The 72,089-nt window shown below is 37.6% G+C and overlaps 1 non-coding gene across 1 annotated transcript; it reads left to right on the top strand.

Annotated features, from left to right (window-relative positions):
- The first annotated feature begins 35,131 nt into the window (after nucleotides 1-35,131).
- Nucleotides 35,132-35,206, top strand: Trnas-uga (transfer RNA serine (anticodon UGA)). Its single transcript has one exon. It is a non-coding gene; the product is annotated as a tRNA-Ser (tRNA).
- Nucleotides 35,207-72,089: the final 36,883 nt, after the last annotated feature.

The following is a 72,089-nucleotide window of genomic DNA, read 5'->3' as shown; positions in this document are numbered from 1 at the left end:
CAGTAATGTCCTTGGAAGGCATTTGCATCAGTTCTTCATTCTCCATGATTTCAGTGATAGTGACAACTTCAAGTTTCTTAATCTAACCAAAGATAAAGTTTGCAGGGGTCTCTTCTCTTTTCTCTTCAAATATGTCATGTGACAATGATGGTAATTAAATTGGTATCACACCTCTAACACCTAGTTTGCATCAATCCTCACCGTCCACAATACAAATACAAACACGAAATGTCAACTTACAGTTCACTCCATCACTCACACACAAATACTATAGACTCAGAATAAGCTTCTCTTGCACTACCAAGGTACAATATGCTGCATAAATCCATTACCTGCAGCTTATATTGTTAAATGGGTGGCTAAAATGTGTGACACTAATATCTGTAGGGTTGGCTATGGTTGTGTGCAAAACACGAGTTCATTGCCAACAAGACTTTTTTCAAATGTAACTTGTCAGGCAGAAAAGTAAGAAGCAGCCTAGAACATCACCACATTCTTCCAGTACTGCTACAGTCAGCAGAAATTTAAAGGATGTGAGCATGCTGCCAGTGCTGTGCTGACTTCAGTATCAAGTAGTAAACACTAATCTCCCATATCTCCACTTGTCTGATTATTAGATACCGTTTCCCACATATTTCCATTGGTATGTTTTAGAGCATCATATTGACAATATGTTTCATGCCATAAGAGAATTAAAGTATTACATAGCAACCTAAAAGAAGAGCATTAAATAATAATAACAATAGTGGCTTCACTTAGCGCTATGCAAACTTGGCTGTCAATTTGCATCCCCTATATGAGTGCTATTGACATGTTACAATTTTAAGTGCTACAGTACTGCAAATGTACTTAGGATTCTGATTACAGAAATAACACACCAAACCGTTTCAGTGTATTGGATCTACCAAAAGCTACTAACAGAAAGGTTAAGATGCAGCATGATGAGTGGTTTGGAGCTTAAATTTTAGTAAAGAGAAGAAACTGTATCATAACAGCATAACACAGAAACAAAATGTGACACTGGATTTAAACTCTGTTCATGTGTCAAAAAAGTGGCTCTGGGCAATATGGGACTTAACTTCTGAGGTCATCAGTCCCCTAGAACGCAGAACTACTTAAAACTAACTAATCTAAGGACATCACACACAAGGATTCGAACCTGCGATCGTAGAGGTCGTGCTGTTCCACCTAGAACTGCTCGGCCACCTCGTCCGGCTGTTCATATGTCATGATAAGCGTATATCTTAATAAGAAGGATATAAAAGCTTACTAAGTTGATAAAGTTTAATAAAGCTTTTCAAGGAACAAAATACAACAGAGATCAGCCATAATTAGGAAGGGTAAAATGATATGTTCAGGTGTTCTTAGTACGTTTTTGACCGTTTTCAAGGATGATCTGAACTTATTGAGGACTGTAAAATTGTCAGTGACTATAGATCAACACAAATCACAAACTACCGTAACATTTGCGTAAAGTTTTAGGCAATTTTGGATCAACACAACAGCACAAAATACATAGATATACGAGGGTGTGTCAAATAAAGCCCTTCAATATTTTATTAAATATTATTTATTGTGCAGAAGTGGTACAAAGCTGTATAACTTTTCAACATAATTTCCGCCACACTCAATACAAGCTCTCCAGAGCTTACAATGTGCATAAATTCCTTTAGAAGAAAATTCTTTCTGTAGTCCGTGCAACCGCTCATGCACCACATGGCATACCTCTTCATCAGAACGGAACTTCTTTCCTTCCATTGCGTCTTTGAGTCGTCCAAAAATATGGAAATCACTTGGGGCAAAGTCTGGTGAGTATGGTAGATGAGGAAGACACTCAAAATGAACGTCTGTGATTGTTGCAACTGTTGTATGGGCAGTGTGGGGCCTTGCATTGTCAAGTTGCAAAAGGACACCTGCTAATAGCAATACACGTTCCTTTGATTTGATTGCAGGCTGCAGATGATTTTTTAGGAGATCTATGTACGACACACTGGTGACAATGGCCCCTATAGGTATGTAATGTTCCAAAATGGCGCCTTTTTTATCCCAAAAGAGTGTCAGCATAACCTTCCCTGCTGCTGGTCCTGTTCGAGATTTTGGTGATGAGGAATGGTGCCATTCGTTGCTCGCTCTCTTCTTTTCCAGTTGGTGGAAGTGAACCCAGGTTTCGTCCCCAGTAACGATTCATGCAAGGAAGCCATGACCTTCTCGTTTAAAGCGCCTGAAGAAGTTCTTCACAAGCATCAACATGTCGTTCTCTCAATTCAGGAGTCAGTTTCCATGGCACCTGTCTTGCAAACACTTTGTAAAATTGCACAATGAGGTGTGCTGACCCATGACTAATCTGTAAACATGCTGCAATGTCATTCAGTGTCACTCGGTGATTTTCCTTCACTAATGCGTCAACTGCTGCAATGTTCTGTGGACTCACAACTCAACTGGACGAGGGGCATCTTCCATTGAAGTCACACCTCACACCTTTTGCGAACATCCTACTCCATTCATAGATTTTCTGCTATGACAAACATGCATTACCATACTGAACCTTCATTCGTCGATAAAGTTCAGTACGTTTCACACATTCACTACGCTAAAAACGAATAACAGAGCCCTGCTCTTCCCTGGCCCAAGTCGCAAATGGGGCGGCCATCTTTATACTTTCTTCCAGAGATTGCTTAGCTCAAGGGGAATATAAATTAGAACACCAGATCATTGCATCAAGAGGAGGAAAAAACAGAAATGAGGTGGTAATACGAGTGTATTGATGCTGATAATCCTATCACTCATCACACATACCTGAAGCTCACTACATTCTTCCCTTTGGGAGGAACCAATCCTCAATATTTAATTTACCAAAACAAATAAGCCTTACGGATGACTGGTAATACTGTAGTTAACAACAGCCAAAATAATTCAAATAATACAACGGTGCCCTAGTTATATTTTACCATGCTTAACATGATGCAACTCAGGAGTTTTGTTGCATTTTCTGTAATGTCCAGCACTTGAAAAAACTGTGCCAGTAAGTCATACCATATTTTTTTATTTAAGATCTTACTGACACAGTTGCAGATTTTTGAAGGAACACTGTTTTTACAAAAGTAATATATAAGGAATGCAACAAAATGGTTCAAATGGCTCTGAGCACTATGGGACTTATCATCTATGGTCATCAGTCCCCTAGAACTTAGAACTACTTAAACCTAACTAACGTAAGGACATCACACAACAACCAGTCACCACGAGGCAGAGGAAAAAACCTGACCCCACTGGGAATCGGACCCAGGAACCAGGGCATGGGAAGCGAGAACGCTACCGCACGACCACGAGCTGCGGACAAGGAATGCAACTAAAATCATCTGACAACCTCACGTGTTCCATGACATCATCACCTTTTAAATTACAATCAGTAAATTGCTGTAGGACAGAACACCTATTACTATTACATGATTTTACTTTTTGGGAACACAGAGGATGTGGTGGCAGCAGCAACCACTTTAGTGACCGTGCCAAATGATATGGGCAACACTTATGACAGGCAAATGCCAATATACAAGCTGAAACACGTAAGATAAAACCTTTTTTGTGTCACATCAAGGTTTCAAGAGGACTTCTAATCTGTGTTGTTTTTCACTCTTCATCCATTACATGCTTTAGTGATGTTACACCATCCTCACGAGGGATTGGCCGAGCGGTCTAAGGCACTGCAGTCATGGACTGTGCGGCTGGTCCCACGAGAGGTTCGAGTCCTCCCTTGGGCATGGGTGTGTGTGTCTATCCTTAGGATAATTTAGGTTATGTAGTGTGTAAGCTCAGGGATTGATGACCTTAGCAGTTAAGTCCCATAAGACTTAACACACATTTGTTTCACCATTATCTGCAAGTTGTCTCCATCTCACTTAACAGAAAATTTTTTGTTCATGTCCATAGACCTGCACCCTCCTGGAATCTGGGTGCTGCAAGTTTAACATTGCTAACCACAACAAAAGCTACATAATCACTGTGTATCTTGGGGTTTCACAGTTGTCACTCTGTTTATAGAATAGCACACCAATTACTTTATGTAGCTCTGATTTTGATGCTGGTATGTGGTCAAGATGGATACAGACCTTCATGGGACCTGGAATTCTGTTTCGGTCACTTCCTCATTCAGCACTTACAGAGATGCAGAAAGGAGTCGGTCTAACACCACAGTGCATGGGCGCTGTCTCGAAATCCCACCACATAAACATGGCAGCATTATACATGCCTTTCATCTACTCACATTTCCTCTAATGGCACCCCTCCATCTGGTTATCTTGTGCATGATATAGTTTACCATGTGTCTGTTGGAAAAGAAAACCCATGATGGTCTACTGATTCTTCTGTCAGTTTTACATGAAAGAGCTATTGTAGTGCAGTAATAAGTACACAGTTATGCTAGATTATGGATGCTTATGTATCGGAGCGGAGAATGTCAGATCCCTTAATCGGGCAGGTAGGTTAGAAAATTTAAAAAGGGAAATGGATAGGTTAAAGTTAGATATAGTGGGAATTAGTGAAGTTTGGTGGCAGGAGGAACAAGACTTCTGGTCAGGTGACTACAGGGTTATAAACACAAAATCAAATAGAGGTAATGCAGGAGTAAGTCTAATAATGAATAGGAAAATAGGAATGAGGGTAAGCTACCACAAACAACACAGTGAACGCATTATTGTGGCCAAGATAGATACGAAGCCCATACCTACTGCAGTAGTACAAGTTTATATGCCAACTAGCTCTGCAGATGACGAAGAAATTGAAGAAATATATGATGAAATAAAAGAAATTATTCAGATAGTGAAGGGTGACGAAAATTTAATAGTCATGGGTGACTGGAACTCGGTAGTAGGAAAAGGGAGAGAAGGAAACGTAGTAGGTGAATACGGACTGGGGCAAAGAAATGAAAGAGGAAGCCGCCTGGTAGAATTTTGCACAGAGCACAACTTAATCATAGCTAACACTTGGTTCAAGAATCATAAAACAAGCTCTATACATGGAAGAAGCCTGGAGATACTGACAGGTTTCAGGATAGATTATATAATGGTAAGACAGAGAATTAGGAACCAGGTTGTAAATTGTAAGACATTTCCAGGCGCAGATGTGGACCACAATCTATTGGTTATGACCTGTAGATTAAAACTGAAGAAACGGCAAAAAGGTGTGAATTTGAGGAGATGGGACCTGGATAAACTAAAAGAACCAGAGGTTGTACAGAGTTTCAGGGAGATTATAAGGGAGTAATTGACAGGAATGCGGGAAAGAAAAACAGTAGAAGAAGAATGGGTAGCTTTGAGGGATGAAGTAGCGAAGGCAGCAAAGCATCAAGTAGGTAAAAAGACGAGGGCTAGTAGAAATCCTTGGGTAACAGAAGAAATATTTAATTTAATTGATGAAAGGAGAAAATACAAAAATGCAGTAAATGAAGCAGGCAAAAAGGAATACAAACGTCTCAAAAATGAGATCGACAGGAAGTGCAAAATGGCTAAGCAGGGATGGCTAGAGGACAAATGTAAGGATATAGAGGCTTATCTCACTAGGGGTAAGACAGATATTGCCTACAAAAAAATTAAAGAGACCTTTGGAGAAAAAAGTGGACCACTTGTATGAATATTAAGAGCTCAAATGGAAACCCAGTTCTAAGCAAAGAAGGGAAAGCAGAAAGGTGGAAGGAGTATATAGAGGGTCTATACAGGGGCGATGTACTTGAGGACAATATTATGGAAATGGAAGAGAATGTAGATGAAGATGAAATGGGAGATACGATACTGCTTGAAGACTTTGACAGAGCACTGAAAGACCTGAGTCGAAACAAGGCCTCCGGAGTAGACAACATTCCATTGTAACTACTAACAGCCTTGGGAGAGGCAGTCCTGACAAAACTCTACAATCTGGTGAGCAAGATCTATGAGACAGGCGAAATACCCTCAGACTTCAAGAAGAATATAATAATTCCAAATGTGAAAATTACCGAACTATCAGTTTAATAAGCCACAACTGCAAAATACTAACACGAATTCTTTACAGACGAATGGAGAAACTAGTAGAAGCCGACCTCGGGGAAGACCAGTTTGGATTCCGTATAAATGTTGGAACACGTGAGGCAATACTGACCCTACGACTTATCTTAGAAGCTAGATTAAGGGAGGGCAAACCTACGTTTCTAGCATTTGTAGACTTAGAGAAAGCTTTTGACAATGTTGAATGGAATACTCTCTTTCAAATTCTGAAGGTGGCAGGGGTAAAATACAGAGAGCGAAAGGCTATTTACAATTTGTACAGAAACCAGATGGCAGTTATACGAGTCTAGGGGCATGTAAGAGAAGCAGTGGTTGGGAAGGGAGTGATACAGGGCTGTAGTCTCTCCCTGATGTTATTCAATCTGCATATTGAGCAAGCAAGGAAGGAAACAGAAGAAAAATTTGGAGTAGGTATTAAAGTCCATGGAGAAGAAATAAAAACTTTGAGGTTCGCCGATGACATTGTAATTGTGTTAGAGACAGCAAAGGACTTGGAAGAGCAGTTGAAAGAAATGGATAGTGTCTTGAAAGGAGGATATAAGATGATTATCAAGAAAAGCAAAAGGAGGATAATGTCGAATTAAGTCGGGTGATGCTCAGGGAATTAGATTAGGAAGTGAGACACTTAAAATAGTAAAGGAGTTTTGCTATTTGGGGAGCAAGATAACTGATGATGGTCGAAGTAGAGAGGATATAAAATGTAGACTGGCAATGGCAAGGAAAGCGTTTCTGAAAAAGAGAAATGTGTTAACATCAAGTATACATTTAAGTGTCAGGAAGTCATATCTGAAAGTATTTGTATGGAGTGTAGCCATGTATGGAAGTGAATCATGGACGATAAATACTTTAGACAAGAAGAGAATTGAAACTTTCGAAATGTGGTGCTACAGAAGAATGCTGAAGATTAGGTGGGTAGATCACATAACTAATGAGGAAGTATTGAATCGGATTGGGGAGAAGAGAAGTTTGTGGCACAACTTGACCAGAAGAAGGGATCGGTTGGTAGGACATGTTCTGAGGCATCAAGGGATCACCAATATAGTATTGGAGGGCAGCGTGGAGGGTAAAAAACGTAGAGGGAGACCAAGGGATGACTACACTAAGCAGATTAAGAAGGATGTAGGTTGCAGTAGGTACTGCGAGATGAAGAAGATTGCACAGGATAGAATAGCATGGAGAGCTGCATCAAACCAGTCTCAGGACTGAAAACCATAACAACAACAACAAGTTGATACTTAATCCCAAAAATATTAGTTGAGAAAAGTTTGAAATTCCAAGGTCATCAAAATATGCTCTCCAGGATTGGGACCTTTGTCTGTGGGTGAAACACCGCCACATATGTGGCATATTTGGCATACTGCACAATAATGTGACAAACTGGAGGGATAAGAATTAGCTTGGTGCAGTCCTACGTTGCTAAAAGTTGATTCTACCAATCAGTCTGACAATGATGTTTAAAGTTTCGACGTTCATCCAGTGGGATATTGGCTCTAGGCTACACTTTTATCCAACAAAAAAGAATGCAGGTTCAAAATCCATTTTCTTCAAATTCAGTTATTCCAGCATGCACTACAAATGGGAATAATAAAAATAACACAATAAGCCCATTAATGCGAACAGATATGAAGTCTTGTAAGCAAACAAAGTCTTACAAGCAATAACAGAGTTGATTAAACTTTTGTAATGCTTTATTTCCTGTTCCGCTACTTTGATGTATGTTAAAGTGATATTTTTGTTGTCATCCAACAGGATTCTCTCTATCATTCTGGCTTTTTCCTTATATCAGGTTTTTAATTATCGAATTCTACCTAACATTATGAGAGTCAAAATAAATCATTTTTGTGAATATTTTCTAGCTTTAGTTCATAATGTGTTGGACATCCTACATTTGATGATAAGAGGATGTAATTTCAGATATGGTGGTTGAATCATAAGATGGATTCCATATTAATCTTAATAATATAAGTAGATGTTTTTAGCATATACTAATGAAATGTGCTTAATGTTTAGGGGAAAAATTAATGTGCCTTCGAAATACTAAACAGATAAACAAGCAAATGTCCAGCTTTTGAGGTACAGTAAGTTTTGTGTACTTCTTGTCTAATTTAGTTCATGGCTTAATACATTTTCATACCCACTTAATTGGTTAGATTGAAACTAGCAAATTTTGAATCTTGCACCATCTTGCAAAAATTTCTGCAGATGCACATATTCATATCACTGTCTGTCTTTTGCTCTACAACTGATATTTAATAACAGTTTGTCATTTTTGTTGTGGATGGTACTTTTTTCTACATTGTCAGAACTCTATAGACTCTCCTTGCTTCATATTCTGTTGCACAGATTTATCTGTTGTAAAAAGTGAAAGAGTGCATGTTACAAATGCAGAAGAGAGTAATTAATCTTGTATTTTATCATTGGGCTCTCTGTTGGTTTGCCACAACAAGTTCAATGACATGATTTCTCGAGCCATTCCAAAACCTCTACTAGTTGGTCTTCCTGGAATTCTCCAAAATCAAGAACATTCTGCTGCAGGGCAAACTGTGGAAAACATCTTGTTGGATAGCATACTGTGTTTCTCTTGATAGGTCCTGCATGGTTTTTGCTTTTTATCCCACTCAAGACTTTTCCTTTCATTCGCATTGTATAAGAAATCTCTGAGAAAAAAAGTAACACAATAGTAATTTTGCTGCAACTGTTCCAACAGCATAGTTTTCATTGACACTATGTTCTGTAGAAAACAAAACAATAATACTCACATGCATAAGGGTTTTTCTCTAAGCTGAAAATAATCAGATCTGTCACGAAGATGAACAATTAAACTTGGAAACATTAGTGCTTGGAGATCAGCATCAATGGGAAATTCAGAAGTTCATATCATTATTTAAGTCAGGTCTGAAGAAGTCTTCCCTAAAGTACTAAGAGCTATGAAAACACAAAACAAAAATAACAGAGTAACTAATGAGATACAGAAAGCTGTAGCCTTCAAACATCTCACCATCATAAAAACAAATACAATGATGCCACAGTTTGTAACTAATACCACTCATACAAAAAGACACATAGAAAAGCATTACCAACAGAAAAATTATCTTGAAAGTAGTCAAATTTATAGGAAAAGCAGAAAAGAAAATCAATAAAGTCTGTAAATCATCAAAGAGGAGACCAGTAGACAAAAATACAAGAAACATGCCATTTAAGTATCATGATACCACAACATATGGTCCCAAGAAATAAGCACACATTGCAATTCAATACTTCAGAAACAACAAACATCTGACAAAACAGCCTGTACACACACACAACTATATGCCAAATACAGTGATGCTGTGACCTATCACTACAACAGCACTATCCTAAGTACAGTCTAAAAAATGATGAAGTGCCTGTGTGCATACTAAAGGACTGCATAGTCAGTATGACAGGCTTCTTCCCAGAGACACTAAAGGATGAATATTGAACCAAATCTAGCCACTGCTTTCTTCTCAGTAGGAAAAACAAAGAAAAAACACAACATGATTTCCTACACAGTGCAATTATATATTACAACAAACTTTTGGTGGTGATCAAAGAATGAGGAGAAAAACACATTCGTTCAGAAGTGCCCTAAAAATCTCTTAGAAAAGTGTTACTACAGTTGCTGTCAAAGATTGTCTGAGATGGCATATACAGTATGGTGACAGTTATGCTAATTATTAACTGTTAAGATTGAGAGACATTCTACAGTTATTCATTATAATATGCTGTACAAACATGTATCATAGTAAAGCATCAAATTAGGTCTGTACTTCTAGACATTTATATATTGATATATCTGTGTTGTGTACAGTTATATGTTGACAATATGGACACAATTCATATCGTCTGCAGAAAGAAAATTGTAGTGCTATGAAGATTCGGATTGCATTCAGTAGAAGCTAAGTGCAAACTAATCACTGCTCCGTGTGTCAAAGTACATCCACAATTACTATTAAAACCGTGCCTAACAGTTTTTGGAGACAGGAAATGTTCCTCATAGGCCATAGCAAGGCCAATAAAGCTAAGAACTTGCCTCAAGCACAGAATTTCTCAATTAACTGCATCCTGAAGGCTCATGGTAGTTCATTCAGATACCACATATACAACCAGTGTGTATCGTAGAAACATGGATTCAGGAACACTGAGAACGTATAATTAAAGAAAGAATAAATCACTGAGGAAATGATCAATTCATTAATGAAATGCGCTCCAATTTTTTGAATTCATGTCAGTTCACATTTTTCAGGAGAGCTCAAGATAACAGAAATCATTGGATTACATCCTACACAAAGAACAGACATAAGTTATGTTGAGTAGTCAACCTTGCACTGTCTCAAAAGGAGACTTCGTCAGGAGTCAACATAGTGCTTACAAAGAAAAAGAAAATAATGGCTCAGCTATTGTGGGTCTAATGCAATCATTTTTGTCACTGACGAATCATGTGCATGAATTCATGTAACGAAATTAACATAATCAGCCTCTCTGAAGATCAAGTGACCACTTTTATAGATATGTTAGACATTTCAGGATTTAAACTAGCTTCCTACTTCTGCAGAGTAGATATGGAGGGAGGGGCAGTTACCACATTTATTAAAAACTGCCATATATTCAAGAACATTGACATTAATAAATTCTGTTTAGAGCAGCATCTAGAAGCATGTGCAACAGAAGTAGAGTTCTATAACAGATCCTATATAATAGTAACTATTTACTGAGCACCTACAGGAAATTATAATCTATTCATAAATCATCTAGAAGCTCTTTTGGGTTATTTAACAGTAAGAAACAAAGAAATTTTGATTGGTGGTTACTGTAATACAGATTTTCTAATTCAATCTTCCAGTAAACATTTACTGCAGTTAGTAATGTTGTCTTTCAATCTAACTCACACTGTAAACTTTCCAACTAGGATCACTAAATCCTCAAGGACAGCCACTTATAACATTTTTATAGACAAATCAAATCATAGTAACAAAATCATATCATAAAACCTGTAATAAATGGACTGTCAGATCCTGACATGCATCTCCTTGTTTTAGATGTATATTCTAAGCAGATTATCAAGACTGCTAAATCTGAGTGCTTTAGAAAACTGCTCCAAGATATGAAGTATAACACATTCATGAACAATATCAGTACCATGTTTGAAAACAGTTTTCCTCTAAAAGTTACTTAAATTAAACAGAGGCCTATAATAAAACCATGGATAACACAAGGAAAAAAGATTTCCTGTAAGACAAAAAGGAAAACGTATCTGTTGACCAAGAATAGCTCCAATGCTGATGATTTAGCTAAATACAAGGAATACTGTAAAATATTAAAAAAAGTAATTCAGGCATCTAAACCAATACACTACGAGAAGAAGATAGCAATGTCAGGGAACAAAATAAAAACAGTATGGGATATGGTGAAAGAGGAGACTGGTAGAACCATAAAGGAACAGGAGCAAATAGCACTAAGGGTAGATGACACATTAGTAACCGATGGGCATAGTGTGGCAAATCTATTTAACAAGTACCTTATATCCATTACTGAGAATGGGATTGTCAGGATGAGTAAATAATGCCCTGGAATATCTGAAACTAGCCTTTACAAATAACTTTAGGAACATGAATATGTCACTCACATCACCAAAAGAAATAACTTCCATAATAAAATCTTTAAAAACAAAGCATTCTATTGGTTACGATGAAATATCAACAAAGTTAATTAAGGCATGTTCTTGTGAGTTTACTACAATTCTTAGTTACTTGTGTAACTAGTCAATTATAACTGGGACATTTCCTGACTGGCTGAAATATGCAGATGTTAAGCCTCTATTCAAGAAAGGGGATAAAGAGATGTCATCAAACTACAGACCGATTTCACTTTTGCCAGCATTCTCAAAAATTTTAGTAAAAGTAATCTACAGGCAGATTCTCAACTATCTGACCACAAATAACATATTATTAAGAACACAGTTTGGATTTCAGAAGGGTTCTGATATCGAAAAGGCTATTTACACCTACAGTGAAAATGTACTTAATCCATTAAATAACAAGTTACAAGCAGCAGGTATTTTCTGTGATTTGTCAAAGGCATTCGACTGTGTAAACCACAACATCCTTTTAAATAAATTAGAATTCTGTGGTGTCACAGGCAGTGCTGCAAAAAGGTTCAAGTCATACATCGCTAACAGGAAACAAAGGGTGTCAGTGGAACGGGCTAGTGAATTAAGTCATCAGTTATCATCAGAATGAGAAGAAATTACATGTGGTGTCCCACAAGGATCCATGTTAGGGCCATTGCTTTTTCTTGTGTACATTAATGATCTCTCATCAGTTACACTGCCAGAAGCAGAGTTCGTTTTGTTTGCAGATGACACAAGTATTGCAATAAATAGTATGTCGAGTGTAGTTCTAGAAAGATCTGCTAATGATATTTTCATGGCTATTAATAAATGGTTTAAAGCCAACTCACTGACATTAAACTTCGAAAAGACTCACTATATGCAATTCAGAACCTGTAAGAGCTTTCCACCCAGCATATGCACAAAGTACGATGAAGACCAGATAGAAATGGTTCACAGACTTAAATTCCTGGGATTACAACTTGATAATAAATTCAGTTGGGAGGAGCACACAACACAGAACTGCAGAAACGCCTTAACAAATCTGTATTCGCAATTCGAGTGTTAGCAGACATAGGAGACACAAAAGTGAAAAAGCTCGCATACTTTGCCTACTTTCATTCCATAATGTCATATGGTATAATATTTTGGGGTAACTCTTCAAGTCAAACAAAAGTTTTCAGAGTCCAAAAGCATGTAATGTGTATTATTTGCGGAGTAAACGTCTTGTAGATACCTCTTCAAAGAACTGGGTATACTAACTACTGCCTCTCAGTATGTTTATTCCTTAATGAAATTTGTCCTAAATAATATATCTCTTTTTCCAACAAACAGGTCAGTTCATACATACAATACCAGGAACAAAAATGATCTGCACAAGGACTTAAAATCACTTACTTTAGTTCAAAAAGGGGTCCACTACTCAGGAACACTCATCTTCGATAATTTGCCAGCAAACATAAAAAATTTAGTTACAAATAGAGATCAGTTTAAAAGGAGCCTGAAAGACTTACTAGTGGCCAACTCCTTCTACTCCACTGACGAATTTTTTAATAGAAACATATTATCTGTTGTATATATTTATATTATTGGTAGTGTTATTTCAGCTTAAAAAAATAAAAAAATAAAAAAAAGGTGACATGTTCCACATCCACGAGGATCTCCTCAAAGCGGATCTATGGAACGAAAACTAATCTAATCTAATCTGCATATAAGAAGTTCAGTGTACTCTTATCTTAGAGATACAACAATTTTCAGTAACAGTGCACATTTACACGGTTTTCTCACCCCAATTATGACTCAGATTTGGTCGTTAGTGTAGTGTAAGTGTAAATTGGTTTATTTAGAACAAGTAAATGTGTGACATGCAGGAATTTCATTGTGTTGGCGATTTTCTGGATATTTTGTAGAAATCTGTGTTTCGCTGTTAGGGAAACATTTCACTTTGAAAACACCTGATTGTCATACTGGAAATGCTCGCTACCTAATGATTTCTTCATTGAAGGAAATGGGAAACGTTGCTGGACAACATGTCAGGGGAATACAGGGCAATATTTGATAGTCCAATGTCTATGTCTAACTATATTAGTTGTTATAAAGGAGTAAAACACACCCTCAGACAGATTCCCACGATTCTTCATTTAGCAACTGCCCCTTTACCTCAACAAGAGATCAGAAAACTGGGTAGTTACAATTGGGTCCATCCACCAGCAAAGCTTCTGTACAGGGTGGGGCACCACAAATAAACAGAATGCCCTTCCCCATTTAGTGCAAGATGCAAGACCAAAAAACTAGTTTATTCCTCTAAAAATTGTGCACAGACTGTATTACATTTACTGGATGTGACAATTTAGATTTTATCTCAGGTCTATTTACAGTATGAGACATGCACCAAATAGATTTCAGAGAATCTTCGTGCAGCATACTAGTGTACCCATATAGTAGCAAGTTTTTAGGTCTGGTTATCAGAAAGGGAACGTCCAGGAACATTCTTGCCGCATAGTGTCTCCTATGAATTGCACTTCAGCTATTCACTCTAAAAATTGCTCCTTTCTAGAATTATATCGTTTTGGGCAGCAATGAAAATCAGAAAAGGACCACTTTTTCTTCTTTTTTTCGTTTTAATCCTATTTGACACAGGTGTAGCCAGGAGCACTGATTGGGTATAGAATTATAATTTTCATTGGCAGTATGTAAACTTCAGTTGGTGAACCATTTTAAAGTGATAATGCCCTTTAAGTGTGGTAGCTTGGGCAACAAACTGATAGCAAACATGTCCCTCTGCATCAGAAACAAAGAAAACACAACAATATTGCTTTCATGTTGGTTCTTTCCTGCTTTGTTTTCTTACCTTAGGTAGAGGTGCCAGTCTTCCACTTACTCACTTGCTCTTCATTTTAAGAGTCATTCGTATAAAATGATGTCTCAGGGTCCAAAATGATATTATGATAAAATTCAGATGTGATTACTGATCATTTTTTTAAACTGTAGCACATGCTTACACATGGGTGGTTCTCTATCCACAAGCAGAAAGAATTTTGTTGCCACACTATTCATGTATGTATCTTCTTTAATTATTGTGGAATTAAATTCAGCATATTTCAGTCAATTCATATTAAGTTTTTTAGACATCCTGAAATGGTCAGATGAAGTGACATAACAGATTTTATTCCCTTTCTTGGCCATTTCATAAGTTGAGGTACATCCCAACAAAATTTCATCTTTAACAGACATCCAACTACTTGGAGAGCAAACAAATCACTCATTAACTGGTACAGTACTTAACATTGCCCCAATTACACATGTTAAATCAGAACAGCACCTTCTCCCAATATTTATTAGCATCAGATAGAACTTGATTTAACTGTACAGCTCAACTGAGAGTTTGTTAAATACCTGAAACATCGTTCACAAAAACAGAAAGCAAGGTAGCTGCACTAGCATTTAATGACCAATTGACAGTGAAACAGAATATAAACTCCAGTAGGAGACGGATGGGGAAGACCATTGGCTGTTTGTTTTCAGAGGAATTATACCAAATTTCCCTGTAATAATTTGAGGATATGATAGATAATCAAAATCTTGACTTATGAAAACAAGCACCTTGAGATGTCAGTAGCTAATGTTCGGCCCTGGGTGGCACCTTTTTTATTGATTAAAAGGCAGTGTACAGTAAATATACCCTGAAGGACCACTCATCACTAGACTGCAGGAAATGGGTTCTTGTTAGCTGTGGTCCTTATCGCAGCAGTTGCTAGCTCTGTTCCACAATATGGATAGTATTAGAATAATAGTACTCAAAATCTATCTTGATACTATGCATGCATTTTAAGACTAGCCTCTCAAATATCTTTTGTTTTATGATAGGTAATTTCATGGAAATAAAATCACAAAAGAGGTTTGTACATAAAGTTCAATGTTTCTAATGTTATTGACCTCTGAGCCAAGGGTGTCAACTTCATTATTTTGTGTGGAGCTGTGGAGTAAGAATGCTGTCAAACTGAAATATTCTATTTTGCTTGCAGACTACTGAATGATATAGCACTTGGAATTTTATGTTACTTGTAATGGAAAACTGACTTAAGGATTTAGTAGATAATTTGAATAGTTGTGTATTGTCATTGAAGAGATTGATTAAACTGCAGTGAAATCAGTGTTTGTGTAAAACATCCTAAAAATTACTCGCATTCTATCAATGTCAAATCAATTAGAGGAATACAGTTTACAGGTACATTCAGTGGCACTGTATGTTTAGTCATTTGTAGTCTGCCCAAACTGAATTATGTAGAAAAAGCAGAATATTGAAAGAAAAATTTTGAAACACTCACAAGCTTGAATAGTCTGCAAGAGGTCATCACAGTAGTGATCATTATCTGTCATACTACCACAAGTTTTAAAATTAAGAGAAAATGAATTCTGAAATGAACATAGAAAAGTTTAAAATGTTGCAAAAATACCAGAATGAAAACCATGACTACACAATTAGATAAATTCCTGCCTACTAAATGGCACATTGAATGTCATTCTTCCTTAATTGGGAATGGAACAAGAATGGGGTAAAGTGATATGGATACTGTATCCACTACATACTGTATGATTATTTGAAGGGTACATAGATAATTTGAGATGTGGAGTTAACTAGGATAGGGAAAGAATCCATCTGTGAAGGCATTCCAACATATGCTTGTCATGATATAGGGAATCCATATAATATCAAACTCTAGATGCCAAGACCAGAATCTGATCTCACTCATTCAGCTTACAGATCTACAGAGGTTACTAGCCAGCAGAGTGACATGAATGTTGAGAAAAGATACCAGTTTTATTGAGGTGTGGGGAGGCATCATATTGAACAGTGTAAGGAGAATAAGAAAGATATTTTTCCTCTTTGGCTGTAACATTAGTTATACCTCCTCTTACTTACACAACTGTTTTTACCTTAAAATCCATTTCAGTGAAAGCATGATGCCATATACATGAAAAAGGTAGCAAATTCATATGACGGCCTACTATGTGTGATGGTTTACAAATTATAAGTCAACAAAGAAATTTTATCACTTATTGGTAGAAAAGATTACTCATATTGTCCAAAATATCAGAAAAAATTGAAATGTTGTAATAAACCTCAATAAGTGAGGAACTGGCACACTTCACGCCTGAGCAAACTCAAGGATGAAAAGGTGGTGCACTATGACAAATTGCATCAGAGTCAATCTAAGAAGAAAGCTTACACAGCAGGTCAGAAATTAGAGTGGCCAGAAGGAAAGCAAATGACAACTATATACTCAACCCAACAAAGTAGTGTGCAGTAGTGCATACAATTATTAAAACAAAAATAAGGTCTAAAAGGAAGCACAAAATTCCAATCCAACCAATCATCTTAAATGCACACATTATGAGTTGTGGATCAAATAAAAATCTCACTGCAGATGTAAATAAAGATGCAGTTTTGCTCCAAGCTCTAGATCGTAAGCCAGTTGATAATTTTTGCTGGTCTTGTGTATCTTACAGAAAAGTATGTGAAACAGTTGCCACACTTAGCAAATCAAAAGCAAAAGATTTCTGTGAACTGTCAAGTTACTGCCAGTAACTAAAATCATCAATGAAATTCGTCATGAAATGATCTCTAGAGTTTGCCAAAAATTACTACTGTAACACCTACCCACAACAGGAGTGATAAAGCATCCGCTGAAAACTATCATGCCATCTTACTCCTACCAATAATGTCAAAGATAACAGAATATTTTGTGCACATACAGATGAACCAGCATTTTGAGGAAAATAATTTACTTAGCTCTTCAAAACATGGTTTCTCTTGAGTGTAAGGAAGCAAGCTGCACAAATCTTCTGCAGTTGGGAACAGCTCTTGACAGTCTCTCCACAGTATACTTATCATCAACTGCCAGTACTACAGAGCTGGAAGGAATACTCTTTCCCTTATTGGGTCATGCCTAAGCCAGAGAGATAACTTAGTAATTATAATCAAATACGATTTACCTCATTCTTGCCATGTAAGTCAGTACTATACACAGATGATAAAACTATAATTACACAACTTGATTATATAGAGGAGTCGTGACATAACAAAAATATAGCAAAGGACTGACATGATACTTGGTTACAGATGGTTTGCTTGCAAATTAATTATAATAAAACTCAAGGAATTGTTTTCAGTTTTAGTGTATCCAATGAAGAGTACAAAATAATTTCACTGTTAGGTCCCTACATAGACGAGAAACTCAGCTGGGTGAGTAACATATAAAAAATTTTGCTCCAAACTGTCTCAAGTGATTTATCTTATGTACAAATTCAGACATAATGCAAGCAAAACCCTGTTAGCGTATGCATATCTTGTATTATTCCCCTCTCACCTTACCTGTGGAATTCTTCTATGGGGTAACTACTTTGGCTCCAAAATTGCCTTCAGGTGGCAATAAGAAGGCTGTAATTTATAGTAACAATTTTTAAGAGAAGCGTGTAAAACTCATTTCAAAGATCTTAATATTATGACAGTTCCTAGCCTCTACATGTATAGTTATCCCCTCAGTGTTAAAGAGAATTTAAATAATTTTAACCGAGATATCCATATAGAAAGGCAACACAGGGACTGGACAGTCAGTTCATTTGTCCTTCAACATGCTAGCTAATACTTGTAGCAGCCACAATTGTCTTGGTTTCAGATATTTCAAGAGACTTCCAAAAACAAGCCTTCTATAGCTTACAGTGCATTTAAAACTATATTATCAGAATGGTCTAAGAAATAATAGAATGCAAGAAATCGATTTCACGTGGCATTACATTCTGATAAATTACTCCCACACCAAGTTGTCACATTAGACACTACTAGCAGATGCAAATAATCTACATCAAATGGTTTGTTAATGGGTTCCTGCATACATAAATTTGACATTACATGTTACATAGTATTGTTGAAGTAAATGTCATGAAATTTTATGTTCTCCTTCACTTAGCTTTACGCTGAGGTGATTAAAGTCATGGTATACCTCCTAATATTGTTTCTGACCTCCTTTTTTACAGTGTAGTGCAGCAGCTAAACTTGGCATGGACTCATCAAGTCACTGCAAGTCCTCTGCAAACATACTGAGACCTTATGTCCCTATAGCCAACTATAATTGTGAATATGTTGCTAGTGCAGTATTTGGTGCTTCCTGATTATATTCTGTAAATGTTTGATTGTATTCTTGTTGAGCAGTCTGGGTGGCCCAATCATACACTCAAATCACCCACAATATATTTCAGCTGAACTGTGAGTAATTGTGACCTAGTGACATGGTGCATTGTCACCCACTATAATTCCATTGGTTTTTGGGAAGATGAAGTTCATGAATGGCTGCAAATTGTCTCCAAGTAACTGAAAATAACCATTTCCTGTCAATGATTGGTTCTGCCCACACCATTGTGGAGCCATCACCAGCTTGCAAAGTGCCTCATTGACTTGTGTCTTTGACTTCATGGGGTCTAGGCCAAACTCAGACCCTACCATCAGTTCTTAATAACTGAAACTTGGACTCATCTGACCAGGCCACAGTTTTCCAGTCATCTAGAGTACAACTGATAAGGTTACAAGCCCAGGAGAGGCACTGTAGTTTATGTCACGCAGCAAGGGCACTCACATTGGTCATCTGCTGCAATAGCCCATTAATGACAAATTTCACTGCACTGTTCTAACAGGTACATTTGTCACACATCTCACATTTATTTTTTGGTCTTTTCAGGCAGCGTTGTTTATCTGTGAAAACTGACAACTCTCTGCTAATTACACTGCTCTTAATCTTTAAGTGAAGGCTGTTGGCCATGTTTTGATCCGCAGTAATAGGTAATGCCTGAAATGTGATATTCTCAGCAAACTCTTGACATTGTGGATCTCGGAATATAGACTTCCCAAGTGATTGGAAAAATGGAGTGTCCCATGCATTGAGATCCAACCACCATTCCACATTCAAAGTATGTTAATTCCTCTCATGTAGCCATATTCATGTCAGACACCTTTTCACATAGTCAACTGGGTATAAATGACTGCTCTTCCAGTGCATTGCTCTTTTATGCCTTATGTACATTATAGTACTGCCATCTGTATATGTGCATATCGCTATCCCATTACTTCGGCCACCTCAGGTTATATGTAAATATTTACACCAGTGACATGTAAAATGTCGAAGATGAGTGAATAATACAATAGAAATATTTCTCTTTGTTACAGTTTGTCAAACTCTGTCAGTAGTTCTATTGTTGTCATAAACATATTATCACCTGTTTGCTTTATTAATACAGAGGGTGAACCAGAAATCAACTGGTAAGCTAGAAGAGATTGTCCAGGGATACTATTTTAATATTTTAGTATCAGGTTCTCATGGCCTCTGGTGATTCATTACAGAGTAGTAATGTTGTTATAATTTATTTGGTTTGTTAATGCAGTCACTGTTGTGTCTGTGAAAATACTTTCAGAATAATGGAGAAGTATCTTATATGCAGTGATCAAAGTGTACACCACACAACGCAGATAATGCTACCACCTTATTATGGAACACATAAGCTATTATCACAGCTTCAGTGTGGATTTCTTACATTGCATTCAGTGAATTCATAAACCTAGTGCATATCATCCAACTCATCATCAGTAAGCATACCTTTAATACTGCTGTGTATTATCATTATTGCATAGAACACATAAGCTACTATCACAGCTACATTGCGCAGTTCTTACATTGCATTCAGTGAGTTCATAAACCTAGTGCATATCACCCAACTCATCATCAGTAAGCATACCTTAATTACTGCTGTGTATTATCATTATTGCATAACTAAAACTGCTGGAAAAGAAAATACTAGGTGGAATTGTGCGGTACTGAAAGCAATCTTGAGGACAATGATGTAAGTAAGGTATTACTGCTGTTACTGCTCTGAACACTGTTTTCAGTGCAATAAAGATACTAAGCTAATTGGAACACGAAAGAAAGCAAAATGCAGTAACTCTGTAATGAACTGCCAGAAACCACCGATCCCCAGTACCAAAATACTCAGAAGGTATCCCTGAAAAGCCTGTGAAGGTTTGTCATCAAAGTCCTGAATAACCCTGTCTGTGCCTTTGATTCCACAACTACCGTTATTATTGAGGTTGGTATCTTCCTAAAACACATTGAAGCAGAGTACAATTTTCTGTAAGTGTTCCTCAATGTTTCAAATGAATGACTCAGAGGAATAGTACTTGAATAAACACTTAGCCTAACAGTCATACAAGCCCACCACAGAAAAATTATGACCAGGTCATTCCTTGTCAGTGTATACTTCTAGTATTTCAGATTGCGGAAGAGCAGAAACAGCTATCTCAGCGATTGTGCAGAATGTCATCAGCAGCCACAGCACAAGTACCAACGCACTGCTTGTATTGGACTAGTGGCATTATCAGTGTAGCTATTAGCCAGTACAGTGACAGGAATGTTGAAGAAAGATACCAGTTTCATTATTGTTTGGTTGCGGTGTGGGGATGGCATCATATTGAATGTCTGTGAGAAGAATGAGGAAGACAGTTTTTCTCTCTGGCTGTAACATCAATTACACTTCGTCTTACTTACACAATTGTTTTTACTGTAACATCCATTTCACGAGAGCTTGATGCCATGCACGTGAAGATGGTAGCAAATTTACACAACTGGCTACTATTTGTGATGGTTTACAAAATATAAGTCAACAAATAAATTTTATGTTTTTTGGTGGAAGATATTACTCCTTTTGTCCCAAATATAACAAAAAACAGAAGATTTAACTGGTGTAATAAACTTCAAGAAATGAGGAATTGGCACACTCCACACCTGATCAAATCATGACACTGTTTTCCACAGTAGACTTATCATCAAGTGCTGGTACTGTAGAGCTGGAGGGAATCTGTTCAACTTATTGAGTCATAGAACAGTTAGTAACAATGATAAAATATTAGACTGGGTATCTGCTGTCAAAGGCATGCGAAAGAGCTCACTACTTGGTTATTTCCCCTCACTCTTGACATATGAGTCACTATTACACACAGATGATACAATTCTAATTACACCATTTTTATTATATAGAAAGCTGTGACTCAACATAAATACAGCAATGGACACACATGCTAGTTGGTTCCAGGCAAATTGCCTGCAAATTAATTATAAGGAAAAAAATGCTGTTTTCAGTTTTGGTGTCTCCAGTGAAGAGTACAAAATAATCTAAGTTTTAAGTCTTTACACTGACCAGAGACTCACCTAGGTGAGTAACACAGAAAAATTGTGCTCCAGACTGTCTTGAGTGATTTATTTGATGTACAAATTCAGGAATAACATAAGCAAAGCCCTATTGGTATATGCATTTTTTTTTATTTTTCCACTCTCACTTTACCTGTGGAATTCTTCTATGGGGTAACTGCTTTGGCTCAGAAATTGTTTTCTATCATATTTATAGTAACAATTTTTAAGAGAAGCATGTAAAACTCATTTCAAAGATCTTAATATTATGACAGTTCCTAACCTCTATAGGTACAGTTATCTCCTCAGTATTAAGGAGAATTTAAATAATTTTAACCTGAAGATGTCCATACAGCAAGAAAACACAGGGACTGGGCAGTCAGTTGATTTTCCCTACAATAGGCTTGCTAATGTTCATAACAGGCCACAAATATCTTGGCTCCAGAGTCCAAAAATGGGCGATTATGTTGCCTACAGTGCACTTAATATTATTTAATCAGAATGGTTTAAGAAAAAGCATACTACTCAAAAAAGAACATAAGAAATCAATTTTAAGTGAATGATAAATTACTCCCACCTTGAGCTGTAATACTTTTCAAAGAACCTACACCAAATGGTTTGTTAACAGATTCCTGCTTACATAATTTTGGTGTTACCTGTAACACTGTATTATTGAAGTAGGTATCATAAAATTTTATGTACTCCTTCTCTTAACTTTACACTGAGGTGACAAAAGTCGTGCAATACCTCCTAATATTGTTTCAGGCCTGCTTTTGCCCAGTGTACTGCAGCAGGTAAATGTTGTGTGGACTCAGCACATCATAGGAAGTCCCCTGCAGAAACACTGAGCCATGTTGCCTCTGTAGTCAATCATAAATGTGAAAGTGTTGCCAGTACAGGAAGTTTGTAGTAACGGAAATCCTGATTATGTCCTTTAAATATTTTATTGCATTCATGTTGAGCAGTCGGGTTGGCCCAATCATTCGCTCGAATTGTCCTCAAGGTTTTTCAACTGAACGGTGAACAATTGTGGCCTGGTAACATGGCACATTGTCACCCACAAAAATTTCATTGTTGTTTGGAATGATGTGGTTCATTAATGGCTGCAAATGATATCCACGTAACTGAAAATAACCATTTCATTTCAATGATTTGTTCAGGCCATACTATTATAGAGCATTCAGTGAAACAGTTTGTGCAACTAGTTCTTTTGTAGTGTTCCAACATATTTCTCCTGATATTTCAACTATATATCCTATAGTCATTGTCATGGTGTGTCTTCCAATGTCTTCTGAGTTCACTGTTGTGTTGTTCCTTTAGGTACCAGTATTGTAATATGAGGAATTCTTCATAAAATGCAATAACCAGAATTAAAAATAGAACTGAATGTGAACGATGGAGGTCAATAAATCTTATGCATCAATTCCTGAGTCAATCAAATTACGACATGTTTTGGATTCACAAGAGAAATTACAATTAAAGCATGTAAGAGATATGAGCAGAATCCAAGTACTGTAATTGTCTAATTTGAAACACTCTTATTGATTGCTTATATTTCTTGCTAGTTCTTTTTCACTGCTTCCTTCAGCTGACACTTCGAGAAAGATGCAATTGTGGACAGTTTTTGAAAGTGTTCATAGTTAATACAGTGGTGAGCAGGGGTTCAATATTAAGCCATTGCTGATTCATTCAGGTGAAGAAGAAAATATCAGCTGCCTAATTTCATTTCACTGTTTTTGTACAGTTTGTGTTGTTTGGCCAAGATATAGTATTTATCACAATGACACAGATCCTTGTTTTTCACTGTAGATTCTCTGTGACCTGTCCCAGAGAAGTTTCTGATGTCAGAAAGGTCACCTGTATCAAACTTAATCCCTTGATCCTTACTATTTTTAAGAAATGGCTTCTTACAAACGGAAAAAAACACTGTAGAACTGACTACATCTCTATTTGCTTTGTCTTCCTTGACTCTTGATTACTACTGAGACATGACTGCACAGCTTTCTTAATAAGATATGGAGAAACTTCATGCTCCTGAAGAACAGTTCTTTAGTCTTCTAGCTCATTTGGAGACTGTCAGCTTCAATTACAATATACAACTTGTGTATCTTTGGTCCAAATGAGCAATTTTGTCTGTAAGGGATGGTGCTGGATTCTACAGAGAAACAAAATCTAGCTGAACAGTTGTAGACTGGCCCACTAGTCCTCTAAAATTCAAGTCTATGGGAATGGTAGAAAGTGCAGGCAAATAAACATGGTATGAGAGACCAGTTTATAAGTGTCATGTGAATGCAAAGCATATGTGGCATTACAAAACCTTGTAAATATGTGACTAAAGACATATACACCAGCTGAGCAAACAATAACAATGATTATAATAATAATTACTATTATTTTATTGTCATTCGGCCGTTACAGCAATAGACAACGTCATATAATACTAATATACAATTAGTAGTTTGAAAGAAACAACAGGTTTGTTGTTAACATTATAGTATTATATTGCAGTTGACAAATTCTCTTATATCATAGGTTGGGTAGAGGACTAGCAAGTCATGAATTGTTTGTTTGAACAATTGGTCTGGTAATTCTTTAACAGATTGAGGAAGATTATTAAATACTTAGTACCCCATGATTTCATAGCTGTTGAGTGACTTTGACAATCTGTGGTAAGGAATATAGAGGCACCTGTTCATTCTTGTATTGTGGCTATGTACATTTTCTCTGGTTTTCGTTTCTCGTAATTTCATCTTCGTATAAATTATAACAAAGTATATGTACAGGTTTATAACAGACATGATTTTCTTTTCACAGAAAAATGGTTTACCATGTTCCTTATATACAGAACCAGTAATTATCATAATAGTTTTTTTTGCAGTATTAATATGTCATGTACACAGCTAGAGTTCCCCCACAAAATAATTCCATGTGTTATTATACTTTGAAAGAATGACAAATAGGATGTTCTAACATATTTTTCAGGAACACAATCCATAAGTCGCCTTAACAGGCATATAACTCTTGAGAGCTTACCACTAATATAGTGTACATATTGACCCCAAGATAATTTATCATCTATGAATACCCCCAAAAATTTGACATAACTTGGATCATCTGACAGAAGCTTGTCTCTAAGACTATAAACCATCTGCTCTGTTTTGTTTTCATTCAGCAGGAATCCATTTGCCTTGAACCAATAGGATGCTTCGTCAATTGCCTTTGCTGCACAAGTTTTAAGACTAATGAAATCATCATTAGCATGAAGAAATGTTGTATCATCTACATACAACACAGTGGTGGACTTGATAAATGACAGCAGATTATTTATCATTATCAGGAACAAAAAGGGGTCTAGCACAGATCCCTGCGGAACACCTACCTTGACTTGTTCTATGCTCGACATTTCTTTCCCTACACAAAGAACTTGCTAACGATTCTGAAGATATGATTTTATTAATTTAAGGCTGTTATGTCTAATGCCATATAATTGCAGTTTTTCTAGAAGTGGCTTATGTATTACACAGTCAAAAGCTTTGCTTAGATCACAAAATGTGAGTTGAGCATAGCCCTTATCCTCAAACATTTGATGTAAGTATTTGACAAAAAAGTCTATAGCATCCACAGTAGACAACTTTTTCCTGAAACCATATTGAGATTCACTAATTATTCCTAATTTTGCAAAATAAACAGATAGGTGTTGGTAATTTACACATGCCAGTATTTTAGAGAAAGCTGGAACTATGGAGATTGGTCTGTAACTGCAAGGGGTGTCTAAATCTCCCTTTTTACATATTGGAACTACCCTAGCCACTCTGAGTTCTTCGGGAAAATATCCATCAGATATGCATTTATTTACACAGAATGTTAAGGGGTACACAATATAGTCTATTACTTTCTATAGTAAATTACAGGATATGTCATATATAACTACACTATCTGAAGATTTCAACCGTTTTACAATGCTTACGAAATGAATAGGTGACACTTTGGAGAACATAAATGGTACTGTGTCTGTTGGTGTTCTGCAAACATTTTTAGAAAGTAGCTCTGATGAACTGATATCAGGTTTGATTATAGTACTTCCTACATCTTCAACAGATATAATAAAGAAATCATTGAATTTTGGGGGACTTATATTACTTTTTTTGCTTCTTACATCTTTAGCAACACCATTTATTAATTTCCATCCAGCTTTGCACTTATTTGTAGAGTTATCAATGGTATTGAAATTATGTGCTTTTTTGGCTTCCATTATGGTTTTTTTATACTGATTCCTGCATTTTATATAGGCTAATCTGGCATGTTCTGGTTTCTGATTACTGCATATATTGTGCAACACCATAACTTGGTTTTTCATATTTGATAATAGCAAATACAAGCGAAGGGGAAGTGTGGAGGAAAATCCTTAAAAGTATGGATTTTTTGTGAGTTTAAATATTTTACGCGCATCTGAATATGATTTTATGGTTAAAAACATTGAAAAACATCATTGGTGTCTTGTATGTAGCCAACTGACAAAATTAGATTTGAGTAAGACTTTACAACTTTCCTTAATTAGGCGATAAACGTTGGTCATGGCCATTAGCATAAATGAATGTAACACATCTATTCTGAGGATGGAAAGAGCTCAACCAAAGAATCACGTGAACCCAGATCATCACATTAACCATACAATTACCTTACTTGTTCTACACTGTAGTAATATGGTAGTGACAGAATACTGGTATTCAATTGGGTATAATCATTGTCAGATTTTTTCTATCCGCTTCATGCTTCTATGTTTCAACAACACAGAACTATGGGAGGAATTATGTTGACTAGCAGAGAAGCACCTTGTCCAGTGACTGCATCCGGCATCCATATGATACCATATAGCAAGTCTTCAATTGAATACATGAAAAAATTGAAAAGAAGAGAAAAAATTTTCACTCATTTATATACAAAACTATAGCTAGATACTGAGCATTATATGCTTCTTCTATTGAATTAGAGAAATGTTGACACATCATGATTGAAGTCTCTTTTATAATCTCAAATCTAAAATTATATGTGTTAAGTAATATCAGTAGCCTAGAAATTGCCTTTCACAAATACCTGATGACCCAACGAACAGGGAATATTTAGAAATTTTGACAGTAACACACAAGAAAGAACTGGTTTTTATATAGATTGTGAATGTAATTCATCAACAGAAAAAATTAAATGTGAGCAGTTCAAGTATCTCCTCCAAAGCAGAAAGAAACATTTGTCTGCCTCCATAGCTAATTTTGCAGTACATTTGATATGTGTCGAACTTGTGGCTACTTCCTTAGTGGGAGTACTGGAACAGTGTGGACCGAGCTTTGCAATGGCAGTTGGGGATCTGCTTGAGTAAGAAGTAGTAGATGCAAGGTCTGGGAAGGTTTCAAAGGCTAGGAGAATGGTATGCTGATCGCATGCCCTCTATACGGCATCTCGGTGACATCATTGGCAGGGTATGACTTGGCGATTTGTTGGTACTCAATGATCTGAGACAGCCAGTAGATGTAGCTTTAGCTTTAGAGAGAAATATTTCCAAGGCATATTAAGAACATGTATAAATTATCAGAAATAGCTGTTCCTGATCATTCTGGAGTGTCTCATCATCAAAGTCTCATATGTAGGTTAGCAATAATATGTGCAGAGAAAGTGTGCATTCCTTATGCTCCATGCATGTCTTCACTATGTTTCAGTTGCATGACAGCTCCTCAACTAGTGTAACTATCACCCAGTAAGATATTATTGTAGTGACATGGATGATATTGCTGTATAATGATCCAAACTGCTTGCCAGAATGTGGTAAGTTGAAATTATACTGTGAATAAATTTATTTTTCACCTCTTTGCCGAAAAAAAAAAGATTTTGAAGCCTGGATCTTAATACGGATAGATACTTCAAACATGCTTTATTGAAACAAGGAAGTCAGTACAATATATAAAGGGTCTTGGATTCTGAGGCGATTTTAATGGACTGACACAGTAGAATGCCTGAGATTGTAGGTCTTATGAGCTCTAGTGAGCTCTGTTGGTAGCATGATATCGCACATGTGTAGTATCAGCTGCCAATAGAATAGAATTGGTGGTCTGTGGGTGATAATGTGTGGCAGTTGGTGCAATGAACAGTTGCATTTATGTAAATGGTTGGCACTCAGTGGACGATTAACAGATGTCAGCCATTGAACATTAGTTCTCTTATTGGTGTATAGTTGTTTACAAGTTGGCCTAGGCTACTTAGTCAGGCTTACTGATACTTCAAGTACGTTATTTTTAAATGTTCGGAACCTCTAAGGATAGTCAGACTGTCTTCTCCAAAGAAGAAGTATGGCAAGGAAAAATGAAAAGTAGCATAGGATGCAGTGTACTGTAACTATGCTGGAGCAGAATAGAAGAAGCTGTCGTAAAGTAACTGGAACAGAGCAAGGTGAGTGCTCATGAGAATTACTAATGGACAGCAAAGTTAAAATGTAAATCAGCACTGGAGTCAGACTGAGAAAGCAGTAACGGGGTATGAAGATCTATTACAGTTTCATGATAATAAAGTTAAATATCTGAATTTTTCCCATGATAAGTTGAATAAAAGTTGAGCTTGTACCTAACCTATTTATTAAAATATATTGGCTAGCACCACGCTATACAAACTTGATATCATCAGGGCCGCAAACAGCATAAGTCTTTCTCCTAGTGGTCAGACTCTCTTCAAGTACACACTGCCTGATGTCATGTACATAAGCTATGGAAGTTGCATTCACTATACAATAACAGTGTAACGTCCATCTGTGACCACATTTTTCACTACTTAATACATCTAAGTGGAGACTGTGAGTCACGTCATCGCAATAACACCCAAAACTTTAAAACAAATAATATGAACAATTTTTTTTAAAAAAGGCAGCCTCTGTCCAGTGTGCAAATAACGATAGAAAAAAAACCAAAGTAAAATTTTTAGAGCTATTCACAGGAAACAAAATTATGTGTACAGTAATAACAACAACAATATTAATAATAATAATAATAATGATGAAATGGTGAAGGTGCTCAGCTACTAAACCATCATAACAAAAATATTAGTTAAAAGCTAAAACCTGTTTTAAAATATTTACCCTTTTATTCTGAAAGGTGTAAATCAGCTGGTTAGTAATAACTGCCTACCAGTAGCTTCATTGTGTAGCCTTCCCTTGGTATGAATTCCAACAAACAAACATTTAATGATCAGAAGAAATAAAAATGTACCTAAAATAAATTTTAAACAAAAATATAGATCAGTTCTAGAGAATAGTAAAAGATATTTACACTGTTCCTTTGCATTTGTGTATTTGTAACTCTGAGTATTAACTCATTATGTGCACTCTTCTGCATTCATAATAATTATACAATGGATAGGAATTCCACCACAAATAAATTAATTTTGCCGAAAAAGGTTCACCTTGATAAAGAAAAAGCCTTAAGAAGAGTATGAATTCCTATCATGAAGCACTCACCATGGAAATAACATATGGAAAGATAGGCTTTACTGTAAAGATGACACATTGAGATGCAGACAGGCTAACAGAATGACACTTACACATTTGCTGTTGACCAAAGCCTTCATCGGAAAAAGGAAAAATCACACACACACATACACATTCATTCACCCAAGCAAGCAAAATTCATGCATGTATGACCGCCATCTAGAGCATACTGGTTTCAATAGCTGGAGGTGGCTGTCACATGTGAATGAGGTGTACTCACTTGGGTGAATGAATGTGTGTAGATGTTTCATTTCCTGATGAAGGCCTTCACTGGAAGCTAATGTGCCTTTTAGTTGTGCCTGTCTGCAACTCACTGTGTCAGTTTTACAGTGAGTAACGATGTATCTTTTCCTTATATCATTGACATTCCAGCCTAAGGTTTCCATTGCTTGATTTTAGCACAGAAAAAGATGTTTCTGTCAATAATTTCACTTTCACCACTTTCACTGAACTTGTCCTTCAGTCCCTGAATCTACTTTCTTAATGTCATTGTAGTCTATTTTCTAGATACACTGCACCACAGCTGAACCTCCAATGAGACCTCCAGTGCTCTGGCTCATGACACCTTCAGTTCATTGGACGTACAAATCAGCCCAAATTAGCATCAATTCTAGTATCCACTCAGAAGCAATACCTGAATGCTCAGATCAGTGCATTATCTCAGAAGTTGATCTCCAGAATGACACAAGTGGTGGTATATGTAATTTATCCTGTTTATATTCCTTCCAACATTAAAAAATAATTGTTATTTAAGGAAACACTTGCAAGTAAAAACAATGTATTCGTTAATAGAGCTAGAACTATTGGGATGATAAATTGCTATCCCTCATATCAATTTTAACATTACCTATTCTACATGGTAGCAAACAAATTTTACATCTATGTAATTAATAAAAACAATACTAACCACATCTTCTCACTCATCTCATAGAAAGCTTACATTTTACGCTCACTTACCATTAGTCAAAACATATCTTATATACCCATAGAGCACTCAAATGATCATAACTGTTTAATCATAAAGAACAATTAATGCTACCCCTTATATTTCTGCAGCAAGCATTCTTAACTGGAGTAAAACAGTATCACTTAATAAAAAATAAGGCATAAGAGTTGCATGTCCCTTCAGGTTTATTAATGTCATGTAATTACTTTAGTGTATGAAAGTGACAAAGTGCAGATAGCGTATAAATGAATGATATCTGTGTTTATATATATATATGACTTTACTTCATTCTACATAAAATTGGTCTCAGTGTCAGACTCTCTTTGTTTAAATTTTTATTGTGTTATTTTTTCTTCTTACAGTCCTTACGTTTACATGAACAAATAACATACAATTTATTAAAAATGACATTTATAAGCAACTGGAAGTATTATGAATATATTAGATTCCTTTTCCAGTGGCTGTGTATTCAAATCACCATCAAATAATTACCATACTTTTAAATCTTCTTCCACGACATGTTCTCATTTGCTTAAGGTAACAACTCCCTCGATAATAAGAACTTATTTATTTTCGAATAGTTCACACGACTCTGCCACACAGGTAAGTAAACTCTTCCTAACGATTCAGACTGCAGGCATTTCTGCAGTTAAAACACCAGCGGAATCTCTCTATAGTATCATAAACTTCCTGTCCTGCAATTTCTTGAACATCACATCCTACTGTTACATACGCTTCATTTTTCCAGCACCACCAGTGCTACATGCTGTATATTATCTAGTATTTTCTATTAATGCACTCACATTTGACCTTAACCCCCTTGATTTCACAGTATTGTACTTTTTCCCCAGATGTTGCATCTGACTTCGCTAATACAAGGACATCAGCCCCATTAACATTTTCTACATTATTAAAGAAAATCAGTTACATCATTGTCCAAAACACTACCAACTCCATTATCTACAACTTATTTGCCATTCACTTCATCATTATCATAAGTAAAACAATAAAAACAGCAATGACAAAATAGTTCATTATTGAATGGCTGGAGGTCAGTGGCTAATTGGTACAGGGTACTGGCAAAATTCCATATTAATGTCACAGGGTGACAAAGGCAGTGCTGAAATATTGTGCCTATTGGACAGTGACAGCTTCTCATTCAGTCATGAGCTATTCAATCATGTCTTCTACAGGGAGAAGTTGAAAACCACACAACAGCAACGTTATCATAAGAAATAACTCTCACCTATAAAATCATATTACTTTGCTGTACATCAACATACATATTTGTCACTGTTACATTCATTATATCACGCTCATTCATATTATTTGGCTTTTGAAAACATTCACATACCTTACTTTCTTCCAATGGAGAACATACAGTTTCTTAGTTGCAATCTATTCTGTAATGTACATTCTTTACTTTACCATTGAACCTTATGTATTCATTTGAGTTACATTCTATCCCCAACTTTCTTTTTAGCATCAGTGTCTCCCTTGGTTAATATACATTTCATTGACTTCGTACTACTAACATTTTCTACTTCTTCAGTGTTTATATTTCCGTTTATTTCATCCAACTGGCCATTCATTTTCTCTAAAACTTGCGATATTAAATTCTGGTGACCCACTTTCATTTCAGAGCTGTTCACAGAACATATGCTGTTTTCATTCTCTGAAGATTTACAGTCATTGATGACTTAATTAACACAATATCCATTTGATTTATTCATTTGGACATTCTTGCTAAACCAAGCACAAGTGACAAAGAAATACCTCTATACCAGACAGCTCAATTATTATTGTTTATACTTATCTTGTGGAGTACTGCTGCTTCAATGCAGTGCACCAATTTTGCTGCTGCTGTCTAGTCGATGCTGCCTCTTCTTGTGTTTTCCAGCTACCTTCTAAGGGCTGTTGCTGCTCAGTGGCACCTCATGGTTGTTATACTAGTGGTTCACCATTGCCAACCCAGCTGCAGTTTCCAATATCCTTGTAGATCTTCAGTGTCCTTTAGCATTCAAACATGATCTTGAATTGCTCTTCATCTGTATACTGCGGTCACTTCATTCAGTACCTAAATTATAACTTATTTTTGCCTGTATATTTGTCACACAGACGTTCTTGGACAGTTGTTATGATAATTACAGTTAAATATTTGAATATGTTTGTAGTCTGAATAAAAATTTGAATAGTACAGAACAGATTATTAAAACAAATTAACTAGTACAGCTCATACACCACGGTACTTTAATGAATTCTTTATAAATGCAGCAAAGTCTGCTGTAGATGTAACAGATTATCACAAGAAAGTAAATCCTTATGGCTGAGGTGAGAACTCAGAAAAATTTGCAAAATTCTTAAGCGTATCTGTGGAGGATGTAGAAAATACTATTGTAACATTAAAAAACAAAAAAATCTGCAGCTTGGGATGAAATAACCATGAAAGTTATTAAAGTGGTGCACACCAGAATTGGAAACCCGCCAGCTCGTATAATAAGTCAATGTTTTGAAGAGTGCTGTTTCCTAGAGGTAATAAAATATGCTGAAATCAAACCACTCTTCAAGAAGTTATCAAGAAGATCATTGGAAATTATCATTCTATGTCGATTCTCGCAGTTCTATTTAAAGTATTTGAAAAACTTGCTGTTGAAAAAACCCAATACTTCATAGCAAAATATTCTCTAAATATACTCTAAACAACCAATTTGGATTTCAGTGGGGGAAAACACCACAGATGTAGTAAACAGTTTCATTGAGAAAATAAGTACATCATTAGTCAAGAGAAATAAGGTGGCAGTAATTTTCTGGACCTCACAGAGGCAATTCATTCTGTAAACGATGCATTGCTTGTTACAGACTCGAAAAATATGGCATTAGCCCGACTTATCAACTGACAACAAAGAGTTAGCATCTCTTCAAATGGCTCATTTGATTATTGTGACTGTAAAAATATAGCTCAGGGTGTTCCTCAAGGTTCCACATAAGGTCCAGTCATATTTGTCTCCTATGTTAATGACTTACCATTAAGTATAAGCTGCCTATCAATTCTGTTGCAGATTATATTTCTGTCTTAGTTGAAGATCATGATTTGGAAAAAATTCCCAGATCTGTGATCAGAACCCTCAGTACCGTAGAAAATGGGTTTCAGGTAAATGGGTTGAATCTAAACATATCTAAGACTCACATGATGCAGATCAAAACTAAACAGTCAAAATGTGGGCAGATTAAGATTGTACACAGAAATCAACGTACAGAAGAAGCTGAGTCAGTCAAATTCTTAGGTCTAAATGTTGATAAAAATTTGAACTGGCAGACACACATTGAATACCTACCAAACAAAATGAGCAGCTTTGCATCTGCAGTGCAACCAAACCAGTATGTGGTTTTTAGGGATTTTTCCACGTCCAATTACTTAAATACCTAACAGGTACCAACATCCTGCTACTGACACATGCTGCACAAATATTTAGAAAGATGCACATATTATCTTCTGGAGGGAGTGGTGATGTCAGGGATGGCAAATGTGCACAAATTACAACCAACATTGCCTCAAGCCATGCCATAGACCTGACCACTTAAAATAATTAGGAAAAGGCAAAAAGAAGACGAAGAAAAAAATTATTTGGAAATCATTGTTCCTTCAGCTGCCTCATGGTCACTCATACCAATTTCTTGTGGAAATTCTCTAAGATGTAAATAGTGATGATTAAAATCTCTTAGCATGATGACCAGTATGAGTGGGTGACATTTTTACTAGCAATCTCAGGTTTTCTCTAATAATAAGTTGCAATGCCTCTGCTGTAACGATCCAAGATGGTAAAACTAGCCCACTTCTGCTAGCAGCCATTAAAACGAAATAGCAAATCATTGTATAGTAGTAGAGCTGCAATCTAGAACATATTCAGATGTATCTGAATAGAGGTGACTGGTACTCTGCACGAAAGTAACTCAGTGATCTGACTAATTTAAATAGGTGCAATGCTCAAATCTGTCTGAATGACATGAACTGTGTAAAGCCAGTCTGTAGCAGCTCAGAGTTGCCATATTGTCCATGCTCAAAAATATCCAATCATTTTGACATGTGTGATCGAAACAATCACTTCAGAACTACTATCTTGTTCTTTTTCATGTCATGCCCAAAAGGTTCTCAATGCGCTTACCAACAAAAGAGTCAATTAGTAACGAATGCATATGATTGTCAAAAGGTAGCTGTGGCAGGTGAATGTGTGGAGAGTAGCACTATGTTTCACCAGTGCACACTCACTCACACACACACACACACACACACACACACACACACACACACACCTGCTTAACACATCTGAAAGTCATTGTGCGTATGCAGCCAAGAGCTTTAACATGCACTCTCTCACAAAGTAGTCCAGGGCTTATGTGTTTTATTAAGACTCAGACATCTTATGAAAACTTTGTTTCCTTTTTTCATATGATTTTTGCAGTTAGGTATATCGGTATTCAGTTACTTGTAATTCTGATTTTGGACAAATTTTCTACTGTAGGTCATGACATTTAATATTCCAGCGGATATGAGAAGCAACAAACCAAAACGTATAAAGTCCGTTGATTCAAATTTTTCAGGAAAAGCAAAAAACTGATATATACTAAACTATTCAATGGAACATAATGCCGTTTTCACAGTGAATTCCGTTTTGGGATATCCTTCGCAGAAGAGCTTCTGTAAGGTTTCGAAGGTAGGAGACGGATACTGGCAGAAGTAAAGCTGTGAGTACCGGGCGTGAGTCGTGCTTCGGTAGCTCAGTTGGTAGAGCACTTGCCCGTGAAAGGCAAAGGTCCCGAGTTCGAGTCTCGGTCGGGCACACAGTTTTAATCTGCCAGGAAGTTTCATATCAGCGCACACTCCGCTGCAGAGTGAAAATCTCATTCTGGAAACATCCACCAGGCTGTGGCTAAGCCATGTCTCCGCAGTATCCTTTCTTTCAGGAGTGCTAGTTCTGCAAGGTTCGCAGAAGAGCTTCTGTAAGGTTTGGAAGGTAGGAGACGGGTACTGGCAGAAGTAAAGCTGTGAGTACCGGGCGTGAGTCGTGCTTCGGTAGCTCAGTTGGTAGAGCACTAGCCCGCGAAAGGCAAAGATCCCGAGTTCGTGTCTCGGTCGGGCACACAGTTTTAATCTGCCAGGAAGTTTCATATCAGCGCACACTCCGCTGCAGAGTGAAAATCTCATTCTGGAAACATCCACCAGGCTGTGGCTAAGCCATGTCTCCGCAGTATCCTTTCTTTCAGGAGTGCTAGTTCTGCAAGGTTCGCAGATGAGCTTCTGTAAGGTTTGGAAGGTTGGAGACGGATACTGGCAGAAGTAAAGCTGTGAGTACCGGGCGTGAGTCGTGCTTCGGTAGCTCAGTTGGTAGAGCACTTGCCCGCGAAAGGCAAAGGTCCCGAGTTCGAGTCTCGGTTGGGCACACAGTTTTAATCTGCCAGGAAGTTTCAATATAGGAATTCTTTTAACTGCTCATTTTCAAGATACTTCTTTAGTGTTACAGTATACACATAGACGCAATCTCATTGGTCGGTCATGGGCCGGCCGGTGTGGCTGAGCGGTTGTAGGCGCTTCAGTCTGAAACCGCTCAACCGCTACGGTTCGAATCCTTCCTCGGGCTTGGATGTGAGTGATGTCCATAGGTTAGTTAGGTTTAAGTATTTCTATGTTCTAGGGAACTGATGACCTCAGATGTTAAGTTCCATAGTGCTCAGAGCCATTTGAACCATTTTGATGGGCCATGTATATCTGCATCTACGTGATTACTCTGCTATTCACAATAAAGTGCCTGGCAGAGGGTTCAGTTAACCACCTTCAAGCTGTCTCTCTACCGTTCCACTCTCGAACGAGGCGCAGGAAAAACGAGCACTTAAATTTTTCTGTGCGAGCCCTGATTTCTTTTATTGTACCGTGATGATAATTTCTCCCTACGTAGGTGGGTGCCAACAGAATGTTTTCACTATCTGAGAGAATTAGTGATTGAAATTTCATTAGAAATTCCCGTCACAATGAAAAACGCCTTCGTTTTAATGATTGCCGCTCTAATTCAGGAATAATGTCTGTGGCATTATCTTCCTTATTTGGCGATAATGCGAAACGAGCTCCCATTCTTTGAAATTTTTCGATGACATCCGTCAGTCCCACCTGATGCCGATCTCACACCACACAGCGATACTCTAGAATAGGGAGGACAAGCATGGTATAAGGAGTTTCTTGAGTAGACCTGTTGCACCTTCTAAGTAGTCTGTCAATGAATCGCAGACTTTGGTTTGCTCTACCCACAAAATTATCTATATCATCGTTCCAATTTAGGTTATTTGTAATTGTAATCCTGAAGTATTTAATTGAATTTACAGCCTTCAGACTTGTGTGACTTGTCGCGTAATCGAAATTAAGCTGATTTCTTTTAGTTCTCATGTGAATAACTTCACACTTTTCTTTATCCAGGGTCAATTGCCAGTTTTCGCACCATACAGATATCTTATCTAAATCATTTTGCACTTCGTTTCTGTCATCTGATGGCTTTAAAAGACGGTAAATGACTGCATCATCTGCAAATAATCTAAGACGGCTACTCAGTTAGTCCCCTATGTCGTTAATATAGATCAGGAACAATTAAGGGCCTGTAACAATTCCTTGGGGAACGCCGGATATTACTTGGCCGTTTTACTCAATTACTTTCTGTCTGTTACTACGAACTGTGACCTTTCTGACAGGAAATCATGAATCCAGTCGCACAAGTGAGGCGATATTCCATAGACACGCAGTTTGGTTAGAAGACGCTGGTGAGGAATGGTGTCGAAAGCCTTCTGGAAATCTAACAATGGGGAATCAATATAACATCCCCTGTCGCTAGCACTTATTACTTCATGAGTATAAAAAGCTAGTTGTCTTTCACAAGAATGATATTTTTTGAATCTGTGTTAATTATGTGAGAATAAAATGTTTTCTTCGACTTAGGCCTACTTCATATTGTTCGAACACAATATATGTTCCAAATCCCTGCAGCAAATAGACATTAGTATTACGGGCTTGTAATTCAGCGGGTTACTCCTACTTCCCTTTTTCGGTATTGGTATGACTTGAGCAATTTTCCAGTCTTTAGGTACGGACCTTTCTGTGAGTGAGAAGGTGGTATGTAATTGCTCTCTAAGGAACCTGACTGGTATACAATCTGGACCGGAGACTTTGCCTTTATTAAGTGATTAAAGCTGCTTTGCTACACCGAGGACGTCTACTTCTATATTTCTCATCTTCGCAGTTATTCTTAATTGGAATATATGAATATTTACTTCGTCTTCTTTGGTGAAGGAATTTCAAAAAACTAAGTTTAATTACTCTGCTTTGGTGGCACTGACAGCGTGGACATCACCTTTGTTATAGCGCAGTGAAGGTACTGATTGCGTGTTGCCACTGGTGTGCCAGAGTCTCTTTCGGTTTTCTGCCAGATTCCGAGACAGAACTTCGTCGTGGAAATTATTAAAAGCATCGCGCATTGACGTACACGCTACATTTCGAACTTCTGCTAAACTTTGCCAATCTTCGGGATTTTGCGTTCTATCAAATTTGGCTTGCTTTTTCCGTTGCTTCTGCAGCAGCCATTTGACCCGTTTTGTGCACCATGGGGGATCAGTACCATCACTTATTACTTTATGTAGTGTATATCTCTCAACTGTCATAGATATTATCTCTTTGAAATCATTCCACATCTCCTCTACACCTAGGTCTACATAATCAGATCGGAAGGAGTGAAGACTGTCTCTTAAAAAGGCCTTAAGAGCATTGTTATCGGTTTTTTAAAATAGATATACCTTGCGTTTCTATTTGATTGCTGAGGATGTTACGATATTCAGCCTAGCAGAAAGTTCGTTGTGGTCGCTAATCCATGTATTCGTCACGATACTCCCTTTTTGTCCAGGATTATTTGTTGCTAAGAGGTCAATTATGCTTTCGCAACCATTTACGCTTGGAGTGGGCTCATGAACTAGTAGTTCAAAATAATTTTCTGAGAAAGCATTCAGTACAATTTCGGATGACTTTTTATGTCTGTGGCCACCTTTAAAAGTACATTTTTTTCCAGTATATCCAGGTAGATTGAAGTCATCATCGACTATAAATACGAGGGGGAGTTGGAAAATAAGTTTCCCCTGTCGAATGTGGTCAGAGTTGTGTGTGAATGAAAAAAAAAGCGAATGAAACATTAAAAATAAGACAGGTTTTTATTTTTCTACATATTTTCCAAGTACATTGAAACATGTGTCATACCGCTGTATAAGCTTCAAAAAGCCTTCGGGGAAAAAATCAGGGCGTTGCATACGGAAGAAACATTGAAGGGCTTGTTCGACGTCAGCATTGTTGCCAAAGCGCCTTCCGCCGAGAGTCTTCTTCTAAGCAGGAAACAGATGGAAGTCACTTGGTGCGAGATCCGGACGAGAAGCCTAACACACGTCATTGTCGTTAGAACCACTCGGAAGTTAGGTCAAAATGACGCATACGCAAACGCGTTGCACACTTGTCGACTGATTGAGTTCCGTGGTCGAATCGAGTTAGCAGAAATTTTTCGAACTACACTGGAAAGTTTGTTAACGCGTCGGTACGTGTCTGCTGAATGATGTTGAAACGAGTGTGATCGCTGATACGTGACCGTAATGTGAAAGAGATGAGGCTGTTATCGCATGTACACTGTAGCGGAGAAATGGAAATGTATTAATAAATTACGTACAAGTAAATAATACATACGGATTACCACCTTACCGCATGTTTCTTGACCACAATGTGATTGATCTGCATATTCCGTCGAGGACAAAATAGGTGGCATAAAAGGTGTGCGTCACGTTTACACCTTGACAATAAATGCAGTATTTCCGTAACACATGCCATAAACCATCGTGTATAACTGTAGAGAGAAGCTAAACATTACCATTGCTTACTAGAAATAGCATGTGTTGTCGATTACGCAGCTCATAGTAGGGAAAAAAACTGTTAAGAATAGTGTTCTGTTAAGGCCATTAATTTTTACTTCTGGGATACGTAAGATTCCAGTGCAGTTATAATGAAATATTGGTTTACCAAGAGCTGTTACTCGTGTTAAAAAATAGGTATGTTTTCTAGATTATGTCTCACGGGAAGTTAATGCCTTTAGCAGTCTTCTTAGTTAAGGCTTGGCTAGATACCTTACAGGACAGCTTCTAATCTTGTTTGTTAATAATGGTTTCTAAGGTCATAAAGGAAGGAAAGCGTTTCTCAAGAAGAGAAATTTGTTAACATCGAATATAGATTTATGTATCAGGAAGTCGTTTCTGAAAGTATTTGTTTGGAGTGTAGCCATGTATGGAAGTGAAACATGGACGATAACTAGTTTGGACAAGAAGAGAATAGAAGCTTTCGAAATGTGGTGCTACAGAAGAATACTGAAGATAAGGTGGATAGATCACGTAACTAATGAGGAGGTATTGAATAGGATTGGGGAGAAGAGAAGTTTGTGGCACAACTTGACTAGAAGAAGGGATCGGTTGGTAGGACATGTTTTGAGGCATCAAGGGATCACAAATTTAGCATTGGAGGGCAGTGTAGAGGGTAAAAATCGTAGAGGGAGACCGAGAGATGAGTACACTAAGCAGATTCAGAAGGATGTAGGTTGCAGTAGGTACTGGGAGATGAAGCAGCTTGCACAGGATAGAGTAGCATGGAGAGCTGCATCAAACTAGTCTCAGGACTGAAGACAACAACAACAAGGTCATAAAAATGAATTTTGATCATGTAGAAACGACTTTTAAGGATCATGCAAGAAACCTCCAAGGGCAACACAAAATTCTTTAAAAAACTTCTTCCTGTGTTCATTCTACCACAGTCAAAATAGTAAGAATACTTGTGTGTTGTGCCTGAATAATGAAATGCAGTGTCCTCACACCAAAACTGTATATCGATTTAAGAGGAAAGACTTCACAAGCTACAAGGCAGTTTGCTACAGAGTTCACAACTCTCTCAGCAGAAAGAAAGAAGAGCAAATGACAGGCCGTGTTACAAAGAGTCTTATCTTAAACCTTTCACAATATTTCCACTTTCCTGGCAATTTAACTATGCACACTTGACAGCTGAATGAAATATTTCATTGTGTATATGAATCCAGTTCATGTGGACTTTCTTCTCCTACGGCTGTGACTGTTCAGTTTTTTAAAATTTCACTAACAATTAACAAACGACAGAACACTATAAAGCTTTTCATAAAGCATTCTTGTAACCATTCTTACTGTGAGAGCATATCAAAATTTGTTCTGCATCCTTCCAGTATCATGGTACCTCTACGATTTGCACCACATAATGCAAAGTCACTGGAGATTTGATTCAGATGTTCAGATGGTGTGAGGTGTAAGGTATTTATTACTCTACACAGTTTTTATTAAGAAACTGTCTCTAGAAAACACTTGTTTTACCACTGCTTTGCATCTGGTATCCTCTAATTAATTATAAAATACGATACACTACTGTCTAGCAAGATGACCACATTTAAAAAGACTGCAGTAACAGCTATGTTACATTAACTGTGGTTAGGAAGACTGGCTACTGTTTACCTTTCAGATAACAGTGAAAGAAAATAGTTTCTGTGGTCATCTGTAAAGTAAGTAGCACTCTGATTTCCTATTGAGATAAAGCTCTGTGTTATTTAAACTTGTTGTTGATGCTGTGATACATACTGGTTCTGCATTTTGAAAATTCCAGTAACACTTCAAACTAAAATAAATCAGACAATAGTAACAAATGCATGTAGTGTTGCAAACTTCTTCAATAGTTACAGTTCTTTGTTTCTGTTACTGACAGGTTGAGGTTATCAGGTTCAGAAAACAGTGCAACTGACCATCTGAGACCACTCCCTGCAAGTAACTTCAGTAAAATGGAAATGACACTCACTTATCCATAAGAAGTAGCATCCATCACAAAATTCTTAAAGTATTCTAGTGAAGTTAGTCAAAGAGTGTTTATGTGAGTTGAGTTGTGTCTCAAGTTATTTGTGTAATCAATCTCTTATCAGTGAATCATTTTCATACTGGCTAAAATATGCTTAAGTTAAGCCTCTTTACAAGATTAAAGAGATACTGTCAAATTTTTGATCCTTTTCACTTTTGCTGGCTTCTCCAAATATGTTTGAAAAGATTGTGTCCAAGCATCTTCTTAAGCATGCAACTGCAAACAACATATCCAAGTTACAGTTTGGGTTCCTCATGCTTACTGATATAGAGAAGAGTATTCACACATGCTGTGGGAATAACTCATAAGGTAACAAATTAGAGGCTACTGGCATTTTCTGTGGTCTTCCAAAAGCCTTTGACTATGAATCACAGCTTTCACTCAAGAGAATTAGAATATTGTGATGTTACTGGCAGTTCTGCAAAGTGGTTCGAGTCAGACCTAACTAACAGGAAACATTACTGTCATTACAAATACATGCAGATTAAGCACATAATTTTCATCTGATTTGAAAAAAAAAAAATACATGTGGTGCTCCTCAAGGTTCCATTTTGAATCTGTTGTTTATTCCTGTCTACAGCAATGACCTCTTGTCATTTAAACTGCCAGATGCTAAGTTCGTTTTGTTGGCACATGACACAAACAATGGAATAAATAGCAAGTGAAGTACAGATTTAGAAATCGCTACTAATCAAATTTTCATTGTCATTAAACTTTGAAAAGACCCACTATGTGTAAACAAGAACCTGTAAAATATTTGTTTCCAGCATATGTAAAATGTATGAAGATATGCAAGTAGAAACGGTTAACAGCGTTAAATTTCTTAGGTTACAACTCAATAAAAAATTCTGTTAGGAAGGGGGTGTGCCACAAAATTTCTGAAGCACTTAAACAAGTTTGTATTTGCAATGTGAATGATGTCAGATGTAGGCGATATAAATAGAAGAAACTTGCATACTTTGCTTGCTTTCATATTTTGAGGTACCTCGTCAGACTGAGCAAAAACTTTTAGACTGCAGAAGCATGTAATAAGTTTAGATAAGATTTACTTTCATTCCAATTGATCCCTAGTGAGGAGGCCCTCCACGAAGTAGAACGTGTCAGAAAAACAATAATACATGACAAATATTTACAACTGAAACAAATAAGCGGATGTACCTTCCACAGGTCCCAAGTTGAGTTATCGTCATACTTTATTAATGGTCACTGTATGAAAGGATCATTTTACAAACACTCATTTAATAAGGTCGTATTAATGCACTGAATTTAAAAAAATGTTTATGTTAATAGGGTAATAAACATATAATGAAATGGTGCAGAAGTTTGATTGTACTTATATACACGGGGAGGAAATTCCCGTTACAAACTTCTAGCACATGTATAAGGTAGTGAGTACAGAACATTTTGAATAAGAACCCGTGTCCGCAATCGTATCGTTTCCGTTCTACGACATTTTCAACTCAGATGTGTACCTCGTCAACGTCGGCTTAGGGCAGGAGAAAGCCTGGTGTGCAAGAGGGTAGACACGATGACGTGTTCTACGTGAAACGATCGCCAGATGTCAATTACTGTGTGCTTTGCTGTGAGAGCAAGTCAATACCTGTGCGTCAATGATAGAGGAAACATGGTGCAGTACACGTTTGCGGAATACTCAGACATGCTCCTTGTATATGGCGAAGCTGGAGGTAACGGAAGAGCTGCAAGCCAGCAGTATCACGAATGTTTTCCACAGTGTCACACTGCATCGCATAAACTGTTTGCCCATGTTACACAACGGCTACGAGAAGCGGGTACCTTGACCGTGAGGAGGCAGTACTGTGGTGTTCCACGGCGACGCCGCACTCCCGAATTTTAAGAAAGTGTACTGCGTTGTATTGAAGATAGCCCGTCAACGAGGTCACGAACAATTGCGCGTGCAATGGCTGTTAGTCACAGTACCATCCTGGACGTCCTGCATGAGCAACAGTTACATCCGTATCACTTACAAAAGTCCAGCAAACTTTCCACAACACGTGGCCTTCTGTACGTGGTTTCTGCACCGTTGCATCGACGCGCCCGTGTTTCCACGTTGAGTTCTCTTCACAGATGAAGGTTCACAAGGGACTGTGCTCTGAATGCTCGAAAAAGCGATGTCTGGGTGGGCGAAAACCCACATGCCATGCAAGTTCAGATATTTCAAGACAGGTTTGGAATTAAAGTGTGGGCAGGTATTCTGGACGGTCATGTGATTGGACCATACGTCCTTTCATCCAAGCTCACTGGTTGCGCATACTTAGTCTTCCTACGACACGTAATGGACCCCTTCTTGGAAGCTGTGCCATTGAATGTCCGTCAGGAAATGTGGTTTCAGCATGATGGAGCACCACCTCACTTTTCACTGGCTGTCTGGAGAAATCTCAACAGTCGATATGGAGAAAGGTGGATAGACGTTGGTGGTCCAACCAGGTGGCCACCACGATCGCCAGATTTAACAACTATGGAGTACTTCTTGTGTAGTCAAATGAAGAGCCTAATTTATGAGACACCTGTAGAGACAGAGGAAGATCTGCTGGCATGAGTTGTGGCCGCTGAACAAGACAATGAAGAGACACCAGGTGGGATGGAGAGAGTGTACCAGAACATGCTTCAGAGGTACAATGTGTGTAAGAACGTTGGTGGTTGCCACATAGAGCCGCTGTTGTAATGCATCGCTACATTGTGGCTGGAGCCGTAGATGCTGGGTTCTTGTTGTCGACTAATGTAAACCATAAGGTGTAAGTTGTAATAAAAACGAGTAAGTAATAATGGAGCGAGTCAGTATTCGTTTCAAATGGATTGCAACAATTGTACTGGGTCACGCCCAAGTACATTCCTCACGTTGGTGTGGATGAGATAATCATCTGCACTGAAACTGTTGTAGAATGGAAACGATACGTTTCCAGACATGGGTTCCTATTCAAAATGAGCTCTTATTCAAAACGTTATGTCCTCAGTACACTCTACATGTCCTACAATTCATCAATGGAGTACAAGGTGTTGGCCACCAATAAATCGTTTAGGCTTCTCTTAAACTGAAGTTCATCGGTTAAGCTTTTTATGGCTGCTGGCAAGTTGCTGAAAAATGTGTGTTCCTGAAAAATGGACACCATTTTGTACAAGAGTAAGTGACTTTAAATCCTTGTGAAAATTATTATTATTTCTGGTACTGATTCCATGAGCTGAGTTGTTGGTTTAACAAAGTGATATATTTTTTATGACAAATTTCATTAAGGAATAAATATATTGGGAAGCAGTAGTTAGTATCCCTAGTTCCCTAAACAAGCTTCGACAGGATGTTCTTGCTTTCACACCACCTATAACTCTTATTGCACTCTTTTGTGCATGGAAAACTTTAACTTGGCTTTACGAATTCCCCCAAAAAATAATTCCATATGACATTATGAACGAAAGCAAGCATTGTATGCCAGCTTTTTCATTTTTATGTCCCTTTCTTTGACACCATTCACATTGCAAATACAGATTTGTTAAGATGCTTCAGCAGTTCTGTGGTATGCTCCTCCCAGTTCAATTTATTATCAAGCTGTAATACCAAGAATTTAACACTGTCCACTTTTATCTGCTTATCATTGTATGTTAGGCATATACTTATGGGACATGCTTTACAAGTTCTGAATGAATGTAGTGTAATGTTTCAAAATTAAGTGATAAGGAATTGGCTAGGAACCAGTGATTAATGTCCACCAATATCTTATTAGCTGATCTTTCTAAGAGTTCGCTTGATGTCTGTATCATTGGCAAACAAACAAACTTGATATCTGGTAATGTCAGTGATGAAAGATCATTGATATACACAAGAAAAGGTAAAGGCCTTAAGTTAGAAACTTGTCGGACCCCACATGTAATTATTTTCCAGTTGGATGATGTCTCTTTCATAATAAGACCATTTGTTTCCTGTTAGAGATAAGATTTGTACCATTTTTCATCATTTCCTGTAACACCAAAATATTCTAATTTACTTAAAAGGATATTGTAATTTACACAGTCAAGCCAGCCAAAGTGGCCATGCGGTTCTACGCGCCACAGTCTGGAGCCAAGTGACCGCTACGGTCGCAGGTTCGAATCCTGCCTCGGGCATGTATGTGTGTGAAGTACTTAGGTTAGTTAGTCTTAAGTAGTTCTAAGTTCTAGACGACTGATGACCTCAGAAGTTAAGTCGCATAGTGCTCAGAGACATTTGAACCATTTTTACACAGCCAAATGCCTTTGACATATCACAGTATATTAGTTTCCTCACTTGTGGTGTAAATTCCAGATAATCATGTACAAACCTGATCAAGGAAGTGGTATTCTAGCCAATGCTTCTCAGTATATTTATCGCTTAAAGAAATTTGTTGCAAATAATGTGTGTGTATCTCTAAACAATAGCTCAGCACATAGTAAAACACTAGGAACAATAAGACCTGAATTGCTTACCTTGGTCCAAGCAGGGGTCCAGTATACAGGAATACACATTTTCAATAATTTACCAGTAACCTTTAAAAACATTGTTTCAGAAACAGCACAGTTTAAAGAGTTTGAAAGATTTTTAGGCAGGCAGCTCCTACACTATAGATGAGTACCTTAGCAGGCACTGTTAGACCAGCTTAAGTAAAAATGTCTTAGATTTGGTTGTACAGCAGTCGGTCACAACAGTGAAGATAAGGTGTTTTGTGTATGATGAATTTGTTAAAAGTGCATAACTGTTTCAATCTGAGTGTATTATTTCTGTAAATATTGGCAGTTCCAGTTTACTGCGATGTACACACATATCTTGACTGTCTCCTGATGAATGATCAAGGAACTGTTATATTCATATGCTATTTGTTTTTATGTTATCCTTTGACATATTTCACATCCATAAGAACTGTCCCATTTTTGGGTCTATGGAATGAGAACTGAATCTAATGTAGTGAAATTCATATGAGAATATTAAACATTGCTACAGTTATCAGCATAGATGTGTAGCCATATCAGTTGCTAAGATGAGGACCTAAAGATACCACTGTATTTATTGTGGTTTTAGTATGTTGATCGTAGCTGTGTTCACCCAATTCAGTTGATAAGTAACTCCTATGGCTATAATTTATACGTAAAATATTGTCAGGGTAGAACAATTGTCATATCCAATAGCTCAGTGAATGCTACTTTTATGTCAGGTCTTTCTTTCCGCTGTTGAATCTTCGAATTATGTGTAATGAACTGGCAAGAGGTACAGAGATGTCATAATAGACAGCCAAGCATTTTAAATGCATGATGAATCATTTGAACTTGAAGATGACACTGATGAGTAAAAAACTTTTGTTGAATTTGTATACCATTACTTTAATATTTCCATTCCCCTCAAAAGATTAGTAATACAGATCACAGTAAGGACTGTACACGAATCCTGTTGCACAGGAACAATATCCCTTTAAACACACATACTGTAAACGGTGGTTTCATCTTCTACAATACTTCACTCCCCATCTCACTCCTTTCCCCAGCGCTTCACACTTTCCATGTCTTTACATATTACTGTTTCATCAGTGTGCAAATTTTAGTCATAGTATTTTATCCTTGCAACCTGCAGAATTTAGGATCTATAGTGCCTCATGTGTTGTTACTTTTTTCCAGATACCAAAGCGATGTTTCCTGAGGTCAGTTGGCATCTACCAGTTTTTCCCTTCTTCTGCAGTTAATTTGTGTTAAACTGCAACCATGAGTTGCCACATTGATAGTTATGTAATATTCACAACTTTCAGCGCCTGTCTTTTTGGAATAGGGATTATAACTTCATTCTGAAATGTGAATGCATTTCACTTCTCTCTTATCTAGCATACCACATGGAATAGTTTGACTTGGCCCTCTGAATTATCTCTACAAATGAGAGAGAATGTGTACTTCAGGTGCATTGTTTGTGTGTAGGTCTTTCATCACTAAGTGGAATTAGTGTCTTCATCTCTCTCCCACCGAGTCTTCATCTGTCTCCTATTATATATTCAAATTAATTTCTCTCACTATAGTAATCAGGTGAAGTAAGAGCTCATATTCCAACTCTACTGTTTCGCGTGATTTTTCACTCCTGGAAATGGAAAAAAGAACACATTGACACCGGTGTGTCAGACCCACCATACTTGCTCCAGACACTGCGAGAGGGCTGTACAAGCAATTATCACACGCACGGCACAGCGGACACACCAGGAACTGTGGTGTTGGCCGTCGAATGGCGCAAGCTGCGCAGCATTTGTGCACCGCCGCCGTCAGTGTCAGCCAGTTTGCCGTGGCATACGGAGCTCCATCGCAGTTTTTAACACTGGTAGCATGTCGCGACAGCGTGGACGTGAACCGTATGTGCAGTTGACGGACTTTGAGCGAGGGCGTATAGTGGGCATGCGGGAGGCCGGGTGGACGTACCGCCGAATTGCTCAACACGTGGGGCGTGAGGTCTCCACAGTACATCGATGTTGCCACCAGTGGTCGGCGGAAGGTGCACGTGCCAGTCGACATGGGACCGGACCGCAGCGACGCACGGATGCACGCCAAGACTGTAGGATCCTACGCAGTGCCGTAGGGTTCCACACCGCCACTTCCCAGCAAATTAGGGACACTGTTGCTTCTGGGTTATCGGCGAGGACCATTCACAACCGTCTCCATGAAGCTGGGCTACTGTCCCGCAAACCGTTAGGCTGTCTTCGGCTCACGCCCCAACATCGTGCAGCCCGCCTCCAGTGGTGTCGCGACAGGCGTGAATGGAGGGACGAATGGAGACGTGTCGTCTTCAGCGATGACCGTCGCTTCTGCCTTGGTGCCAATGATGGTCGTATGCGTGTTTGGCGCCGTGCAGGTGAGCGCCACAATCAGGACTGCATACGACCGAGGCACACAGGGCCAACACCCGGCATCATGGTGTGGGGAGCGATCTCCTACACTGGCCGTACACCTCTGGTGATCGTCGAGCGGACACTGAATAGTGCACGGTACATCCAAACCGTCATCGAACCCATCGTTCTACTATTCCTATACCGGCAAGGGAACTTGCTGTTCCAACAGGACAATGCACGTCCGCATGTATACCGTGCCACCCAACGTGCTCTAGAAGGTGTAAGTCAACTACCCTGGCCAGCAAGATCTCCGGATCTGTCCCCCATTGAGCATGTTTGGGACTGGATGAAGCGTCGTCTCAGGCGGTCTGCACGTCCAGCGCGAACGCTGGTCCAACTGAGGCGCCAGATGGAAATGGCATGGCAAGCCATTCCACAGGACTACATCCAGCATCTCTACGATCGTCTCCATGGGAGAATAGCAGCCTGCATTGCTGTGAAAGGTGGATATACACTATACTAGTGCCGACATTGTGCAGCCTCTGTTGCCTGTGTCTATGTGCCTGTGGTTCTGTCAGTGTGATCATGTGATGTATCTGACCCCAGGAATGTGTCAGTAAAGTTTCCCCTTCCTGGGACAAGGAATTCACTGTGTTCTTATTTCAATTTCCAGGAGTGTATATACGATCTAATGCACCTTAGGATAAAGGTAAGTTAAACAATTCCCATTCTTCCTGGTACAATGAAAATATTCAGAAATATGATGTACAATCTGAATTCCTTGACACAAAGTGTATGTTTTTGGAAAATGGTCCATAAACGAAGGTAGTTACTTACCATTGCTTTGTGCATTTAATAAGGCATTTTCTGCTCTGGTCATATAACACTAAGGTTTTTCGTTAGTCTATTACACTTACCGGTTGCTGTTACACAAACTGGTTTCACGACAATGGCACTTGCAATGAGGTATTTGTCATATCTCAGCAGTAGGATTCAGCTGGATGAAATGTCCACCAAGCAAATGGAAAGAACATAATCCAGTGGCAACCTTATACTTTAGGGAAATCCTGCCTCCTTTTCACTAGTTTCTAAATGACTTTTCTTAATCTTCCTTAATGTGGCTACTATTTGGAGTAACAGATTTACTCTTCCATGGTAGCAGTTCCCAGGAATGACAGGGTGAAGCTGAAATAAGGTTGTGATACGTAAGGAATATAAGTCACATGTGGTACATATGTAGATCGCTAGTGTTTGTAACAGAAGCCTCTTTCAGAAATTTAATAAATCTAAAAGGAAAACTTAGCAGCACAGTGCAAAATTACATAACATCAACGCTGAGAGGTTCCTTCATTGCATATGAAACATACCTTGAAGAATATGCTTTGATCCTGCTAAACTTAATCAGTTAATAGTGTCAAGGTTTTTACTGAGGCATCACCATTATGTAGTAGTACTACTACTGAATGCAGGCTGTTTTGTCAGCTTTGGTGAATAATTGTCAGTAAAAACCTTACTAATTTATATGAAGCTGGTATCTGTATAGATATCACTTGTGATCTTGCAGCTCTCGAAGAATGAAATTATAATGAAATCCAGACCTTCAGCTGCTCACAGGCGTTGATAATTTGGTATCTGCTGTACACAACTTCTGATCTGTTATTGCCTCATTTCCCATGAAATGATAATATCTTATAGCCACAAATCAGACACCAAGCTATGGGATTATTATACAGAGACAAAAAAATTAATCAATTTTATTGGGAATATACATATGATTACACCTTACCAGTATCAACGTTAGAAATATTACATCAACATAAATCCAATTTCCGCACAGAAAATAATGAGCTCAAACGGTGAATTCAAAATTTAAATTATTTGACATGGAATAGCTTTCAAAAATTGAAATAGTCATCAGTGAATCACTAAAGATTTTTAATTGTTGACACATGGACTGCAATCCAACGTAATGAGTTACAAATATTCAGTTTAAGAATGGAAAGCTTTTATCCAACCACGGTTTTACTTCACTTACCTCATACTGGAAGGAAATACTAGGTTTACCACCTGATAGTGGATCAATATTATGTCTATGGCAATATCGTCCACAATCACCAACTGAGGAACTGTTTACAGTTTGTAGAGAAAATTTGGAAACGGTTTTTCATATCAATCAGGAAACTCATTTCTAAAGCAACTCCTTTAACAGTCACAAAGATAGCTGAAAGACTCTCACACACACACACATCGTAATCAAAGCGTGTAAAGAACATATGAATTCAGGTGCACGATGGAATGACATCATATTTCCAGTAAGTTGGCTCTAGATACATTTTTTGATAATTTCACTTTGACACACACAACAGGTAGAATGAATACTACATTTTACCCCATTGAAAAAAATTTATGGTCACACATATTGGATTTGTGATGTACAAATAAAGTATTGTTTGGCGAGACTATATTGCATAATCAGGTTGATGAGTGGCACAAGGAATCAAGCAATCACATGATTCATTACAGACATGGTACAGATGCCATTGGAGGAGTGAAACCATTACGTTTTTATATCAGAGCTGTCAGCAAAAAGATCTTTTGAAAAAGTGTTGTTATTTGCAACACACTAACAAACAAACAACAACAACAACATATTATATGCCTTTATTTATTTATAGTTGTAAACGAGCCATGTGGTTTTGTTTTTCATTCAGGTTGAAAATGGGAGATCCAGTCATGAAATGCTAGCCATTTTCAAGTATTGGAATAAGGATTGGAAACCCATTTACAGGGTTACTGATTCTTCATGGTCACAGATAAATGTAAATGATTGTATGGCATTGTTAGCCGAGAGACCCCATTTTGGGAGTTTGGCCGCCAATGCAATTAAACAAGCATTTCCTCAGAGAAAAGTTTACTTGTGCCTTTTCTGTCAGCAACACGCTTGAGGAAGATGGCTGAATATATACCAAATGACATTAAGAGAGTCCTGACCATGTGGCAAGAAATTTGAGAATCACCAACAGAGAATTTACAGTTGATACTGAAGAGATAAAGAGGCTTCTCAGAGAAACAAAAACGCATCACCATATGTTTAATAGCAGTGGTCATCAGTTCATGAAAAGAGGGTGGAAGCTTATGAGGACAAGGGCAATTTTCACACCATTGACATTACAAATGGAGCTGGAGCCCTTAACAAGACTGTAAACGTTATTTACTAAAATGGAATATGGACAGGACCTTGAAGAGGGTTACTAAGGGTATAATAGGTCAATTTCTTCCAAGCCTAATTAGAATGTACTGTCTGCAGAATACTGCCATCAAATCATAACAGAGAAGTTCCATTGTTTTTGCATTGAAAAAAGCAAGTTTGTGAATCATGTCATGCAGTGATATCCATCAGCAAAAGTTGAGTTAACTGCAAGATTAGTGAATGTGAGGTTGGACAGTTTGCCTTGTATGGAGATGTATGTTCAGAGACGGTAATTACATTGTAAGCTTTGCTCTACCAAACTGCATGGGTGAAGATTTTCAGATACATAAATACCTATGCAAGCATTTCTGTACAATTTTTTTATTTTCTCTCCAGAATGGGGTTTTGATAAAATACCAGAAATCTGCAGGAATAGCCCATAAATCTGTCTTCATGATATGTACGGGTTTGGCTTCAGAAGTGTCTCTGCAATAATGTCACACAAAGACAGTAGCAATGAGGATACTGTCGAGGAAACAAATATAGAGAATCACAATGGTACCTTAACCATTTCTTGGCAGCAATTTGTAAGTGATGGAGTTTTTTAAACAGGTTTATAATCTCACATACAAGTATATCAACAGTGAAACATTATGAAAATTACTTGAATCACTCAGCAACTGTGTGCAAAATTTGCAGTTAGCAAACTGTGAAGCAAACCCTTGTTACACAAGTGAAACACTAAACGGATTGTTTTCCTTCAGCAACACTATTAATCGTCCAAGTTATCCCTATAATACAACAGCCTTGAGGCAATCTGGTGTGAATTTTCCCATGGATTGACTACCCAGAAATCCATCATAACAGAAGCTAAAAAATAAATTAAAAACATTAAGACCACGTAACTGTTATGTAACATGATGCACATGAAATCTGCAAGGCACAATTCCAAAATGGAATTCTCTTCTTTTGGTGCCTGATGACATAGCTCACCAGCTGCAATGCTCAGATCTATTTTATAACTGAATCTAATAAACATTACTGGTATTCCAGTAACAGCATCTGCTTCTGTGTGTCATATCTGCAATAACTCTGCAAAGTTATGCAGAACATTAGAACTAAGGAGGTAGATATCTAATGTGCATGAAACGGATACACATTAAGCTTGCAGTGCAATTGAAAAAACTGAGATCTTACTTAATTTGGCCCGCAATGACATTGCTGACCAGATACTATAACATGGAAACTCTATACTCTTGTGCCAGAGTTATTGGGCGATTTCACACATTAATTAACAGGGTAGTCTTTATATTTTCCTCTGTTTCACATCAATTACTAAACATGCATTGAAGCAAGTGCATTCTTACTTGGAAAACGAAACGCAAAATCTTTCCTACATCAGTCATATGAGATCTTAATGGCGCTTTGAGATACATCTAATTTCTTTTTTACCCCTTTTCCAATCTTAAAATTGTCCCATAGTTGATTGCCCTAACTTTAAAGTTAAATCCTTTCTCTTCATATTTTAAAAATTCGTTCTACACTATCATCTTGTCTAGTTCCTGAGAAAAATCTTATTTGATGAACTATGAAAAATCCAGGATTGAATGTAACAATATTATGAAAAGAGTAGTTCTTGCTACTCACCAAATAGTGAAGATGCTGGGTTGCACAAAAGCACACCAGAAAGTGTGCTGGAACATTATCTTCTGGGCAACAAGGCCCTTTCCAAAAGTGTATGTGTGCATACACACACACACACACACGTGTAGCAATTACGCTTTTTTAAATATATTATCTACTGCTACTTTGAAATTCAAATGTGCAACAAAGTTTAAAATCAGAGCAAAATTATGACCTCATAGCACTCCATCTTCAGGATCAGAAATGATGGAGCTTATTTTTATTTTACATACACAAAGAGCTACGTAAAATACAAATAAACTGTCATTTCTTACCCTTCAAATAGAAAGTTACAATGTGTTTAAGACAGATCATATATCGCTTTTGGCATCTTTTTTCTCTATTGTTTGGAACTTGATGGCACTGCTAATAGGAGACCAACAACTTCAGGATTTACTAATTGCAGATCTTGCACACAGTTGGTGAGTGATATTTTAAAGTTTCACTGTTGCTACAGTTGAATGTACACAGCTCCCTTTTTGGAAATATCTGCAAAAGAATATTTGGGGTTCCAACGAGACCATCTATATTTGCCTGCATACGAAATTACAGAAGAGCCACTTCTGAAACCAACCCCATACATTCCATCAAAACAGATTAATGGGCTATTCTTATAACTATTCTGGCATTTTATCCAAATGCCATTCTGGGTAAAAAATAAATATTGCCTAGAAATGCTTGGATGGGTATTCATATCTCAGACAATCTACACATGTGGGATCTGGTATATCAAAGTTCACGACATAAATACAATTTTTGGGCATCGCATTCTCCTGATAAAATGAACTGTCCGATGTCCTACTCACTGATCTTGCAGTTTACTCAACTTTTGCTGATGCATATCACTGTATGATATGTTTCACAAGCTCATTTGTTTTTTATGCAGAAACAGTGGAAGATCTTTATTATATGATTTGACAACATAATTCTGCGGACGGCACTTTCTTATTAGGCTTGGAAGATGCTGATTTATTATTACCTTATTAACGCCCATTAAATTGTTGTCTGCATTGAGTTTAGGAAAACCTATTTTACAACCATGTTCATGGTTTCAACTCCATTTGTAGTGTCATTGGTTGCAAATCTAGTCTTGCCCTCATACGCATTCACCCATCTTCCATATACTGATAGTCACTGCTCTTAAAGTATGGCCAGGCACGCTCATGTCTCTGCGAAACCTGTTGCATTCGCAACTCTTCTACACGATCTCTAAATTCTCTCTGTTGGTGATTCTGTAATTTCTTGCCTAATATGGAGAGATGTCTTCATGTCGTTTGGTACATGTAGATTATCTTTATTTTTAAACATCTTCCCCAAACAGTAAGACAATAGAGGGGATTCCAATGCTTCTTCCAGCCCTTGAAAATGTCTAGCGCTTCATGGATGGATCTTGCATTTTCAACCTGAAAAATAGAATGAAAAAGCGACAACCATATAGCCCACATTACTCTTCACAGCTACAAAAAATAAAGGATTATCATATGTTTCGTATGTAGCATCTAACAAACAACTATCCCCATACTTCTTCAACAGATCTCTCTGCTAACATCTCTGGTAGCAAAAAGTAATGGTTTCACTTCTCCATTGGCACCTGTACAATGTCTGTAGTAAATCATGTGATTACTGAATTCCTTGTGCCACTCATCAACCTCACTCTACAGTCGAGTCTCGTCAAACAATACTTTATTTGTACCATACAGGGCCTGATAAATGTGACTGTAAATCATTTTCTCCGTGGTGTAAAAGGTAGTTTTCAGTTCACCTAGTATGTGTGTCCCAGTGAAATTATTATCAACAAATCTATCTAGAGCCAACTTAATGACTTAGAGATGTCGTTCCATTGAGAACTAAATGTTTTATTTCCTTTAGAAGTGAAGGATGTATGCATCCACTTGCTAATTAGGCGGGCATGGGAATGTTAAATCATTATGTAGCCTTGCAAGAACCTGTAACACAAAAATGTAGCAGTTATTTGATTAAGAGCACAAAATTTTTTTAAGTATTCTGTCAACTGATCATGGAAAATTTTCTCCAAGCTGAACCCAGATTGGATACTCACTTTTGCCTTGTTATCCCTCTGTTCAGTTACTGACTGCATATTGCAGTCGGGATACACTGTCATACATTTCATGTTTAAAGTAACTGGGCAATTGCTTTTCCTTGTATCCATGATCCTCAATATCTTCCATGTAGTCACATGGTCTTCCTAAAGAGGCTACAGAACTACTTTAAAATTTATTTAATAAACTTTCCCCATAACAAACTTGTTTTACAGAAAGTAAGTATATCTTAAAACAGCATGATATCACCAAGTGCTCATGTACACCAGACTCTTTACTTTTATAATATTGTGGCCTGGACACACAGTGCCTCAGCCCCCCCCCCCCCCCACACACACACAACAGCAAATCCAAAACCAAGAAAGGGGATAGGGACATGTCCTTGGATTTGCTTAAAGAAATATTTTGTTTTACTTGGACAGTTGATAATATATTTTACACAGCAAACACACATATATTGCTATTGTTAAATAATTAACATGTTATGTTATTGTTAATTAACTTAATTTCAATGAATTAAGCTCACATGTATTGTCAAATATAAAGTTCTGACCTGATGGAAACTGATTGTCTATTTATTTTACTTAGTGCTGGAGCAAAATTTTGCTGGATGTCACACCTATTGTATCTAGCAAAGAAATTGAATTGCCTGCCATGTGAAATGAGGATACCATACTGCTTTTGGCCAAGTGAATTAACATTCTTTGTGAACAAAGGAGATTGAAGAACAGTGGATCTAATTACTTTACATGTGGATTTGCAAAAAAATAAACTTAACTAAGAAGACAGTTATGATACACGTGCCCTGTCAATAGGTTCAATAAGTTGACTACTGTTTTACACATAAACACCCCAATTATCGAAAACCATAGAAACCATTTCAACATAAACACTGTGGTATAGCTTCATTAAAATTACTTGTTAGTTGGCATCTGTCACTTGTTACTACAGTATTGGCACACTGGCTGCTGCCGAATTGTAGACAAGAAACAGAGCGGGTCACTCAGCAAGTGCAGTTCAATTTAATCTTGATGTTAAAAATAACGTAGGTTAAGCTCAGTAGAGGCAGAGCACAGGTTGGGATTATGAAAGGATGCGAGACGTATACATGTAACTCTGTGCAGAGTTGCAAGTGGCCATTATGAAATGGCAGGAATATGACATGCTCTTCCGACAACTGGTGTTGGAGTGACCAATGGCATAACTGTGGTAGATATCACATTTTATATCCCTGAATTTAAACTGACTTGATAACCTAACCATAACCTCATGATGTGCGATATATCCTAGAAAATGGCTGTCAGCATTCTACAGAAGAAATGTAATCGTGCTCACTTTGTTCGCAGCAATTAATACATACAATGCCATGTGGCCTCGTGCAGTCACAGCAGAGTCTCACACCTAATGCCATCGCCTGGCCTAGCTTGATGGTGAAACATCCAACACTAAGCATGAGGCAGGAAAATAGCTGAAGCTATTCTCTAAGCGAACTCAAGACAAAAGAATTCTGTTTCAGTGCTAAAAGCAAAGTCATTTCTTCCTTTCGTTAATTATGGCACCTGAAAGTACCCTCATACAAGCTGCATGAACTGCCAACTTACAAACTGAGGGGCAGTCCTGGTTTGCACTTGGCTACGGGTTACAAGTGACGAGTTGATTCGAAATGAGAAAATAATTATATGAAGAAGAAATATAAGAAAGTAAAAAGTAAATACAATGTCAAAAAAGACAACGAGTAAGAAATAAAATTGCATTCAAACATATTAACTGAATAAAAATAATGAAGTAATTTTGATAAGATTTTGATACAAAAAAATATCAAAGAATCTGACAAGACTCAAATCCACATCCTCATATGCATCAGGTGTGTTCCGTTACACTATGCCTCCACTTTACATTGCACTCATTCAACATTATTTTGTCCCAACGATCATGTGCTGCCTTGAACCAGATCAGTCTTTTACAATATGTTGACGCTAAAGTTAGTTCTAGAGTCATAAAGATATTGTTCAGCGAGGTAGCTATGCCTACTGCCTTAAGATGTTGTGTAAGGCTGATCTGATTCAAGGCAGAAAATGATTGCATGGTGTTCAAACACACCAATAAAGTCAGACAAGAAAATGGAAGTGGATTGATCAACTGTTGTGGCAGTCTGGAAATGGCGAATAGAGATAGTCTGGACATGACACGTTGAGCACTCTGATTGGAGGAAACCAACTCCGACAGGAATTGGCACCCAACAATTAATTTTAATCAGACTATTATCAAATGCAAGTGTGCAAAAATGACTGCATGTATGGATGTGAAAATCGGTAACAAATGACAAATAAGTCAACAACATAGAGGAAAATAATTAATACAATTCTGCTTTGCATATCACACAAGCTATTAACAATAACAAAAGAGTCAATTCCATCAATTGTTAAAGCAACTTAGAAAGAAATGCCTAATTAAAGTATATTTACTATAAATAATTCCATAAAACTAAGTTCTTCCTTCAAGTATACATATACAAATAAAAAGGTAAACCACAGAAAGTATTAATGCCGCAGTTCAATTACTTTTCATAACATCTGAAGATGGCTCTTTAAAACGACTACTTCTCACACAGTATGAAAACCCCCACAGTTTTCAACTGATCGAGAAGTATTTTCACCTGAGAATAAAGGAAGCAGCAGCGTAAGCTAAGGGTAACTAGATTGAAGGTTAACTGAAAAAAATAAATGAATATGGAAATTTTAGTCTTCACAAAATTCAGTTATCACATCTGATGTTTTTGACAGCAAAAGTAAGTAAGTGTTATGATATTAAGCATTGATGAGTTAACAAGGTTTGTAGTTAAATTGTTTGCTCTTTTGCTTTTATTCTATTGTTATTCACTGACCATAAATTATGTTACTGCTGACTTCAATTAAAATTGTGATCACAAAATGTTCTTTCAGTTGTGATTATGATGATGAAAAGTATTTTCCAAATGCACATGGCGTTAAGTGACCTAGTTTTGGGGTGAACTGTTCAGTGCTTCAGTTAAACCCATTACAAGCATGCCTTGCCTTATGTGAACAAAAGCTTTATTAAGCACAATAATAATGCATACTATGGACTGCAGGTTTTACATACAAAGAATAAGACAATCACCAATCATAATTATCCAGTACAACTGATGAAAGCTGAAACTGGTTAATACGTCCATGAAAAAGTTTTTGTAGAAATTACAAAAAGATATTCCCCCCTAGAATTGAAAATATCAGTTTCAGGCTGTCAATCTCATAACAAAAGTGGAAGAAAGACCTCTGACTGCATTACTTCTCAATATAAAATCTATTAAGTTTAATCACGAAACCTGCATGCATCTTGTCACATTAATTTGCAAAGGGATGGAAATTTGCAACAAAGACCAGGGAAGGAGAACATGAGAGGACGAAATGTTCACAGAATTTATGAAACTTCCATTACATACATGAGACACTCCCATTGAGGACCACAACTTATACTGCACACTTATCAAACAGAAAAAAAACAGTAGCATAATTTTCATACTCTGCCACATCATACAAGCCATAAGCTACAACCTGTTGTCTTAAGTTATTGTATGATAAACGAAATTATGTAATTACATGTAGAGCAAAATTAATAATAATCTGTGCTAATTAACACAGAATTCCTACTAGTCATCACCAACAGAAATAAAATAGCACTTTTAAGGCTTATTTGACTGACAGACTCCAAACTTTAATTTCCCATCTATTTCTACTAATGGTGTTCCAGACAAGGTTATAGATGCAGACCTCAACATTCCTCCTCGTAAAGAAGTCAACACCAGCCGGTAGGAGGACTGAGATAATATCTCCAGAAGGCATTTTGCCTCATGCCAAGTCGTATGTTGTAAGAGGAATGCCAAGTCCTATGTTGTAAGAGGAAAAACTAAGAATAATAAGTCAATGATGTAATTACACACTCCCATCAACATCTCAAGTAAAAGTCGGATTAATAGAAGGAATTAAAATAAAATCAAGCAGGGCAATAAGAAAAATGTGCAGATGTGAAAGAACACCTCTCAGAAAATTTTAAGTTAGAGGGCTTCAAATTGTCTTAAGGTTCTATACTCTATGAGGACACATAGTCACCAATGAGCGATTCTAAAGATTAAGACAGCTTCCACTATCATCAAAATTCCAGTGTGGTGCAGAGAAATTTTAGGACCTGATGGACTTCGTCTACAGAATCCCAATACAGTTCCAACATTATCCACACATAGTTAAGCAGCCTCCTAAAAAAAAAAATGTTCAGATGTGTGTCAAATCGTATGGGACTTAACTGCTAATCTTTGAATTCAGTACCTCAATGAAAGTCAGCTCAGTTCCAGCACTAAGAAAACAGCAGTAATGGATTTTTACAATTACGCACTGGAACTGATACTGCAATTAGAAAGAACTACATCAAATTCCTGGGAAATTCAGGATACAATTATGTTGAATACGGGTGCCCACACTCTGGCAATCACAATGGTTGCAAATATATTTGCTTTTTATTTTCCTTTTGCACAACAGTTCCCGGGACCTGTGTTCCATTTCCATGTGTGTGTCTCTTCTAAATTATGCCATTTACTCGAGGTGATATTTGTGTGTGAGCTGCTGCTATGTTCAGTTTCTTTTACTGTAATACATAGGCGAACACATAAACGGCGAATTTTGAAACAAAGTTGCCATTAAGTTCCTAAATAGCGATAATTAATTCTAATATTCTACCTGAATATATTGCACTGGAGGTAACTTAACAATGGAACAATGCAGCACCTCACATCGAAAACAAAGAGAAAACAGCATAGTACACCAAAAAAACCTAAAAATACGAATCAGATCGCGGAAAGCGACATATAAAAGTTATCAAAATTAAATCTGAACTGGTAGTAGGAAAAAGTTATTTTTTAAAGTTCTTAATGTCTCCACGGGGGCACACTTTTGCCAAGCCAATACTATCATATAATTATTATTACCTCCTCCTACCAATTACAATTCCTTGAAATCAGGCCATCGTCTGAAATCTTTCAGAGGGTGGTGGAAGATGGTTTCATACACCTGACACACTTCGTTCGCTAGATAGCACGCAACCAAACACGATACACGGTCTGTATAGAAGTGAAAAAAGTGAAGTGTGAAGAACATAGCAGACGCTTTGCGCGTTAATTCGATTCGACCACAGATATCGATCAGTCGACAAGTGTGCAGAGCGTTTGCGTATACGTCATTTTAACGTCACTTCCGAGTGGTTCTGGATCACTATGATGTGTGTGTTAGGCTTCCCGATACGGTTTGTAAGGCGGATGTGTAGGCGCTCCCAACCAAGAGTTTCAGTATGGTTTTGCGTGCTGTCGCCGTGTGTGGTCTCGCATTGTCATCCAACAGCACAACGCCAGATCTCAGAAGGCCAGGCCACTTTTTGCGAATCACCTTTTTCAATTCCGACAGAGTTTCACAGTACCGTGCAGCACTGCATCCTCCAGAAAGTCCAGCAGCAAAACTCCTTTGGCGTCCCAGAAAACGGTGAGTAGCCCTCTACCAGCAAATGGAGTGCTTTTGAAGTTCTTTCGGACAGGTGACGACGGATGTTTCCACTATATGGATGCGGCCTTCGATTAGGGTGTGTAATGGTGGACCAACTTTTCACCCCCCTTCACAATCCGAAACAGAAGATCATTGGCATCTGCTTGATCGTGGGCGACCTCTACCCAATGGTGTATCAACTGCCATGTCGTCTTTCGCCCATATCACACAATTATGAACACAGTCGAAAGTGGAAACATATTTTCCTACTGCCCCTTGTATATGAGTAGGCTACCTATCTGAATTGAGACTCAAGTTTTCTTTAATCTGTTCAGCAACTATATCTTTTGAGCCGGGGAGCCTTGGTAAAAAGATCCAATAAATAGTGCAGTCCGATTATCAAGTATAACCTCTACTCATATTATTTTGCAGGAACCATCTACTTCAGTTCCATTACAAGGTAAACTACTTCCAAGCAATAAACACTCCACCACCAACAATATTTAATCTATCCTTCTTGAACACTGGTCAGATTATTGCTTGTCACTAGTGTCATACGTCTGCATGCGAGATTTCCACACTCCTAAACATCCCTAGGTCTACTGTTACCGATGTGACAGTGAAGTAGAGACGTGAAGGGACATGTAGAGCACAAAAGCATACAGTCCGACCTCATCTGTTGATGGACAGAGACTGCCGACAGTTCAAATGGTTCAAATGGCTCTAAGCACTATGAGACTTAATGTCTGAGGTTATCAGTCCCATAGACTGAGAACTCTTTAAACCTAACTAAACTAAGGACATCACACACTCACACACACTCATGCCCGAGGCAGGATTCGGACATGCTACTGTAGCAGCAGCGCGATTCCGGACTGAAGCACATAGAACCGCTCACCCACAAAGGCCGGCCCACCGACAGGTGAAGAGGGTCGTAATGTGTAATAGCCAGACAGCTATCCAGACCATCACACAGGAATTCCAAACTGCATCAGGATCCACAGCAAGTGCTATGACAGTTGGGTAGCAGGTGAGAATACTTGGATTTAATGGTCGAGCAGCTGCTCATAAGCCACACATCATGCTGGTAAATGCCAAACGACACCTCATTTGGTGTAAAGAGCTTAAACATTGGACGATTCAAAATGTTGTATGGAGTGGCGAATCACGGTACACAGTGTGGCAATCCGATGGCAGTATGTGGGTATGGCTAACGCCCACAGTGAATGTCATCTACCAGCATGTGTAGTGCCAATAGTAAAATTTGGATGTGATGGTGTTATGGTGTGGTCGTGTTTCATAGAGGAGGATTCTCTCCTTGTTGTTTTGCGTGGCACTATCACAACACAGGCCTGCATTGATGATTTAAGCACCTTCTGGCTTCCCACTGTTGATGAGCAATTTGGGGATGGCGATTGCATCTTCCAACAAGATAGTGCACCTCTTCGTAATTCACGGCCTGTGGCTGAGTGGTTACATGACAGTAATATCCCATTAATGGACTGGCCTGCACAGAGTCCTGACCTGAATCCTACAGAACACCTTTGGGATGTTTTGGAGCACAGACTTCGTGCTAGTCCTCACCGACCAACATTGGTACCACTCTTCAGTGCAGCACTCAATGAAGAATGGGCTGTCGTTCCCCAAGAAACCTTCCAGCACTTGATTGAACTTGTTACTGCAAGAGTGGAAGCTGTCATCAAGGCTAAGGGTAAGACAACACCATATTGAATCCCAACGTTACAGACACATGGCACCACAAGTCCTTTTCAGCCAGGTGTCTGGATACTTTTGATCACATAGTGTATTAAGTTTTACAGTTTTCAGTAATTCTGATTTAAATGCATCATGTTTGAGGAGTACGCAAGAAATGTTGGAAGCTCAAGAGGAAAAAATTGCTCTGTAATTCGCCTTGCAGTTTCATTCTTTATTTTTATTTTTAGGGTAATTATACTTTCTGTCATCATTATTTTAAAATTTGTAGTCTATCAAAGAATTAAAGCAAATATGAAAAATAAATCCTGAAGCTTTGTCTTTTTCTAGTAAATATTGCTCTTAAGGATACTGTATATGCTTGACATTATTCCATTCTGTAGGTGCTTTAGTTTGGCATGGAAACAGAAATAACAAACTTCAAATTACTATGATTACTTTAGTAGAGCATGTTGTACAATGTTGTATACGTGGACAAGATGCTTTGAATTGTAGTGCATAAGGTTAAAAGATGGTAAGATCGTTTTGCCAAAAATGGTAATCTGAATTAATGAGCTACTAGAGCGATCGTGGTATTTGGAAGTTTCTTTCTTCTGTCTCATCCCGCAGATGTATCAATTAGATATGTGCAAGTAACACTTTAAATAATGCTACAAATTGCTGGTTTTATGCGTCTGATGTTGTTTTAACTAACTGGCCCTTAAAGTATTAATCATCTTACCCTTAAGAATTCTATTGAATCATTCCATAACTGGAGATTTCAAAATAGGAATAGATGAGTAGTGATTAATCTTATGTTTCTGCATTAGCTCCTTGAAATGAGTGCTGTAAACTTACTCAACTAGGCTATGTAAGTTGTTATGTTAATTATTCAGAATCCCACTACTTCTGCAGTATATTCCTCTAAGTAGACACCAATTACTGTTGATAACTATTTATAGCTCAAATTGTATTTGAAATATACTATTAGGTCACTTAAATCAGCCTAATGAAGGCTGTAAATTCATTTCAAATTAACTGCTCTCATTAGACAAATTTTGTGTGCTGGGTGCTGTAGTTATCCACCTATTTCAGATTTCTGATTATAATGAAGGGAGCAACAAAGGCACGATCTTATTTCAGAAACGAAGGTATGAACTTGTTGGACTGAGACATCAGCAACGAAATTGTTCTATGTAATTACTGCAGAGTAGAATGACCAAACAAGCAAGTAAGAATATTCTGTATATAAATTTGGTTATAAAAACATTAAAACACGTTGATGTTCTTTTCTTTGCTGAATAACACGGTCCTATATGCTCATTAGTGCCAAATGGAAATTATTTCAAATGACAATTACATCTCTGTTAACCAAACAACTTCACATTTAACTGAGCAGTCACTGGCTCATATTTGCCAAGACACATTTTTAGTATTAGTGCATGAAGTGAGGGCCATCTGCTGTCCTAAGTATTATACACATCACATTCCACCAACAAAGCCTTAACTCAGGGCCGGCCAAACGCTGCACAGTGTACAGACGTGCGGAAGTGCTGCACATGTGCACGCGTGTGCGACAGCGACATCTGTTATTAGACATGTGTCCTAAATGAACGGCGGCGGCTCCACTTGCCTGTTTATGTAGTACATGCAAGAGCTTGTTTGTGAAAGATTTTTCTCGGTGATGAAAATGAATAAATCAAGGTTTCGATCCTGCATAAGTGATGAAAATCTTCGCAACTGCTTGCGTTTGTCAATGAGCTGTGCTTTTGCGCCCGATTTTAACTATATTATATCTCATGACCAGTGATAAACGTATTTTGATTTATTCCTTTCATAATTTGAAATTATTGTTTACGATTTGTGCATTAATGCCTCATTCTGCTCCGTGTTACATTATTATCAGGAAAATTGGTCATTAAACCAATTGTTCCAATGTCTACTTACATGTAAGGTTTTTATTAATGTTTGAAGGGCTACGCTCTGTTGAAGTCGATAAATCATAACATTCAGCTAATTGTCGGTTATTATGCAGAGTTCAGGCGCAACTGATGAAAGATGCAGTAATAATGATATTGAAATAACACGTGACCATCGAGAGGTCTGCGATTATCATTATGTTCAGAGGTCAGTGAGACAGAAATTTTGTGAGTATATCTGAGTGCACCGAGAATTACTTATAGGAAACCTTGCATTAGTTTAATGTTATCTGAAATCATGAATAAGGTTCGTTTGAAGTCGCTAAGTGCTCTCTTTCTTAAATAGTAGATCAAAAACATTACGCGTAATTACGTGCCGTCAGTCAAGCTGTCTTAATAAAAACCCAAGGTTGTTAACTGTATAGCTTGTCTTACTGGGTTAAACTGTTAACATAAAAACAGACGTCTCATTGAGCAGACTGTGACAGTATTTTAAATGTTTAATACGCGAAATAGCTCCCCAGGGTTGGCTTGCAAGCTGTGGAAAGAGGACAAGAATTCGCCGGTAAAGAGCATCCCAGCAAGTGGATAAAGCGACATCTGTGAGTAGAAATATGCACTACATGAACGCTAACTTCTGCGGCGTGCACGCTGTGACCCGGAAGTTGCAAATGTGCAGGAGCACCGCATGCGTGCCGAATTTCTGGCCGGCCCTGCCATAACTCCAGTTTCTCCAAACCTTTTGTGAACACACATGACACTTGTGGTATAACCGAGTGTAATCTGGTCACAGCTGCCTCCAATGACTCATCAGCCAACCCAACGACGAGGTGGTGGCGGTATCCCATTAACCATTTTGCTGAAGTTATATCTAGCTCATATTATGGCGTTGTGCAATGTAGGATGACAATGCCAGAAGCAGCCACACTATTATGATAACTACAGAACATCAAAAAGCAAATTCCTTTGTTTTAACTAATTTCCTGTGCGGCAGAATGCTTGGCAATCAAAGAAAATGGTGTACATATTTCTGGAGAAGAAAGCAGAGGAACGAACTATCTCACACAACTAAAACTCTCCCCTCTAAAACTTGAGAGCCTGAGAGTTGCTTCTGATACCTAGAGTAAGATGTCTGCCTTCTACAGTGTGTGCGCGACTGTGGTAAATAGAGATTAATTGGGCTCCCATTTCTCCTCTTGTGTGCAACAGATGAATGTTGCTGGTAGTGAGTGACTAATTTTGTTGTTAAGATGGAGTTACAGAAACTTGCTGCAAATCAGACATTGATTGAAATTAATGGGGGAAGTTTAAATCTGATGCTGAACTGAGATTCAAACCCAGGTCTTCTGCTTACTAGGCATATACTATTACCACAAGGGCATCCAAACAGAGGGACCATGGCAACTACACAGACTATCCTAGAATACCACCTGTAAAACCAAAATTCTCAACTTACTCACACAACACTAATGTACAATGGTTTAATGTGAATTCCCCTCCATTTCTACTCTGACTGACATTCAAATGAGTTGAGTGGTGTAATCTACCTCCTCTCCCACACCTCACCATAAAGTTTCTCTGCCTCTGCTAAAGTTTTAAAAAGTTTAAGAGGTGTTATACATAAAAAAGAAAAAGCTTTCACTTACCTTCATTTTCTATTGTTGTTGGCTGCAGTTCTCGCATCTAGGGGTTTGCTGAGGCTGAAATATTAATTTTGTGGGTTCCAGTTGATCTGAATTATTGATGAAATTGTTTCTGTTGCTACAACTTCCTTTTAGTTTCTCTCATTCTTCTATATCACCCTGACTTCACAATCTTCATTTTCGTGAAACAAACAATTACAATGATATTGAAAAAATTGAAAAACACATGTGTTTCCATCAGAGGCATGCCAACTACTATTAACTCATTCAGAAATACTATCACATTCCAAAGAGCTTACAAAACAAAAGAGCTTGCGAACATTCTTGACAAAAGTAAATCATCAGTAATGTATGATGGTCTTAGTTGTTGTAAGCTTTGCATATCAGTCTTTTTACAGACGATCCAATTTTTATTAACATTTACCTGTCATCATTTGCGTGTACTATTTTGAATTGAGAGTGCAGCAATGTTTTCGTTCTCAGCAATTTCCAAATTTCATTGTTAAACCATGGTGGATCTTTTCCATCTTTACTCCACTTACATGGGACAGAGTATGATATACAATCCATTAAAACTTTGCTCATAATTCCCCTACATCCATTGTACTGCAACTAAATTATGACAATTCATTGTATAAGTGGGATGTTAACAATCTGCTGTTTCTAGCAGATATACTCTTATAGTCTACTTGTGTCATTTATCAACTTTAGTAACCAAAGTCATTATGATGACATCATGATTACTAATCCCCATCTCTATCTGCCTCATCATTATTCTTAATCTCATCACAAGGGAGCACACCTTTACTTGAGTTAAGGAAATTGTGACTTTTCACTACAACTTGACTTCCTTAAACTTCGTTGCATTAAGTGGTTTGTGTAGCTTTGGCTATTTCAGTAGGTAGTGGCCTCAGAACCAGTTTATGGCCCAAGAGACACAATTAATGGTTCAAAATGGCTCTAAGCACTATGGGACTTAACATCTGAGGTCATCAGTCCCCTGGACCTAGAACTATTTAAACGTAACTAACCTAAGGACAACACACACAACCATGCCCGAGGCAGGATTTGAAAGTGAATCCGTAGCAGGCGTGCGGTTCTGGACTGAAGCATCTAGAGCTACTTGGCCACAGCAACCGGCTAAGCAACACAAACTATTGCTTTGGTGACAAGCTGAGAAAGACAATAGAGGCGCTACAGCTGTAAGATTTCTACACAAGACATATCACAATTAGTAGCAGCTGCTTAGGGAACCTACTTGAGAGGAGCACCAGGGTCATGCAAGTGGAAGATTTTATACAGTGCATATCACAATTACTAATGAAACCAGTCACAGGTGAAAGTGTGTAAGAAACGGTATTCCGTTTGAGTCCGTAGAAATATTCTTGGCACTGTGCTGGTTATGCTGAGCCAGTTGAATTTAACATAACTAAACTGCTAATTGTTGTTGTTTATAGGTCCCCTAACTCTGACTTAAGAGCATTTCTACTTAAGCCCCAGAGGGTTCTTGGTTCACTTTATAGGTAGTATCAAAAATTAGCTATATGTGGTGAGTTCGGTAGTAATTTGGTGTGTGATTGTGCAAGAAAGAAGGATGTTGAAAGATCTCCTAAATTCATATGATCTGATGCAGAGTTTTTTTTTTTTGCAAACAGGGGGCAAAGGAACAGTAGCACAGCCATAGACAAAACTTTTTAAAACTTAGTTTCTCCAGGGAATCGTATTACTCTCTTGGAAAATGCCTTTCTGAGCCTGACAGTTGAAATACTTCTCTGTGAATCTGACAAGCAGGAGATTGAATCAGTAATTAAATCGCTGAAGACTGTGGACTCTCTGGGATATGATGGAGTACCTAGCAGAATATTTAAGTACTGTGATGCACGTGTTAGCCTTGTACTTAGCCATATTTGTAATATTTTCTTTTGGATGGTCAGTTTTGTGAAGTATTAAAGTACTCACTAGTAAAGCACCTTTGTAAAAATGGAGAAAAGGATAATATGGACAATTTTAGACATATTTCTGTGCCATCAGTGTTTGCAAAACCTATGGAAAAGGCTGTATATGTAATGGTAATTGATCATTTTATTTCATATAATTTGCTATCAAATGTACAGTTCACTCTTAGAAATGGTTTAACAACTCTTTTCTCTGTGAGGTACTAGATGGCTTAAGCAGATGGTATTGAATGCTAGGCATATTTTTTTATATAACTAAGACGTTTCATTCTGTTGATCACAAAATATTTCGCCAGAAGTGGGACCATTATGGTATTCGGGGAGTAGCTCAAAATTGGTTCACCTCTTATGTTAACAATAGACAGCAAGAAATCATTATCCATAGTGATGAGAATGGCTGTGATGTTGAGTCTGAATGGGGTGCAGTCAAATAGGGGATGTCCCAGGGATCAGTGCTGGAGCCTCTCTTGTTCCTTATGTATATAAATGATATGCCCTCTAGTATTACAGTTGATCCTAAAATATTTTTGTTTGCGGATGACACTACGTTGGCAGTAAGGAAGGCATGTTGTGTGTAACAGTCGCATTGTTTCGAATAGTGCAGTTCATGGTACAAGTCCATGGCATCCAGAAAATAAATTAATGCTAATTCACAGTAAACCTCAGTTTTTACATTTTTTAACACACAATTCAATAAAACCAGACTTTTTAATTTCACAGAATGGGCATATGATTAGTGAATATGAACAGTTAAAATTTCTTGGCGTTCAGATAGATAGTAAACTGTCACGGAAAGCTCACATTCGGAATCTTGTTCAATGACTTAATGCTGCCATTTTTACTACTCGAACAGTATCTGAAGTACGTGATAGTTAGACGCAAAAAGTAGTCTATTTTAGTTATTTTCATTCACTTATGACATATGGTGTTACATTTTAGGGTAACTCTTTACATTCTCAAAGCGAATTTTTGGCTCAGAAACGAGTGAGTGGTTTGGGCAATAAGTGGTGTAAGTTCATGAACCTCTTGTCATCCCCTGGGGATTCTGACATTGGCCTCTCTCTCTATCTCTCTCTCTCTCTCTCTCTCTCTCTCTCTCTCTATATATATATATATATATATATATATATATATATATATATATATATATATATATATATATATTTTCTCTTTTGTTTCTTAACAATTAGCAACTATCACTCAGTTAATACCAGGCAGAAATCAAATCCACATTGGGAAAGCAATTCCTTGACTGTTGTGTAGAAAGGTGTACAGTATACTGTTGCACCCATTTTAAATAAGAATTCTAAAATCTTAGGAACAATCCATGTGATTTCAAATTAAAACTGAAGAGTTTCCACCTGTGACACTTCTGATATTCTGGTGAGTAACTGATTCCTGTGGTATATTGTTGACTTCTTTTTCATAAACTTATGGCTTATCTTTTTTGGGTCCATAAACATTTTATTTTATCTGTTATTAATTTTATGTTGTAAATTCATGTACTGACATGTTCCAAGACCTTGGAGATTTGCTCCTCCATTTGGTCCTACATAACTATATGTGTAAAAATAAATAAATAAATTGTGAATGGAGGGCAGTAGGAATGTTAAATGTGTGAAAGCTCTTGAATTCATCCTGTGCATAATTCGCAAGTTGATTTACTGGTTTTACGATTGTAGTTATCCATTTTCGTGTTTACTATGACTGTGAATCTTTCTTCTGAGGCTACCTGAATTGTAGCCTCACTGCTGCTACATGTGTTTGTGAATATTTTTTCCATGCTAGTACAGAGCAACAGAAAGAGATTAGTGTATAATGTGCAGCATACAGTCTCACTTCTACATTACTGCTTACTGACTACCTATTTCACATGCCAAGCATGCAGTATCAAGTATCCTAGAAGAATCCAATGTCTAAGCTTATTGACAATGTACAGATTCTACAGTAAGTCTATTTAGATAACTGACTTAGTAAAATAGTTACAAATAATAATGAAGCCACCACATCACCACAGAGATCGTATAAGGATTTTACAGAGACATTAGAAAGAGCTAGATAGTGTAGAAAAAGAATGTACAATTATAGTTGTTATAACATGTATATTTTGATCAAATAGCCACTAAGACAATAAAGTAAATCAGATAATTAGCAAAAAAGAGATTACTGTCCACTTCTGTATTGTTGAAAGGTACTCCTTGTCTTGCAGTGATGTAAGAATAGTGACCTTTACTGGCAGGTGACTTCCCGTACATGCTTATTTGCATACAGCATGCGCAGACACTCAGAGACAGACTGACTGCACACCCCACATGTTCCACCATTTTGAGCTACTTCTGTGGCATTCTATTTGTGACTCATGTTTGTGCATTGAACCTGAAGGCCTACTTATTATTTTTCACTACAGTGGGGTCAGAAAGATGAAATAAAAACAATTTATTTTGCAGTCATCGAATTCCTTGAGTAGTGACTCAGGTTTTGTCTTTTTGCAAGCAAAAATTCTCAGATTCTCAAACACATCAAGTAATTTCTCTTTTCCTACTCTTTGCAGAACGTTTATACTGGGTTGTCTACTCACACTGTTAACGCTTAGGTTTCAGAGATTGGTACTTTATGATAATTTTGGTAATAGTATACTTCTGGTACTCCTTGTATTACATTCTAAAGATACTTCCAGTTTGTCCAGTGTATAACTTGTATAATGAAAATTACACTCTGCAGCAGAGTGTATGCTAATATGAAGCATCATGGCAGATTAAAACTGTTTTCCTCAGTGAGACTTGAACTTCGGACCCTTGCCTTTCATGAGCCAGTGTTATACCATTAGAGCTATCCAAGCATGACTCATGCACAATCCTAACAGCTTTACTTCTAGCAGTACCTCGTCTCCTATCTTCCAAACTTCACAGAAGCTCTCCTGCAAAACTTGCAGAACGACCACTCCTGGTAGAAAGGATATAGTGGAGATAGGGCTTTGCTACAGTTGGGGGGGGGGGGGGGGGTGTTTCCAGAATGAAGTTTTAATTCTTCAGTGGAGTGTGTGCTTATATGATACTTCATGGCAGATTAAAACTGTGTGCCAGACTGAGACTTCAACTCGGGGCCTTTGCCTTCTGTGGGCAAGTGCTCTACCATCTGAGCTTTCCAGCCATGACCCATGTCCCATTATCACAGTGTTACTTCCGCCACTACCTTGTCTCCTATCTGTTTTACCTTTTTAACTTTCTACATGTTCCCTATTATACACTATACACACCTGTTGGTTGAAATGGGTAATCAGTTCTTCTTTTCATAACATTCTGTAAGCCAGTGCCTAATATATCTGTTGTGAAGAAGAACCTTCACATTCATGTTCCTAAAGAGTTTTGCTACCCTATTATGTACTTTACATTTACAGAACCGCCTTAAATATTTGTCTTTTACTCCATTTTCTCTTTGCTTTTAGAGCTGTGCTGCTGTCAGTCTGTCACACAGTTTACATATTTTCTTCTGTTTACAGTTGTTAGAGACCACAACCTGTTTAAGTACCTGAAATACCTTATGTAATATCAAACCTGAAATTATTTTGACATATTTATCATGATCAGTTACCAATTTTCATATCAGTGATGGTTGGACTTCTTCTAATGGTCAAATCTAAAACATTTTTAATACTTTCATTTTCATGTTCTACTTTGAAGCACATTTTTGGAAATGGTCCTAATATTTGCGTCTTTCATTGGGAACTTGGTGACTGGAAAGTGCCTGTAATTCCTATGTTCAGGAAGGATCTCCAGACATAATTGTATACTTATATCACTGATATAAGTGTGTTGCGGATTTGTGTTTTAAGCTCCAATTAAATCAAAATGAATTCCACAGGCAGAGATCTTATGAAATTCAGCACACACTGTTCATCCTAGAGATCCAAAATGTCATGGACAGAAGTGCTCAGATTGTTTCCACATTCTTTGATGCCAGGAAGACATATGATACAGTCCCAATTTGCTACTTACCAGTTAGTGAAAAAATAAGCTGCCTGAGTATCAGACCAAATTTGTGACTGTATTGAAGCACTCCTTGCTGAAAGTACTCAACTCACCTTTTTAAAGGAATAACATTGACAAATGTAAAGGTAGTTTCAGGAGCATCCCAATAGGGTATGGCAGGGCCAGTACTGTTCTAATAAACTGTCAATTAATTATCTAGCTGACACTGCTGACGGCTCCATGACATCTTTGATGGATGACAGTGTTGCC

Source organism: Schistocerca gregaria, chromosome X (genome assembly GCF_023897955.1).
Source record: "Schistocerca gregaria isolate iqSchGreg1 chromosome X, iqSchGreg1.2, whole genome shotgun sequence".
Taxonomy (NCBI): Eukaryota; Metazoa; Arthropoda; class Insecta; order Orthoptera; family Acrididae; genus Schistocerca; species Schistocerca gregaria.
This window is presented reverse-complemented; position numbering and strand designations above follow the sequence as displayed.